Genomic DNA, 56,727 nt, shown 5'->3' on the forward strand with positions numbered 1-56,727 from the left:
CTTGGTCCGGTCAGCCCAAACTGGGTCTAAGTTTGACCCCTACAACACAAATGTCGCTTATTTTGTTAAATTAAGTTTGTTGCATCGTTCTTTTCGCAGCACGATAAAATATCTTTTAGCGCACCACATCGGTGCAACGGATAAGACATGCTTACCAAGGCACAAGATCTTAAGAACCTACGTTCAGAATCATCAACAAGTCAGACCATCTCCAAGGTAGGGGAAAGTTGCATAAGAGAGCAAATGACAAAATACTTCTAACTTATACGTATTATATATATATATATATATATATATATATATATATATATATATATATATATATATATATATATATATATATGTGTGTGTGTGTGTGTGTGTGTGTGTGTGTGTGTGTACTTTTAACTCAAGGACACAGTTTTGCGTATTTTTGTCTATTTAAAATTATGTCATTTACTTTGTCGTCGCGCTGTAATGTGCACATGCTACTGCTTATGCAATTTATTTAGCCGATGTATGGTTTCGTATATCATGCATTATTTACGTAATTTATTTAGCCAATGTACAGTTTCATACATCATGTATCGCTTACGCAATTTATTTAGCTCGATGTGTGGTTTTACACATCGTGCATTGCTTTATGTCATTTACTTTGTCGTCGTGTTGTAATGTGCACAAGCTTATGCTTTAATATATATATATATATGTATAACTTTATAAAGTATACAGTTTTGCGTACTCCTACCTACTTTATATTACGCTTGCATGGATTTAAAGACTCAGATTTGTGCATCCTTGCCAAGTCTCTATTTCTAAAAGGATTTCACATGCGAGATTTCAAGCTCGTATTATTCGTTATCTCGAAAAAATAAAACAAGTATTTGGTGCTTGCATATTCGCAATTGAGTTTTCTCTTCAAACCTGCGTAACAGAACGATATCGACTACGTAGCCTTAGGTGGTACGTATGTCTGGTCCTTCTCTTGGGTATCCGAAATGACTCGGATATTCTGCGGTCTAAAGCATAGAACATTGAAATTTCTAAATAAAGTTGGAGTTTCTTTGTGATAAATCGTAGTGGTACTATCAGACATGCACAAGATGTTAGTAGTACGATGATTGAACTGAAGATTTATGGTAACCTCGTAGCGTGAAAATATATGATAATTAAAAGAAAATCACATAAGTGGTGATGATCGCTTTCACAGGCAAGATGCTCGATTTGTTTTAAAGATCAGAGCATGGAGAATAGGTAGTTAGTTAAAATAGAACCTGACATACCCATTCATCTTTTTGGTTTCGTTAAAAGAGAGGATGGGATGATACAAAAACTTTGATGGATAAGTTGATAACTACGTTCCTCGAGTAGCAATGACTCGGTGTCCTCGGTCATCGGAGTTAGGGAACTGGGCTACCAAAAATTATCCTAGGTGGTAGATCCCAATAACTTCTGCAGAAGTTCGAATGCATCCTCTTGAACAAGTGGGAAAATTCTCTCGCGGTCATTGGTCGTCCCCTTAGGAGTGGATTAAGCTAGTTGTCCGGGTTATCAAAATACATAAAATAATAAACCTCCGGGTAGTCTCAGTTGTTTTTACAATTTTTTTGTGCGTACCCTCATAACAGGTAATTATCGAAACAAGATTGTCATGCTCACTTTACTTATTCTAAATTGCACGTCACGAAAGGAACAACGCATATGTTAGTCTTTTTAATTTTGATATCTATTTACCTACCAGATTTTTATAAGTCTGACCCGTTTTATGGGGTACAGGTGATGATTGGGTTGGTATGACAAGCGATTGCATGATGACGTGATGATATCAAGATCCTATTCTTTTTCTGATATTTTACTCTCGAGGACATTTTGTAATTTGGTATAAGGGTTTCTTTGAAATTTCAATTTTCATGTAAACTTTAATTATTAAAAGCCTCGTTTTGAATCTATATGGTTTCAATGATTGTATGGAGATACAAATCCGTTGTGTAAAGGAATGTTTTCCTATAATGGCCCAAAGGCCCGTTGACTTGTTATTTCAAACATCATTTTCTGCTGAACTACCATTTTAAACTCTGAAAAATGATTGATTACAAAGCTTTCAAATTTTTCTTAAAAAGTTACAAGTTCGGGATTTTGGGCCCGTTGGATTTAGAGAGAAATAAAGAAATCTGATCATAATATATATATATATATATATTCAGAATTATCGATTTCATGAATTTGATCAGATATCCATGTACTTTTCAGTTTGCCGATTTCATGTTCATGAATCTGATACATGTGTCTTTCTAGTTGTCGATCTCATGAGCATGAGTCAAACCTATGTATTTCTGTATGTCGATTTCATGAGCATGCATCATATATATGCATTTAATTTTTAGTTTGCTAATTTTATGAGCATGAATCTGATCATATATAGCTTGCCGATGTCATGAATATGAAATATGTATTTTTTTTTAGCCTGCGATTTTATGTTCATAAATATGATATATGTATTTATTTTCATACTTCCGATCAATGTATGAACCTGATATATATATATATATATATATATATATATATATATATATATATATATATATATTTGAGATCTTCGAGCGAGTTGGCGAGTCAACTTACCGAGTGACACTTCCTCTTCAGTTTTTCCAGATCTAAAATGTTTTTCACATCCCGATGCTAAGGAAGTATGTACTCGACCCCTTACATGTTATTCATTATTAGGCGGTCGAAGTATATCCAGATATGTCGACGAAGGAGAGATCGGTGGAGATTGTTGATCGCCAGGAGAAGATACTTCGGAGTAGGATGATTCCATTCGTAAAATTGTGTTGGCAACATCATGTACTTGCCGAGTGCACCTAGGAGCCTGAGGTCGATATGCGTGAACACTACCTACATTTATTCGATACGTTATAATTTCGTGAACAAAATTCTTTCAAGGGGGTATGGATGTAATATCTTGTAATTTTTCCATGATTTTTAAGCTCGAAAATATAATTTGAAATTAAATATTTATATTTAATTGGATAAAATCATGAAAAATATTTAATTATGGGATGACAGCAGCTTAGGTCTGGGCTTGGTTCAGAGCCCACTGACAAGATTTAAATATGTTAAGTAAAATCTGTAAATTCATTTGTTTTTAACCTTTAAATTCGAATTAAATTCAGGAGAAATTCGGAAGCAAAATTGAGCTAAGACCATCGTTAGATCCGTCTCAGAATGTAGATCTCGTAGGAGATTTGTTTTCTTAAAATCAGATCGTGGTTGGTTCAAAAAATGCATTTTTCTAAAATGACTCACTTCTATTTTTTGGTCTTTTCCGGTTTGGATCCGACTCGACCCGCTACAATGGACCCATGTTAATATGGATTTGGACTCAATCCAGGATCCATATTGACTAGGACCCGGTCCTGGTTGAAATCCAATTGGATTAGATATGGATTTGGATCATGGATCCAACTTGGATCCATAATCCATCCATGCCAATTTAAAACTAAAATAAATTTAAAACTTAAAAAACAAACCTTTTAAATTAAAGAATAAGGATGAGGTAGGGTAGAACTCTACCCCATTGACATCTAGAAAGGGTCGTCCCCCCCTAAAATATTCTATAGGATAAAATAATAAAAAAATAAAACATATTAAAAATCTCTAGGTGATAAGGTTTGATGAGGTAAAGTTCTACCATGGGTAGAACTCTACCCCATGCATCTAGAAGGGGGTGTCACCCCCTCTAGAGTCATTATTAAAAATTATAAAAAGGGCTTAGAACCCTTCTCTCTCTCTAGAACTCGATTTCTATAGAGAGAGAGAGAAAGAACAAGAAAGAAAAAGAGAGAAGAGGAAAAATCGTGAGATAGGGAGAGAAAAGAAAAGAGAGAAAAAGAAGAGTAGCTTCTTCAACATATTTTATTCTTCCTCTAGTCTTTTTCCAACTTTTAAATCTTCTCTAAATTTGTATGGGAAGGGAGTAGTGTAGGTTGATTCAAGCATGGGTTTAGAGAGAAATAAAAAAAAATGATCATGTATATATTACTGGTGATAGTTCTCTTCAGATATTCGTCATGAATATAATGACAATCCATCTCAATATGCTTGGTGTGCGCTCATGGAAAGTGTGATTGCTTGCAATATAAATCGTGTTCTTATTGTCACAACACATCGATGGTGATGTGATGATGATACCCATATCATTGAGAAGACTTTTAAGCCACACTATTTCTATTGTCGTTGTAGTCATAGCACAATATTCAATTTTGGTTGAAGATAAAGATACCTTTTGTTGTTTCTTAAACCTCCAAAAAGTCAATGAAGTCCCCTAAAAAAATACAAAAAACCAGTAATTAAAATTCGATCATTTGGATTACCACCCCAGTCAACATCTGTATAAGCAGGTAAATTAAAACATAAGAGGATAAGAAAAGTCATTTTGAAATGGTGTTTTTAATGTATCGCACAATCCTCATTACTGATTTTATGTGCACAGTTGTAGGTGCATGCTGAAACTGGCTCGCCGTATGAACAACATGAACAATATCAGGTCAAGAGATAAGTGAAGGATCCAATTAATTGACTATATGGAGTAGGTTCTTCAAGCAGTACATCATCTTCGAGTCTTAATTTAGCATTTATGGCTTCAGGGGTCTCCATAATGGGATAATGCCAAAAGGCTAAACAAAGATAAATATTATTGAAAAGGTGAGAGAAGATAAATATTATTGAAAAAGTGAGAGAAGGAATACTTTGCATGCAGGGGATGCACCCCTATTTATACACAACAAGAGAGGAAGCCATTGGGAGCTCCCTCTTTTCATAGAGATTGGGGAGCTCTCAACGACTCTATGGAAACGGGGGGCAATGTGTAAAAAGTGCAAAAGGAAAAAGAAAAGAAAAAAAATAAGAAAAGAAAAAATAGTTTTTTTTATAAAACAACTATTTAATACATGTAAAAAGACAAAAATGCCCTTATTAGGCAATACATAATAAAACATATATATATATATAACAACTAGTTCCCCACAAGTTTTGGAAATGTTAGGTTTACAATTTCAAAAACAAATTTCCCACATGTAAGTAGAGTTTCTGGTATATATATGTGTCATTTGTTTTATTCAGAGTTATCAGAAGCTTCTTAGATAGGTGGGAAGCTCGCTTCTCGGAAACTCGCTTCGGAAGCGCGATACTCCTTGCTTCCGAAACTTGATGAGAACCTCGATTCCCCTACGCTTCTCCTATGCTTTCCACACGCTTCATTTATTCTTATTATATGTTCTCTTAACTTTTCATGTTTTTTATGTGTTTTCTTTGACTCTTCTCACTCACTTCCATGAGCTTTCGCTAAATTGGTAGTCATCATTTTTAGATTTTGTTAAAAATTTAATTCTTACACTAAAAAATCATGAAATTTAATATTAGTCACTTATATTTTAGTTTTTATTTGTGTTTTATTTTGATTCTCATTCAATTATTATATTTCTTTTCTTTTTATTCCTCTCTTTCCGCTTCCTATATAGTTTAAAATGCATCGCTTCTCGCTTCCGCTTCATGTATCGTTTCCCGCTTTCACTTCCTAGTCTGACAACCTTGGTTTGATTCTAATCTCTCTCTCTCTCTCTCTCTCTCTCTCTCTCTCTCTCTTTGTATATATATAGATATATATAGACACACACGTAGGTGCACGTGACTAGATTTTAGTGGAATGTTATGTTAAGTGTGAAGACCAATTGGATTTTATGACCCAGGTCCGGACCAACGTGAGACCGGTCTGGACTACTGTGTACGCGTTTTTTTTGTGGTATGCGTTGTAATTAATTTGCTTGGGATATAAAAGAAAATTAGGGTTGCCTCCCATTGTAATTCTTCCTTCAGACTTTCTTGATAGTGAAAATACCCCAGCACCCCGTGGAGTACGATTAAGCAATCAGCTTAAGTCGGAACCACATAAAAAAATCTCTATGTTTTTTCTTTTTTTGTTTTTTCTTTGAGATTATTATGGTTCTGGGTTTGTTCTTTGATTGTGTGTGTGTTTGCTCGTGGGTCTTTATGAAGGTAGCTTCTCTATAACTGGTATCAGAGCCCACGTTCGGAGGTCTTGGGCTAACACAATGGCTGAAGACAAATACAAGATCGAGAAGTTCAATAGTACGAACTACGCTTTCTGGAAGATGCAGATATAGGATATCTTGTATCAGAAGGATCTATATCAGTCGATCAACGGAAAGAAACCAGATAGCGTAAAACAAGAAGATTGAGATATTTTGGATCGCAAAGCTTTGGGGACTGTGCGACTGAGCCTCGTGCCATCGGTTGCGTCAAATATTGCCAAAGAAAAGACTACAACGGATTTATTCAAAGCCCTAGAAAAGATAACCTTCTGCGGTGAACAAGGTATATCTGATGAAAAAGTTGTTTAACCTAAAGATGCCTGAAAACTCTATTGTTGCTGAACATCTTAATGAATTTAATACGGTTATGAATCAGTTAGAATCCGTGGGCATTAATTTTGATGATGAGATTAAAGCTCTTGTCCTATTATCGAGTTTGCCAGAAAGTTGGAATGGACTTGTCCTGGCAGTGAGTAATTCCTCCGGGTCTGCGAAAATTAAAATGGAGGATGTTACTGTGTTGATATTAGGAGAAGAGCATCAGGTGAGGATGTTGCTTCGGGTTCAGCATTAAGCACAGAGGAAAGAGACAGGTCTACGAATAGGGGAGGCAACAAGGGTAAGGGAAGAAGAAATTCCAGAAGTAGTAGAAACAGGAGTAAATCTTGTTTTAGAGATCCGAAACCTGAAGGTTGTTAGAATTGTGGTTAGATGGGGCACTGGAAGCGAGACTGTAAAGTACCATTGAAAAAATAGCAGAACGGGAATAATCAGGGAAGTAAGAACAGCGTCAATGTTACCGATGAGTTGGATAATGAAGCCTTAATTTGTTCGTTGGATTCTCGCAATGAGTCCTGGATTGTAGACTCGGGAGCTTCATTCCATGCTACTCCGTGCATGGATGTGTTACAGAACTATGTGCAGGGAAATTTTGGAAAGGTCTATTTGGGTGATGATGAAGCCTGCAGCATAGTTGGAAAAGGGGATGTACAGATAACTCAGACAGACGGGACAATACTGAATCTGAAGAATGTTAGACATGTGCCTAATCTAACAAGGAATCTTATTTTAGTGGGTCAGTTGTCAGAGGGTGGAGTAGTCACGTCATTTACAGCAAATGCTTGGAAGATGAGCAAAGGGGCCCTGGTTGTGGCTCGAGGTGAAAAGGAAGGAACCCTATATGTATCTAGGCACTTACAGTAGCATCGTAGTGGCAGCATCAGTGGTTGATTATACCACGTGGCATCATAGGTTGGGACACATGAACGAAAAAAGGATGAAAGTAATGTTGTCGAAGGGGAAATTGTCGGGTTGTAAGTCGCTCGACTTTTGTGAGGATTGCATATTCGGGAAACAAAAAAGATTAGCTTTACAAAGGTGGCAAGAAATTTAAAATCAGAAAAGTTGGAGCTGGTTCATACTAATGTGTGGGCCCATCTCAGGTATCCTCTGTTGGTGGCTCACGTTATTTTGTCACTTTCATTGACGACACTACTAGAAAATTATGGGTTTATTTTCTCAAGCACAAAACTGATGTGTTTGGTGTTTTCAAGAACTGAAAAGCATTAGTTGAGAATGAAACAGGAAAGAAATTGAAGTGTTTAAAGTCTGATAATGATGGCAAATATTGTGATGGTAAGTTTGAAGCTTGTTGTGCTGCAAATGGGATTCAAAGGTTGAAAACGATCCCAAAGAAGTCAAGACAGAATGGAGTCACTGAGCGCATGAATAGGACGATCCTAGAGCGTGCAAGGAGCATGAGGTCACATGCTGGGTTACCTAAGCAATTTTGGGCTGACGCAATGAATACAACGGTCTATTTAATCAACAGGGGGGTTTCAGTTCCTTTGGATCATGGATTGCCGGAAGAGGCTTGGTCAGGTAAAGAGGTAAATTTATCGCATTTATGAGTCTTTGGTTGCATGGCATATATGCATATTGAATCAAGTGAAAGGAATAAACTTGACGCTAAGTCTCGAAAGTGCGTGTTCATAGGCTATGGTACCGATAGCTATGGGTATAGGCTGGATGATTTTGAAAACCGAAAAACACGCAGGAGTATGGATGTGGTATTTAATGAGTCTGTTTTGTATAAAAATAGACAAAATCAATCCGAGGAGACTAATGAAAATTCAGACTTTGTAGAGTTTGAGGGGATCCCTAACAGGAAAGTTTTACAACCTCAGAATATTAATACACAACCTACTCCATAGGCAGATCCACAGACTCCTCCTCTCAGGAGGTCCACTCGTACGGTTAAACCTACAATGCGTTATTATCCGGCTTTAAACTATTTGTTGTTGACTGATAGTGGTGAACCAAAATGTTTTAAGCAAGCATTGCAGGTGGATACTAGAGAGGAGTGGGAGCATGCGATGGATGATGAGATGGATTCTCTTGTTAAGACATATGTAATAATACATCTATATATATATATAGATGTATTCACCATAATACCCGATAGGGGTATTATGGTCTTTTCACAAGTACCCAATAGGGGTACTTGTTTTATTCCTTTTATTTTTCTGTTTTTATTTTTTGTTTTTTTGTTTTCTAGAATGTTTATTGGGATACCAAAGGGGCCCCACAATGGAGTCGTTGGGGCCCCCAACGGTCACAATTATGATCGTTGGGGGCTCCCAACGACTCTATTGGGAGCCCCCTTTGGTCTCCCTTTACTTATAAATAGGGGGAACCCCCTTGTATCTTGTATTGCTTTTAGAGAGCTCCTCTCCAATAAAAGGGATATTATTTTTATGTGTGTAGCCTTGTTATAAGGCCCTTCGTATATCCCTTGGTGGATTTCCTCTCTTATGCTTGTGTCGTTTGTCTGTGTTGGACATAGTGAATGCATTGGCATTCTTGGATTCTTCTGCATACTTCATTACATGGTATCAGAGCCATACGATCTTCTAAGGTGAAATCGTGTCTCTCTCTACTTCCTTTCTTTTTCACATCTTCATTTTGTAGCAATGGAAGTCAAGATCTATCTAGCATTCAAGCTCAATGGGAAAAATTACATGATGTGGGCATTCGCAATGGAGAATAATCTCAAAGGCAAGAAGCTTTGGGGTTATGTAATGGGAACCGTTCCGGAACCCCAACTTAAGCTCACAAAGATGGAAGAAGATCAAGAGAAAGCACTTGAAGGTGATGCTCGCCTCAAGGCCATTGAAGATTATCATCGCCAAATGGAAGATTGGGAGAGCAACCATGCAAAAATCCTAGCATGGTTTATGAATAATGTCGAACTTAAGGTATGTGCAAATATTGCAGAATTTCGCCGGGCAAATGAAGCTTGGTTTTTTATGAAGGGTATGCATACCCAAAAGGATCTTGCAAGAGCTTATTTTTTGCAAGAAAAAGTGAGAACCACAAAACAAGGCGACATGAGCATACAAGACTATTATAGTGCTCTAAATCCTTTGTGGGATGAATTGGCTCTTTTAGAGCCTAAATGGGTGGCTATGGAGGATGCGGAACTAAGACAAAAACAAATTGAATAAGAAAGATTGTTTCAATTTTTATTTGGGCTTCGTCCCGAATTTGAACAAGTTAGATCCTCACTTCTCCATAGATCTACGTTTCCTCCTTTAGAAGAGGCTATTGCCGAAATTACTCAAGAAGAGACTAGGCATAGCATGGGTAAAAGCATAGATGAAGTTCTTGCCGTATCTAAACCCGGCAATCATGTTAAAACATGCAAGCCACCTCATTTTGGTAAGCAAGAGAGTGGTGGAAGAAAAATGATTATATGTCATCATTGTTATGAGTTGGGACATATTAAACCTGTTTGCCCAAAGCTAAATGGGACATTCAAGCCAAAGGTAGCTTCCGTTGAGGAATCCTCCACCAAAGAAGATGAAGGCAAGAACAGGTATCTCAAAGATACTCTTGGTCAAATTTCCTTGGCTCTCCAACAAATTCTAAAGGCTACTTCTTCCACCTCCGGTGCCGCCATTGCCTCATCATCACCTCCCGGTACGTACTCTTGGATTTTAGATTCCGGAGCCTCTTTTCACATGACTACTCATGAAAATGCATTAACCAACGTGCACACCAATTCAAAAATATCTTGTGTCTCTACGGCCGATGGAACTTTTCTCAAAATAAATGGTATTGGAACTCTCGATTCTAAAAATGTTCAAAATTTTCTTGTTCCAAAAGTTAGAATAGTTCCTAAATTAAATCTTAACCTCTTTTTCGTTTCCCAAATTGCCGACCATGGATGTGAAATATCTTTCTCATCCCAAGGGTGCTTTGTGCAGGATCTCCGGTCCGGGAAGCCGATTGGGCAAAGCCATACGAAGGGAGATCTTTATTTTATGGATAACTTAATGCTTCCAAATACCTCATTTTGTACTTATGTTCAAGACAAAAATATTGAAACTTGGCATAAAAGGCTTGGACACCCAAGTTACTCTAAAATGTATCTTTTTCCTTTTGGAAACAAGTTTTGTAAAGAAAAAGATATCAATAGCAAAGATTGCATTTTTGAAAAAATGAAGTCTATTCCTTTTCCTGTTAGAACCTTTGTGACAACAAGACCTTTTGAATTGGTGCATTCCGATGTATGGGGACCATCTCCGGTTCTATCCAAAGGTGGTTATTCATATTATGTTACCTTTATTGATGATTATACTAGATATATATGGATTTATTTTCTTAACCTTAAATCGAAAGTTTTTAACTTCTTCAAAGAATTTCATGCAAAAGTTCAAAATCAATTTCAAAGTCACATATCCATTCTTAGATCTGATTCGGGTGGAGAATACTTATCAAATGAGTTTCAATCATATTTAAAACATGGCATTTGTCATCAAAAATCTTGTCCAAGAACTCCTCAACAAAATGGCCTAGCAGAAAGAAAACAAAAACATATTTTAGAAACCACTAGATCATTACTCATTTATAAAAATATTTCTAAAAGTTTTTGGGCCGAAGCTGTGTTAACCTCCACCTATTTAATCAATAGAATGCCATCTTTAAAATTGAACAATATCTCTCCTTATGAAAAGCTTTTCAATATGACACCCGATTACAATCGTCTTCGTATTTTTGGGTGTAAATGCTTTGTTCTTTTATATAAAAGAGATAAATTGTCACCTAAAGCAATAGAATGCGTATTTTTAGGATATGGTGAAAATCAAAAGGGCTATAGATGCTTTGACTATAAAAACAATAAGTTATTTGTCTCCAAAGATGTGACCTTTTTAGAAGATGAAAATGGATTTGAAATATTGGAAAAACCAAATGAAATTGATTATATGTTTATCAATGATCTTTTAGAAGATTCAAATGATGACTCTTTGAGTCATCCAGAATTTTTAGAAAATACTCATAATAATGATTCTCATGATAATGATGTATCACCAACTAATGGTGACAATCTCCAAGTATACACTCGGCGTGAGGAAGCACAACCTATTAGTGCTTTAGAAAAATTCTTGCGGCTTAATGAACCCCTAGAAAAAACCTCCCTTAGGCGATCTTCTAGAGAATCAATTTCACCTAATAGGTTTGTCTCATATGAAACTCTCTCACCTAACTATAGAGCTTGTCTAATAACCTTGCATTCTTACTATGAATCTTCCCATTATAATCAAGCAAAAAATATTCCTCATTGGGTTGAAGCAATGAAAGTTGAACTAGATGCTTTAAATAAGGCTAAAACTTGGGAAATAGTTCAACTTCCTCCAAATAAAAAAGTTATAGGATGTCGGTGGGTCTACAAAGTCAAAATAAAAAGTGATGGTTCCCTAGAACGTTATAAAGCTAGATTAGTTGCTAAGGGATATTCACAAGAATATGACATCGATTATGAGGAGACTTTTGCCCCCGTGGCTCGCATGACAAGCGTTAGAACTCTAATTGATGTAGCATCATCTAAGAAATGGCCTATATTTCAATTAGATGTTAAAAATGTCTTTCTTAATGGTCACTTGAATGAAGAAGTATATATGGACCCTTCGCCGGGAATTAGTGTTAACCAAGGTCAAACTCTTCGATTATTAAAAGCTTTATATGGCCTTAAACAAGCCCCTAAGGCTTGGTATGATAGATTTAGTGCTATCATGTTACAATTGGGATTTCGTTCATGTTATATTGACACTGCTCTTTTTGTTAAACGTGCAGGTAATAGTATCATCATCCTTCTGCTTTATGTTGATGATATGATCATCACTGACAATGATGAAAGTGGTATTCTTAATGTTAAAAATATGTTAAAACATAATTTTGATATGTCTGATTTGGGTTTTCTCAGGTACTTTCTTGGTATAGAAGTAGCATACTCTCCTCGAGGGTATATTTTGTCACAGATGAAGCTTGCTTCAGACATATGTTCCAAATCTGGGATTTCAGATGACAAAAAGGTGGAGACTCCCGAGGTTATCAATGCTAAACTACGACTGGAGGATGGAGTTCTGCTGGATGATCCTACGCTCTACAGGCAACTCATTGGCTCCCTCACCTATTTGACTATCACCAGACCTGATATTGCTCATGTTGTGCACTCTGCAAGCCAATTTCAGCATGCCCCTACATCTGTGCATATGAGTGTTGTGCTTCGGATCATTCGTTACATCAAAAATACTTTGACTAAAGGACTATTCATATCCTCACTCTCTTCCTTAGATTTACTCGCTTATACTGATGCTGACTAGGGAAGAAACCCAAATGATCGAGTCTCAACTACTGGCTTTTGTGTTTTCTTAGGAGATTCGCTAATTGCTTGGAGATGCAAGAAACAGCAGAAAGTCTCATTGTCTTCTTCTGAAGCAGAATACAGGGCTATGACAACTACTACAATGGAGCTTGTGTGGCTTCGAAGTCTTCTTCAAGATATGGGAGTCGAAATTTCCGGTGCTTCGAAGCTTTGTTGCGACAACAAAAGTGCAATTTATATTGCCAGCAACCACACCTTTCATGAGAGGACTAGACATATTGAAATGGACTGTCACTATGTACATGATGAATATCTTCGTGGGACAGTTACACTGCCATATGTCACTTCGGAATATCAACTTGCAGATTTCTTTACCAAAGCACTTTCTGCTCCTCGCTTCTTGTTCCTTCTTGGCAAACTTTCGGTCATCTCCCCGTAAAGTTTGAGGGGGGGTGTTAAGACATATGTAATAATACATCTATATATATATATATATAAATATAGATGTATTCACCATAATACTCGATAGGGGTATTATGGTCTTTTCACAAGTACCCAATAGGGGTACTTGTTTTATTCCTTTTATTTTTCTATTTTTGTTTTTTGTTTTTTTATTTTCTAGAATGTTTATTGGGATACCAAAGGGGCCTCACAATGGAGTCGTTGGGCCCCCCAATGGTCACAATTGTGACCGTTGGGGGCTCCCAACGACTCTATTGGGAGCCCCCTTTGGTCTCCCTTTGCTTATAAATAGGGGGAACCCCCTTGTATCTTGTATTGCTTTTAGAGAGCTCCTCTCCAATAAAAGGGATATTATTTTTTTGTGTGTAGCCTTGTTATAAGGCCCTTCGTATATCCCTTGGTGGATTTCCTCTCTTATGCTTGTTTCGTTTGTCCGTGTTGGACATAGTGAATGCATTGGCATTCTTGGATTCTTCTGCATACTTCATTACATCTCTCTCATCAAACCAGACTTGGCATTTGGTTCAATTGCCCAAGGAGAAGAGAGCTTTGCACAACAAATGGGTATACAGGCTTAAAGAAGAATCTGATGGGAGTAAACGCTACAAGGCGAGGTTGGTAGTGAAGGGTTTTGAGCAGAAACCAGGTATTAACTACACTGAAATATTTTCTCCTGTTTTGAAGATTTCTACTATCAGATGTGTTCTTAATATTACGGTTGTTGAGAATTTATACTTAGAGCAGTTAGATGTAAAAACTGCATTCCTTCATGGGGATTTGGAGGAGGATATTTACATGCATCAGCCAGAAGGTTATGTTGTGAAAGGCAAGGAGGATCAGGTTTGCAAGCTTCGAAGGAGTCTGTATGGATTGAAACAGACACCTAGGCAGTGGTATAAAAAGTTTGATACTTTTATGACAGTAACGGGGTTTAGTAGATGTCATGGGGATCACTGTTGTTATTTTAAGAAGCTTGGTAAATCTTATCTTATACTTTTATTGTATGTAGATGAGATGCTTGTTGTAGGTTCAAGCATGGATGAGATTGCTAATCTCAAAGCACAATTGTCCAGGGAATTTGCAATGAAGGATTTGGGTTTTGCGAAGAAAATCCTTGGGATGCGAATCGATAGGGACATGGTGAACCAAAAGTTGAAGCTGTCACAAGAAGAATATGTTGAAAAGGTGTTCAAAAGATTCAACATGAAATGTGCTAAGCCTGTTAGCACACCGTTGGCGAGTCACTTCAAGCTTTCGAAGGAAAAAGGGACAGTAACTGATGGAGAGAAAAACTATATGGACAAAGTTTCGTATGCCTCGGCGGTAGGCAGCCTGATGTATGCTATGGTTAGCACGAGGCCAGACATTGCTTATGCAGTGGGAGTTGTCAGCAGGTTCATGGCAAATCCTGGCAAGGAGCATTGGGAGGCGGTCAAGTGGATTCTGCAGTATCTGAGAGGTAGTTCTGATTTGGCTTTGTGTTTTGGGGGTTCTGATATTTGTTTGCAAGGATTTGTAGATTCAGACTTAGCTGGGACATTGACAGCAGAAAGATCCCTACTGTGTATGTTTTTACTTTGGGAAGTGCAACAATCAATTGGGTTTCATTGCTACAAAAATTAGTAATTATTTCCACAACAGAGGCAGAGTATGTTGCAGCCACGGAGGCGTGCAAGGAGATGATATGGTTGAGGAGATTCATGAAAGAGTTGGGTAAGGAACAGGATAATTGCAGATTGTTCAGTGATGGTCAAAGTGTGATACATTTGCCAACAAATGCAGCCTTTCATTCGAGGACCAAGCATATCGACATAAAGTATCACTTTATTCACTCTTTGTTAGAGGATGGTCAGTTTACTTTGGAAAAGATTCACACTAGAGGGTGGTTACTGTGGAGAAGCTGAAGTCCTGTTCAGCTTCTGTGAGTCTCCAAGCTTGAGTGGGAGGCTAGGTGCTGGTGGTGTTGATGATTGTTGGTGACAGTTGTTCACGATTGATGATTGGCGGAATGTCTGAATCAATCTTCAAGTGGGAGATTGTTAAGTGTGAAGACCGATTGGATTTTATGACCCGGGTCCGGACCAACATGAGACCGGTCCGGACCACTGTGTACGCGTTTTTTTTTTGTGGTCTGCGATGTAATTAATTTGCTTGGGATATAAAAGAAAATTAGGGTTGCCTCCCATTGTAATTCTTCCTTGAGACTTTCTTGATAGTGGAAATACCCCAGCACCCCGTGGAGTACGATTAAGCAATCAGCTTAAGTCGGATGACTCAGAACCACGTAAAAAAATCTGTGTTTTTTCTTTGAGATTATTCTGGTTCTGGGTTTGTTCTTCGATTGTGTGTGTGTTTGCTCGTGGGTGTTTACGAAGGTAGCTTCTCTACATGTTATATATTCCTATGCATTTTCCATCCATTTATGTTACACAATGTGAACCGAAAATAGTCTTATTAATCTGCTTTGTGGAGCACATAAACTGGCAATTTTCAGGGGGTTTTTCTTCTGTTGTCACCAGTATCTCTGATCCATCTGGGTTGTACCACTGGTGCAGATTGATAGCAATTTGCGAGAACATTTATGCTGCCCGAGCAGAAGGCGAATTAGAAGTGGAAGAAGTACTTTACTGGACATTGGTCATGATATACCGATCACCTCACATGCTTCTTGAGTACACCAAACACGAGTGACCATTGAGAGTCGAGACTACTGAGCATCATCCACCTCTCTTGTATCAGATTCAGGATTCCACCATCGTGAATAGATGAGAGCATCATGGTGGAGTTCCACGCTGCAATGATGTACAGGTGATTTAGCCACCCAATCCATCAGAAATTGTACCATGCCCGACAAGATGCCTCACACGTTATATTGAAGCTCCCCATTTGGAGCAACCTGCGATTAGTTGGCTTTATGAGGAATTGAGCTATTGCTTCTTCATTCCACAGTATACAGTGTTGAAGGAAAAAGTTTTTAGATGCACACTAGAAGGCATCATTGTTTCTGGTAAAATGGTCTCAATGGCGAACTGTAAATTTAATTTGACGAAAAAGGTGTTTCATGCATGCCATTTCAGGAAGAGTTATGCTGTTGTGCAATAACCACATCTCTCTTCTTCTGCCGCACCACTGGCTGGCAAGTTTGTCATTGTAAACGTCTTCCTATGCTTGTCCCGATTCTTTTATTCCTTCAATTTGATTCAGTAATTGAAAGTTGTTAGGCCAATAATCATGCTATAGAGTCGATGATTGGCAGATTTAAACCACATAATTTATTGGATTACCAAAAGATTGATGATACTGTTGCATGGTTTTGTAAAACTCGTGCGTCTGACAACACTAAGAAAACTGTCCAACCTATCAAAAAAAGAAAAAAAAAGTCTCTTCTGATCCTGTCTATTGGAGGGGCAGTAGCTTGAATTACTTACCTAAATGAAGACCCAATGTTTATGGCCAAAAGCTGTGTATGTATGGTGTTTAATTTACCATCCTATGTCCTGCAATTATCAGGGAGAATATTGGCTACCCTCATGGGTTCCAAACCCCCTGGTTGAAACTCATAGGTGAGATCCTTTTGACCAAATCTGATCTATGGTTGTGTTCATCATTGTCAAAATAATAAGAATCAACTCTTGGATCAAATTTTTTTGATGTTAAAATATGTTTTTTTGAGGTTGAAAATGCCATTGATTGGAAAGACATTATTCAAGTGCTGGTTTCTACTAAAGTAAAAATCTAGATTCTCCCCCCCCCCCCCCCCCCCCCCACAAAGAAAAAAAAAGGTTTTTCACTAGGAGATTTTAAAACCCAGAAGGGTAGCAAAAATCTCCAATTATCAAGCCTTTGATGCACAATGAACCTCAATCATACCCATAACTAATTATCCATATGATAAATGAAACCAAGACATTCAAGCTGCATTTTGTTTGTGGCCTGAACTTGTATGTTGTCCAAAAGATGTGGCTGTTAACAATAGAACTGCAAAAATTGATAACCCAGGTTCAAGATGATCGAAGTGCTCATGCAGAACTTGTCAGCTTATTAGTTATCATGGTAAAGATTTACCTTTTTTGAAGAAAATTTTTGTCAATAAAAAAGGTAACAAGGTGGCACCCAAGCAACAATTGGGTCCAAATAAAGTTTAAGCATCAACAATAGCCGATCCAAGATAGGTCAAAGTTCGGCCATTTCGCAAATGTGCACAAGTACAAATCAGCACGAACAAAACCATAAACAGCTGTTCAGGGGAGTGATTTTCCATTAAACAGTCTATTATTCCTCTCAAGCTAAATATGCCACCATTTCCAAACTGTATACCACTGTTTGCTTCTTGTAAGTGGAGGCATTCCAAAAAGGAGGTCCTTGATACATGACTACTTGCGCACATTCAGCCTGACCTTGGCCAAGCCATGTTCAGTAGTTGGAAAATTTTGCAACCCAGAAAAGATGGGGTGTGGATTCTTCTGCGTGAGGGACATATAACACCTACTAGACTAGGAGAAGCGTTTTGATTTAAAAATCACTTGGTTGTTGGCTCTATCCAGTGAGATAAGCCATGCAAATATCTTAGCCCTGGGTGAAGGTCCCTAGCCTGCCCAGACATATTCAGGATAAAAATCCATGCATGGTTCGAGGAGAGCTTCATAAAAGGAAGCTACCAAAAAGGCCTTATCTTTACAGCAAGCCCAAATCAGTTTCTCTCTCATTGAGTTGAGTTCAGGATAACAGGTTCATGAGAGCTAGCCAGTCTTCAAACTCATCTTTAAAATTCCTCCTAAAGGGAAAGTTCTACCCAAAACAATCGATCCAGCAGCTATAAACCAGAGCTACTGAGTTGTTTGCCACTCTAAAGAATGCCTAAAATTGAGTGGCGTGGGGTACATGAGCACACCAAGGGTCTCCCCATAAGAGAATGCAGTCCCCCATTCCTAGTATGATCTGTAAGTGCAACTTGAAATGATCCAAAGCTTCCAGCCAGCATTTCCAAATGCTGCAATCTATTTCCCAACAATTGTTAAGTTGTCAACTCCATAGCCGCCTACACATACATTCGAAAAATGACCGAATTGTATGACAAAAAAGATAGGTTTCCCGAAATGCTCCACAATTTTTGAAATTCCCCATGTCCAAATTTGCAAAAGTTGAACTTCTTTAGGACCATTTTATCCTTTGCATGAATGAACCTCCTGAGGTTTGCACAATATGTTGCTACACTTTTAGAAGATATTTGAATTTTCTGCAAAATATGTGAAATTTCTCTTAAATATATGATTTTTCTCGTAAATATGTGATTTTCTCCCAAATATGTAAATTTTCTCTTAAATATGATTTTTTCCCCAAATATGTGAATTTCTTCCTAAATATATACTTTTTTTTTCAAATGTGCAAATTTTATTTTAAATATACGATATTCCTAAATATGTGAATTTTCTCTCAAATATATGATTTTTTTCCTAAATATGATTTTATTCTCATATATGTGAATTTTCTCTTAAGGATAAATAAATAAAGAACAAATGCGATGAAAATAAAGTCTCATATAAAATGTAAGCTTAACTTGTTAGAAGTTATCAAATTTTTGTAGAAGTCAAACATAATTTTTTTTCAAAAAATCGAGAAAGGAATCTATCCTATAAACGATAGCAGTTAGCCAGCTTGTCTTCCGAAAGTCATTTCTCTCTAACCGCTCATCAGATCGGGGCGATCTTGGTGGTCTTAGAAATATGACTTGCAGATCTTTTTTTGTTATGTTTACTATTTTTTCTTGATTTTCGGAGTTGGTGGCCAAAAAATAGCTTAGAACAGTTGAAACGTGTGCCTTAACACTTGCTTTTCTTCTATTTTAAGAATATTGTTATGGTTGTATTTCAACGCCTATTTATTATTTTCTAACATGTAAGGTAACTGTTGGAAAGATACTTAAGTCTACTTTTTATGTTCCTTTTAGAGTTTTTTCACTCTTTTTTTTTTCTTAGTCCAAAATAAGTGTCAAATTCTAATACAGATATTGGGTTTCAAGAAAATCTGGCAAAATTCTAGTTTTTAGATCGGATTTTGTTTTTGGGTCTCGGAATCTTATGATCCCATTACCTTTAGCAACTATTTTGTTTTTGGTTGCTTGTGTGCTGCATGTGGATCCAAAAAAATATTTGGGTAAAGGTCTCTTTTGGATCCAATTAGGAAGTTAGTTTTTCTTGAAAACTGCTTTTATCTTTTCTTGAAAATCCTTGCTAAAAAAATAGTGCTTTGGGGTGTTTATTTCTTGCATTATAGATAGATACCCTAAGGATAATTTGGCGTTTTATTTACTTTTTTTACTTAGGGGATATAGCTAGAAAAACTGTTGGAAAATATCATAACACATAGGCTTTTCTAAGAAAATTTGATAACTTCCAACAACTTAGACTTTTATGTGAGACCTTGTTTGCATCACATTTATTCTTTCTTCATTTATCTTTATGAGAAAATTTGTATATTTGAAAGAAAAATTGCATATTTAGGAAGAAATTCATATATTTAGGAGAAGAATCACATATTTAAGAAGAAATTCATATATTTGAGGGAAAAATATATATTTAAAAATATCATGTATTTATGAGAAAATTCACATATTTTTAAAAAAATTACATATTTAGGAGAAAAATCACATATTCTTGAAGAGCATAGTGATATATTGCAGGAACGTCTGTGAATGGAGAAATTTTGAAAAGTATAAGACATTTTGGAAAACATGTCATTTTTGTCATAATGTACTATCATTTTCAGTTCTATATTTAAGTTATTTATGTGCAAATGGACGACCACCACCTTCCTGTGAGAGAATTGTTAAACACATGAAGATTGAGAATACCCAATCCACCCATTTGACAAGGATCAAGGACTAGTCTCCAATTTGCTAAATACTTGCCATGATGCCCATTTTTCTATAGGAACACGTGAGTCTATGGGGGCGCCTGCCAACCTTTTTTGGTAACTTGAAAGTATGCACGGGATGCTGGCTAATACATGCCTCATCAAGGTGACTGGCAGGATCAGGTGCCATCACATGGCACACTTTGAAGTGTCCGTTGCACCTGATGCCCTCCATCTTTGGCTGACAGTCTGTCAGTTGTGGGGCACAAAAGCAGATGGAGGGCAGCCAGGTGCGGAGGCACACTCAAAGTGTGTCATGTGATGGCATCAAAAGAAAGGTAGTGTGCAGACCAAATTTGCAATTTAGAGGCCCTGTTGTCTTCAACCTTGGCCCAAGCCTTTCTTGAGTGACATACCAAGGTATTTCAAAGGGAAGTCCCCTCTTCTGCAACCAAATATTTGCTTTAGATGCTTTCCTCTATACCGAAGACCACCAACCTACACTTCTCGTTGATGGAGAGACCTGATACCATAGCTAAAGCCTTCAGTATGGCCCAAATTCTGCACATTTCTTCAATTGAGGCAGGCCCAAAAATGAGGACATCATCAACAAAGTGCACAATTGGGATTGGAGTTTTACCATGAAAAGAGGGAATGCCTTTTTTTAATGGAACAGTGAGGCCCACAGACTCCACACACATGATGTTGAACAGCAAAAGGAACAGTGGGTAACCCTGCCTTAGACCTCTATGTAAATCAAAGAAGGGACCGACCAAGCCCTTAAGTTGAATGCCAAAGAAGCCGTAGTAACAAGGTCTTGAATCCAAGAAATTCATTTTTCACCAAAACCCAAATCCTTCAAGATTTATAGCAAAAAAAATCAGTTAACCGAGTTGAAAGCCTTAGGGGAGATACAGTATTGCTAAACAAGCGTGAGTCTGATTGACTAGAAGCTTAGCCAAAAACCTTATATGGATAACTCAATAATGAGATAGGTCAAAAGCGTGAAATGTCCACCATCCCCCTTTTGAAAAAAAACTAGGATGAATTTATTTAACAGTTTATGACAAAAAATAATACATTCTGAAATGCCATGCAATTTTCAAAATCCCCTCCATGTCTAAATTCACAAATGTCTGATTTCTTCAAGACCATTTTACCATTGGCATGAGCAAACACATTGAGGTTCGCACAATATATGGTTGCATTTTTAGAAAATATAGAAATTTTCTTTCAAATATGTAAATTTTCTCTTAAATATGTGATTTTTCTTTCAAATATTTAAATTTTCTCTGAAATATATGATATTCTTAAATATATAAATTTTCTCCCAAATGTGTAAATTTTCTTCTAAGGATAAATAAAGAAAGAACAAATGTGATGCAAACAATGTCTCACACAAAATTTAAGCCTAACTTATTGAAAGTTATTAATTTTTTTTAGAAAAGTATGCGTGTTAGGATATTTTTCAACAAGTGTTTCTAGTTATGTCTCCTAAGCTAAAACAAGTAAATAAAACAACAAATTCTACATAGGTTATCTACATATAATGCAAAAAATAAACGTCCAAAAAATACTATATTTTTTTAGCAAGGATTTTCAGAAAAAGATAAAATAGGTTTTTCTAAGAAACTAACTTTCTAATTGAATCGGAGATTGGATCCAAAAGAAACCTTAAACCAAGAATTTCCTTGGATTCACACGCAGCACAGAAGCAACCAAGAATAGAATAGGAGCTAAGGGCAATAGGATCATAGGATCTCGAGACCCAAAAATCAAATCTGATCCAAAAACTAGAGTTTTTATCGAATTTTTCTGAAATCCAATATCTATATTAGATTTTGACACTGGTTTTGGATTAAGAAAAATAAGAATTCTAGAAAAACTCAAAACAGAACAAAAAAAAGTAGACTCAAATACTTTTCCAATGGTACCTTACAAGTTAGAAAATAAAAAAATGGGTGTTGAGATACAACCCCAATAATATTCTTAAAATAAGAGAAAAACAAACATCGGGGCACCTTTTCTAACTGTTCTAAGCTGTTTTTCTGCCATCATCTTTAGAACACCAAAAAAATAGTAAAAATAACAGAAAAAAATCAACAAGTCATCTTTCCAAGGCCTTCAAGATCGTCTGATAAGTGATTAAAAAAAATGACTTTCAAAAGATAATTATCTGATTGTTACTGTATGCAAGACAAATTTTTGTCTTGGTTTTTTGACTAAGAAATAAAGACCTACACGAGTTTTCGATTTTGATCCAAAATAGAGAAGTTTTAGGTCTGTATCTCAGTTTTTCAACAAATATAAAAATACCAATTTTGATGTCGGAGCACTGAGATACGACCTAAGAAACAAAAATTATTCTGCAGAAATAGTCAAAAAAGTGATTATTTTTTCGATTTTCATGCATTTTTGTAGAATTTAAAGGCAGAATCTGAACTCGTGCCAAAGATGAGAATAGTAGAGTCGAACGTCTATTTTTCAAAAAAAATCCTAGAACATAAAGATGCGACCAAATATTTAGCAAAAAATTGCATATTTAAGAAGAAATTTGCATGTTTGGGAGAAAATTTGCATATTTAGGAGAAAATTTGCATATTTAAGAGCAAAATCTTATATTTTGAAGAAAATTCATATATTTAAGAAGAAATTCACATATTTGAGATGAAATTCACATATATTCGAGTGTAGCGACATATCGCGCAAATTTCATGCGATATTTAAGAGAAAAAATACATATTTGAAGAAAAATCACATATGTAGGAGAAAATTCACATATTTGCAAAGAAAATCACATATTTAAGAGGATATTCTCATACTTTAGAGGAAAACTCATATTTAAGAGAAAATTTGCATATTTTTGAAGAGCATAGTGATATATCACGCAAACTTTAGAAGGTTCGCTCGTATAAAAGGTAAAATAGTCCTAAAGAAGTCAGACATTTAAGAATTTGGACATTGAGGGATTTCAAAAATTATGGAGCATTTCGGAAAACTTGTCACTTTTGTCATACAATACAATCATTTTCAGTTTATTTAACTCTTGAGCAGTTTTTTATTTACAAAGAACTCTATGATGAATTGCAAAAGATCATCTTTACTATAAGACCCACACCTATATGAAGATGTCTGATAAAAACCATCAAGAACGCCTGCCCTTCTTGTTAGAAAGGGAATACCTAACATCTTTGAGTTCCTCAATATCAAATTGGACTTCAAAGGAGTGAAATGTGTTTTCAATCGCACCCCACATCGTGCATGGACAGATTGATGGTCAAGCTGCTCATCTTTTTCTATCAACAATTCATTATGTATGAAACAAATATGACAGAACAATATTGAAAAACAAAAATATGAATATCATAGCATTTCATACAACTCTATGCAATAACTCAACTTTCATTTCTTTCAAAAAAAAACTCAACTTTCATTAAAATCTTTAATACATGACAAGATACAACTTTCACGAATACAATTTATTTCAACAAGTTAATGATTCAACTGCAAGTTAAGACGTTGGCTTCCTTATTAATATCTTCTCATCGAATTATTGTGTGATCTTTCAAAATCCTTGCTACTTTGATCAAAGTTCTCACTCTGAAACAATAACAAGCAGCTAATGAGCTATGATCCTCAATAAAAACTAATTATTATTTTAATAACTAAATTTGTAAGGATTTCAAAATGAAACAATTTTCTTTTAAATTTATAACCCGAAAAAGCAGCACTTGGCACGAAGACCTGGTCGCACTAACTCAGCCTGCCATACTTACGCTCATTGTGCTGCTTGTGTAAAACTCTGAGGCTAGGGCCCCTGCCTCCGTGGCCAATTGAAAATATATTTACAAAAAGACAATAGAATAAATCTTAAATTGCTTTCGCAAATTCAATGTTAAGCTATGAAACTTGTTTTTCAAAGATGATGTAGTTATACAATTTTTTTGCAGAAAATGATTGTATTATACAACAAAAATGATATGTTTCCTGAAATGCCCCATAATTTTTTAAATCCCCTAATGTCAAAATTTACAAATGTCTGACTTCTTTAAGACTATTTTACCTTTCGCACGAGCAAACCTCCTAAGGTTTGGGCGATATGTCGCTACACTCTCCAAAAATATATGATTTTTCTTCCAAATATATGATTTTCTCTTAAATATGTGAATTTTCTTCTAAATATGTGATTTTCCTCTCAAATGTGTAATTTTTCTCCTAAATATGTGAATTTCCTCTTAAATATGTGATTTTTCTCTCAAATATGTAAATTTTCACCCAAATATGCAAATTTCCTACTAAATATGTGAATTAACTCTAAATATGCAAATTTTCTCCTAAAGATTGCACGAATGAACCTCTCGAGGTTTGCATCATATGTCACTACGCTCTCTAAATATATGCAAAATTTCTTTCAAATATGTGATTTTTTTAATATGCAATTTTTTTCTTAAATATGTAATTTTTCTCTCAAATATGTGAATTTTCTTTTAAATATATGATATTCTTAAGTATATGATTTTTCTCTCAAATATGTAAATTTTCTCCTAAATATGTGATTTTTCTCTTAAATATGTGAATTTCTTCTTAAATATTTAGTCATATCTTTATGTTCTAGGGCTTTTTTTGGAAAATAGACATTCGACTCTACTGGAGTTAGGATTTTGCCTCTAATGTCTCAAAAAAATACACAAAAATCGTGAAAACAATCTTTTTTATTATTTATACAGAACAAATTTTTTTCCAAAGTCGTATCTTAGTGCTTCGACATAAAAAATTGGTGTTTTCACATTCGTTGAAAAGTTGAGGCGTAGACCTAAAACTTCTTTGTTTTGGGTCAGAATCGAAAACCCATGTAGGGTCTTCATTTCTAAGTCAAAAAACTAAAACAAAATTTTGTCCTAGTAACAACAATTATCAAACAATATATCTTCTAAATTGTCATTTCTCTCTAACCACTCATCATATTGGGATGATCTTAGTGGTCTTGAAAAGTTGACTTTTCATTTTTTTTGTTATTTTTTTATTATTTTTTTAGATTTTTTGAATCTGGTGGCCAAAAAATAGCTTAGAACAGTTGTAAAAGGTGCCTTAATGCCTATTTTTCTTCTATTTTAGGAACATTGTTGGGGTTGTATCTCAACGATCGTTTGTTGTTTTTTAATGTGTAAGGTAACGTTAGAAAGATATTTGAATCCACTTTCTTTGTTCTTTTTGAAGTTTTTTTGAAATTCTTTGTTTTCTTAGTTTAAAACAATGTTAAAATCTGATACAGATATTGAATTTTAAGAAAATTTGAAAAACTCTAGTTTTTTGATCGGATTTGAATTTTTTAGCCCCAGGATCCTGTAATCCCATTACCCTTAGCCCTATTTTGTTTTTGTTTATGTGTTGAGTGTTGATCCAAAGAAATCCTTGGATAAAAGTTTCTTTTGGATCCAATCTCCAATTCAATTAGAATGTTAGTTTTTCGTGAAAATCACTTTTATATTTTCTATAAAATCCTTACTAAAAAAATCATAACATTTTTTGGTATTTATTTCTTGCATTATAGGTAGATATCTTATGTAGAATTTAGTATTTTATTTACTTGCTTTAGCTTAGGGATATAATTGAAAACACTTGTTGGGAAATATTCTGACACTTTAACTTTTTTAAGAAAATTTGATAACTTTCAACAAGTTAGGCATACATTTTTCTAAGAAAATTTGATAACTTTCAACCTCAGAAGGTTCACTCGTGCGATATTTACGAGGAAATTTGCATATTTTGGGAAAAAATTGCATATTTTAAGAGAAAATTCACATATTTGAGAGAAATATTGCATACTTAAAATATATATATATATATTTAAAAGAAAATCGCATATTTAAGAGAAAATTTACATATTTATGAGAAAATTCACATATTTAGAAAAAAATCATATATTTAGGAGAAAATTCGCATATTTGAAAAAAAAATCGCATATTTTTAGAGAGCATAGCAACATATCGTGTGAACCTCAAGAAGTTCGCTCTTGTGAAGGGTAAAATTATCATAAAGAAGTCAAACATTTGCAAATTTGGACATGGGGGAGATTTCAAAAATTGTGTGGCATTTCAAAAAACATGCCATTTTTGTCGTAGAATACAATCATTTTTAAATTTTTTTATTTCATTAAACTTTTTGAAAAACATTTCCTTTCATATTCAATTCATATTTTTATTAGTTTGAATGATTGATAAATCTCAAAATTTATTTAAGCAGATAAAATTTCTTCCCTATTTTTTTAATAAACCGAAAACAATACTTGGTTCCACCACCCATCGGATATCCATAAAGGGCCAAAGATATCTAATCTCTTTCACAAACTCCAATGAATTGATAATTGGTGGAAGATTCCACATTTTCCATTGGCTACATCCAAAGGGCCACTAGATTCTCAAGACAAAGTTGTGTGCCAAGGAGACGGAAAAAGTGAAAACTCTTTCCAACTTTCAATGAAAATACTATGTGACATGGATACAGCTGATGATAGGGAGATACAGCTATTTTTATGAAGTTTTCAATATGATTAATATATAAGAGGACACAATATAGGGGCTAAAATGAAGTTATCCACGTGACAGTAAAAATAACATTCTTTATGAACCAAATATTTCAAATCATTTAAAATAAACTTTCATTTTATTTTCCACGCTAAAATATGATTTTCTAAATAACACAATTTATAATAAACTCAAAGATGTTAATATAAAAAACTGATATAAGCATACACATAAAATTACTTTTTGAAGCAATTGTCAAAATCTAATTGCTTCGCAAGCCAATCTAGAAGATCAACTTCAATTATAGGGGGTTGTTAAACCAAATTTAATAACACAACTGATTTATAAAAAATCAATAATTTGAAACAAAAAGGAAGTTGTAATCAATTATTTAGTTTACCAGATTTACCTACTAATCACCTACTTAAGCAAAAGACTAACGTTTAAACATAAAAATGGAAGTAATTTAAATTTAAGAACTCTAACTAAAATCTATTACAAGAAATTTTGACTTATGACAAACTTAACTACAAATATTAGAATTCATATCTACCAGTTTTTTAAAACTAGTTTAAGAAAATCTAGTTCTTATTATAGAAAACTATGACTAATTACTCAGGAAAATAATCCATGACCAACTCAATGCTAATTATCAAAATCATAATTATTTACAAAACTAATACAGCTCTAATTATAAAAAACCATAACTATTAAGCTACAAAACTAATTTACAAAAACCTAACTTGAATTATGAAAAACCACAAGTAATTATTTATAGAAAAAATAAATTAAGACAAATTTAACTCATTATTAAAATTATAATTAATTGCTTATAAATTTTTAGAAAAACTAACTACTAAAATTATAATTAACTACTTACCTTGCAAACACAAAACTCCTCTGGCCCTCTTTACATTTTTGACCTTAGCCCCTCTGTCTTCCTTTTCTCTTCTTCTAAGGAGAATTAGGGATGGCAGTGGACCCGAGCGGGGGACAAGGTCTCCAACCCCCCCCCCCCCCCCGTTTCAAAATCCAAACCTTTATCCCCGCCTCCATCCTCATACGGGGTTGGATTTCAACCTCCACCCCCGTTTTATGTCCTCCATCCCCGGTCCAAACGGGGGGGGGGGGGGGGGGGAGGGAGGCAGGTGGGGCCCGTTTCCCCTTAGTCTATAGTGATCCCTTAAAGGATTGGGGATGGAGCTAGGCGGGGATTGGGACAGGGAAAAGCTTAAGTCCATCCTCGCACGAGGATAGATTTTAACCTTCATCCCCGTTTCATGCCCTTCATCCCCGGTCCAAACGGAGCGAGGCGGAGCGGAGCCCCGGTGTCCCCCGGTCCACTGCCATCCCTAAGGAGTATTCACAAAGTGTGTAAGACAGCAAAAGGAGGGGGCTAGTTAGTTGGAAAGAGGGTAAAATTACAGATTTACCCTTGATCTTACAATTTATTTACATAGCTTATAAATGTTCACATTTGTATTTATTTTATTTTTATTGTCCATTTAATATTACATGTAAATATGCAAATATTTCTCCATTTGAATTCATTAAAAATAGCTAAAATTTCAAATTCCTAAGTAATAGAAAAAAGTCAACTCCAAGATTCCGAGTACAAATTTCAAAACTTTATATATGGGTTCAAAAATTACACATCTTTAAACCCTAGGTATTTTTTATTTTAAATTATGAAAATTTCTTTGCCAACATATGAAAATTTTGTACAAAGTTTGGATCTATAATTTAATTATTAAAATTTATTTTCCTTTATAGGCATTCTTTACAACACTTGGACAAATAAAGACCTCGGTTGACTTTTATACAAATTACTCTGTTTGAAGTAAAATTATGGCTCATAATCGGGTAACTTGAGGTGTTATATTACAGAAAAGCTTGTTCATTCGTCACAAATAAGATAATCTGCATATGAGAATTTTCCCTAATGCAAAGTTTTCCTTATATTGCCACTATGGACCATGGTCAACCAAAGCATCAAAGTAAATCATGGTTAGCCGTCCATAAGGCATTAAGACAGCAGAGAGAAATTAAGTATGGACTTGGTTACCTCAAAACTTCGTACAAAAACAATCAAATGACAAAAGAAAGAAAGAAAAAAGGCTCGAGTGGAAAGCCCTTAACATGAGCTTCAATATTAGAAAAAAGCATAGCAACTCAAAATTTGGACAAAACTAAGCACATGGTTTTCATCCTTCTAATCAGTATTAGCTAACCATAGGTGTTCCATGAAAACAAGTTGGTACACAGTTGATGAATCAAAAAGAAATAAACCAGTGTTGATAACTAATGGCTCAAAAACAAAAGGTTCAAAAGGGTCCTCTAAACAGTATGCAGCAGTATATTGTAGAGAATATAAATCCTGCAAATTAGGCCTAGTTCCACAACCACAAAGAGTAGGCTAAAAAGATGGTCCCTAAATAGCCATAAACCATTAGAATCACAATTACCTGTCTTACTAGTTGTTGATTGGGTTTGACAAATTATAAGGTTCCTGAGGTCAAGAGCTGCAGTTAATTGGCAAACCTAAAAACTAGTGGGACAGATGCGTAGAAGCCCAATGGTCCAATTTCACATTCATAGAGCCCACCAGTTTAAGACAACCAACAGAGTGACTGGAGTGCATTAACTAATGATGCTCGCATGATGCTGATGTTTAACCCAACCCAATACTACCTAGGCTCCAAGCTCAGTGCGCTATTTTAGATCTAAACAGAATCAACATCTGGTAAAAGGCTACACCAAAAAAACTTGAAAATTTTTTCTAGCTGAAATAACATCAAACAGAACTGGTAAAAAAAGAAAAAGCACAAGACCAACAATAATGAATACAGAAAAATGGACTAACCAGTGGATGCAAATAGCTTGAACTGCATTTTAGGCTTTGTCAACATCAAATGGGAGACACAATCCTCATATTATTTGATGCAAAAGTTCATCTTACATACAGATGCCAAGATGAATGCCCAAAAAGGGAATTGCTAGTCCAGAACTGAGCAATACATGAAAAATAGCCGAGTTTACTTTTTTCTCCCACTGCCATCAGGGGTACTGCTGTCAGTCTCTCTGACTGAAATCCATCATCTTTGGGACTGAAAAATTGAAATCAGAAACAGACACACCAGAATCTCTATATTCAGGATTTGCTTCAAGAAACTTCTCAACCTCAGCAGGGGCCCTCACTTTTTTTCCTGTTGGAGTTGCATAGAAAGCATCAGATTTTGAGTAATCTTTCCTCATGACTATGTTCCTGTCGAATCCAGCTGGTGGTTTTTGGATGTTTGGCTTATCAAACACCCATATTCGAGTTTGATCACACTCTAAATCACCAGGATCATCACAGGTGACATCTGGGTTCTTGCTACAGTACCAAGGATCCTCAATAAAAGCATGTCTAATAGTCTCATACTCCTCTTTTGTGGATACTAATCTCCACTTGAAGCACTTACAGCACTGAACAGCATATGCACCCACTGTGTAATTGAACTTTCCATCCCTCTGTGACAAAAGAAATATGATGGAAAATAATAAGTTCAGGAACTTCATACATTCTGATTATCTCTAATGCCCTTATCAATAAAATATAATAATAATAGCAAAAGTATACCTCATTTTTTGAAAAAATTTGTAGTGCAAGTTCTGAAATTTTTTCAAAGACCCATTTCAAAAAAGCCAGACTTGACAACTCGCTTTCTTATCAAACTAGAAGGTGAAAGACATCAAATGTTGGTGAAGATCATATCCAGCCCAATAGCAAGAAAGAAAAGAAAATCCCAAGAAAACTAAACACGAAAGCAACCCAAGAAGCTCTAACTTGCAGTAAAAAGGAAACTTTCAATATCCAAAGGTATAAAAGTTTCAAAAGTTAACAAAGTTATTAGAGCAATTCTTTTGTAGAAAAATCAACCAAATTTAGATGTGAAGCATGTACTTTATCTATAAAGACATATCTAATCAATTAATAAATGCACTACCTGAAATAAATACCATATTAAATAGCAGTTCTATAGTAATTTCTTCAATATAAAAAAAGACGGGAAACACGAGCAATTTCTCAGAAAGTAGGATCCTTAGATGCCAGTAACTTGCTATGGGTTTTTGGTAAAAGGAGATTTTCTTGATAAAGGATCTTATTTATGTGCATAAAAATTTTCATGAACAAGAGGATAGAGATCTTTATTTTCCACATATATCTGGAGGTTTCTATCCTCAAACTCATGGTGGGTATGATGACTCCTTCACAATGCCTTTTGGATTGACCAATGTTCCATGTACTTTTCATAATTTGATGAATGACACATTTCATCCCTTCAATGTTTTGTGCTTATGTTCTTCATGAACATACAGCCAATGTAGGAAGAGCATATGCATCATGTTCAACAAGCAGGAAAGTTGCTACACTTACACCAATCATATTTCAAATTATCCAAGTGCTCCATTGCACAACAGAAGATTGAGTACTCCATCACATTGTTTCCCATGATGAGGTATCCGTCAACCAGAGTAAAGTTGCTGGAACTCTGAGGGCTCCTAAGACTAGCAGGATACCACAAATGGTAGAGTTAAAGATTAAGACAAACAAGTGCTCCATTGATAATTTTGTTGGGAAAAAAAATTCACACACTCAGTCTCAAGAGGCAGCTAATGCTTTTCAAAACTTGGAGTATGCATTAATTACCATTCATATCCTTGCACTTTCAAATTTCTCGAAAACATTCACTTTCGAGCTTGATGGTGGTAGAACAGAACCTGGTGCAATTTTAGCACAATATGGTAGAGCAATCACATACATGAGGATGGTCTTTGGGGAGTGAAACAAGGGTTTTAAAATACACTAAAAGGAGATGTTTACACATGTTAATAAATTTCCATAAGGTAACATCTTAAGATTATCATGAATTATTGCAACCTTTGGTATTCCTTAGATCAATGTGTTCTGACTCCTCTTCAGCCAAAACAAGAAGCTAAGCTTGTTGGATAAGATTATGAAATCGCATATCGCAAGGAAGAACTCAACAACACTATGGATGCATTATCAAGACAATATGATGAAGGTGAAGTAATGGCGATCCAAGCCAATTTATTTTGGGCTTAAAGATATTAAGGTTATGCACTTGATGATGTCAGCCACTAATCCAACAAGGCAGCATGACTTGACCGATGTACAATCTCATAATATGGGTTGCTTTGCCATAAAAAACAAATTTTAAAATGATACAAGTGAACTGCTCAGGAAGCAATCATGGAAGCATTGCATAATGCATGCTTCATCTATCACCAGACACTCTGTATTGGAAAGGATTATTGAACGATGTAAGGGGACAGGTAGCTGTGAAGTTTGCTAATAGAACAAGCATGAGACCTTGTCTCCTACATTTTGCAGCCTTTGCCGTCTCCTAACAGGATATGAGAAAAATATGTCAGTGGATTTTACTGACAGCTTGCCGATCTTGCAATGAAAAAGTGTTATTGTGGTGGTGGTTGACTGCCTTGCTACAACTTCCCATTTGTTTCTTTAGCCCATCCTAATACAGCCACGATGGTAGAACAAGCGTTCATGGAACATATTCTCAAATTCCATAGCGTGCCAAATATATAGTTAGTGGTTGACATCTAGCACTTAAGATTATGTTCTGGACTAGGATTCTGCCAATCACAATGAACAGATTTGAGCATGAGTTCATCTTACCAACCTCAAGGGATGAACAAATTGAAGCATCAAATAGATGGAGAGACTTATTTATGTTTGTGCTGTAAGTAAAATTGGATCGTGGTTACCTTGGGTTAGACAGTGGCCAAATACAACATACCGTGCATACAGGAAGAGGAACCCCATATGAAGCTGTCTATAACCACCTCCACGAATAGCACCACATGAATTGGGCGATAGCAACTTGTTTAGCATGTTGAAAAGAACTAAGGAACTGCCAGATAGAGACACGTTATTGATCTATCTAAACATCCATCTATCTCATCCGATCCTTATGCATATAGAAACTATTCATGAATAAGAGGGCAGAAATCCTTGTCCCACAGAGGTCGCATCTTCCATTTCGTGGACTTTTGCCAAGATCTTTTATGTTTTTTGCTCAATCGGAGTAACAGAAACACAATTTGATTCATGGAACAAGTCCCCAGAAAAAATGAACAGAAAAGTGGAAAAGGCATAAAATTACAGCAGAATGGTTTAAAAAACACCAAAAACTCCGAAACCCAATCATGAAAAGAAAAAACAAACAAACAAGTTTCTTCATCTATAGGGAAAACTAAAGCTATAAAACGAACACCAATTACCACCAATATCAAATACTATATGGTATCGTAAATATGCTGCAAAAACGTCACCTAAAGAAGAGAATAAGTCATGCAAATAGTCAGAAAAACTAAACATCAGGACCCCGAACGCTAACCATACATAAATGGCACCACAATCTTCAAAATTTCCCAAAACTATAAACTGGGTGTTTATTCTATCGCCCTTCTCTCCTAAAAATCCAAAAAAAAAATAAAAAATGCACGTTTTCATATACCATGATCGGGAAAACGCGCGTCTCAATTGAGATTTTCCAATAAGGGAAGAAAATGAGAGGAAGGAAGATCCATACCTTGACCTTCTTGGAGCTCTCGTGAGCTCTCTTTTCCATTTCTAACGCAGCATAGCCACCAAAGCAGTCCCCTCTGAACTGTGTCAACGGGTGGATTTGCTTCCATACCTTGTCGGCTTCAGGTAGGGTAAGGTGTCAACGGGTCGGACCTGGTTTGGACTTGGGTAGGTCAGAATCCGGATCCGATTTTGATGTGTTGGCATTGGGTTATGGATGTAAAGGGTTCGAATTCTGATCCGATGTGGCCAATGCCATATTCAACAAGCCAAATGAACCAACCTTGGATAATTCTTGTGGCTGAGTTCATGCTCCTAATTATCCTGAGTTAAATGAGTTGAATTTGAGATGGCTTGTTTACCGGAAAGATGCATTGTTTTAGAGCTGGAAGAAATAGGATTACAACAAACACATTGTCTCAAAGTTATAAGCAATAAGATTTTACTACTAAATCATTTTTTTTGCAAACCAAATAGTTCAATTATATGTTCTATGTATAATATATGATGAAAAATATATTTATTACTACTTAATGAACTTATACGAGCTGAGCTGAGCCGAGCTTGAGTACTAATTGTTTATGTTGAGTTTGCCGAGCATATTATATGAGTTTAAAGGAGTCCTTTTGCGAGCCAAAGGTGAGCTATGCCACGAGCAGCTTGACTTGTTTCCCAGCCCTAAGGTACACTTGGCTCATGTTTGACTCAAATAGCTAGTGAAATATGTGTTTGGCTTGGCTCGTATAAGCTTAATAATTAATAGTAAATGTATTTTCTATATATTTTGTATCATAGAATGAAGATGATTGAAGTGTTTTGCTTTCTAGCAATTGGTTTAGATTTCAAATCTTATTACTTACAAATTCAAAACAATTATTTATTTTGTAGATGCGCCAATTTGAGCTTGGCTTAATAGGTTTAAGGTCCAACTTTTATTATTTTTAACTCTGATTTTTTTGGGTAAATGATCTAGCTCGTTTAGCTCCGGCTTTTCATGAGCTCAAGCTCAACTCAGCTCGACACAAGAAATTTGTTGAGTTTGAGTACCCTTTGTTATGTTTGTTCGGCTTGTTTAGCAGCCCTAATTAAGAGGGAATTGGTTGGTAAAAAATGAATTCTCAATTGCATTAACATGTTTGCACCATACTGCAAAAGTGGGATTTTCTCACATTTTTGTGATTATAAATCACAAATTCACAGTCACACGAGAATCAGAATGTAACATAAACATGTGAAAGTTGAATTACATACTGAAGAATTACAGTTGTAATTCTATGGGCCTTCTAACTAGTGAAAGTTGGTGACAAGTGTGAACCTGTGACTAAAAATCACAGTTGAGAATCACAATCACATCTGTGACCAAAACAAACATATGGGAAAATATGACTCATGAAAATCATCAAGTGCCTTGCATTTTTCAATAAAGCATATATATATATATATATGTCCTCCATCCTTGATCCAAATCAGGCAAGGCGGGGCGGAGTCTCATTTCTCCCAGTCCACTGCCATCCATAAAGGCATTTTAGTTATTTTACTAACGGGGGAGCGGGGGAAAGTGTAAGTCCATCCCAGCACGGATTTTGATTTTAACCTTCATTCATGCCTTCATCCCCGGTCTACGTGGGATGAGGGGGGGTGGGGCCTATTTTCTCCCGGTCCACTGCCATCCATAAAGGCATTTTAGTTATTTTACTAACGGGTGAGCGGGGGAAAGTGTAAGTCCATCCCAGCACGGATTTTGATTTTAACCTTCATTCATGCCTTCATCCCCGGTCTACGTGGGATGAGGGGGGGTGGGGCCTATTTTCTCCCGGTCCACTGCCATCCCTAAATATGGTTCAAGTTTCATGGCCCTCACCATTCTCTTTTATTAAGTCTTGCGATTAGGGGTGTCAAAAGGTCGGGTTTACCCAGACCCAACCCGTACTAAACCCTATAGGGTCCAGGTATGGTGATAAATAAGAAGACCCGATTACGACCCATGTTTGGAATCAAAGGTTTGATTAATACATGGATCCGAGTATAGTTTGTGAAATTGTATACTAGATCCGAGCTCGACCCGAGTTTCAATTAAGACCCACAATTTTTAAATGTAAAAATGATAAAAAAAATATTATTTTACCGAGTATAGCCTAGGTTTGGTTCATGTAGTTCTTATGGGATTCCGGTATAGTTTATCTTATGATGGGTCTGATTAGACCCAGGTCTATTGTACCCAAAAATCGAGGCTAAGTCTGGTTCCACCTAGGTCGGAACCAAACCCCACCAGTTGACACCCCTACTTGCGACTGGCACTAGTCCGGTAGAAATCTTCATAACAATGGAGTTTCCCATAAAAAAGAATTTCATTTAAAATGCCTGATATTTTAGATTCAACATGTCATGATTTTCTTAGAATATAAAAAACTGGGTTTTTTGTTTGTATTTAATATGGAGGAAGTTGGTTCGCTTAAATCTTAGTATGCTTGGTTTTAACTACAGTTAGATGGTAAGTTTCCCATTCATCCTCCAATTTAAAGTTTAAACCACGCCATATGAGGTGAAAAAAAAGAAACAAGGGAAAAATCCTGATTTAGGCCCAACTTTTACATGAAATTTCATGTCAGCTACCAACTTTTCAATATTTCCAAATTTATGGTCAAGGTTTTACAAAATGTCAGGGGTGTCAATGGGTCAGGTTTGGTTCATACCCAGTGGAACCAGATTTGGATCAGATTTTCAGGTATAGTATCAGGTCGGGATCCAGGTCTAATCGAATCTACTATAAGAAAAACCGTACCTGGACCCGATAAGAATTACATGAACCAGACCTGGATCATAATAGGTAAAATAATATTTTTTATTATTTTTACATTAAAAATTTGTGGGTCTTATCCAGAACTCTGTGTTAGGCTCGGGTCTGGTATAAAAATTCACAAACTATACTCGGGTCCATGTATTAATCAGACCTCCCGGTTCAAACCCAGGTCTTAATCGAGTCTTCTTATTTGTCATCGTACCCGGACACTATAGGGTTTGGTACCCGTTGACACTCCAACAAAATGTTAGATAAGGTAAGGCCCATGAAAATATTTAAATTTTTTGTAAGCTCACTATTTTACCCTTGCTAAAAACAAATGTTTGCCCTCATTATTATTTAGGGTGGGAAAGGAGAATGGTAATTTCATCACTTAAAAGTACTTAATTGAGGTTAAGTGTCAAGTCACGGTTAGGTCTCTGTATGATAAATCAGACAAAAACCTTACGTCTATATCAGGAAATTTGAGGAGTGACCTAAGTGATTTGGCATCTCACCGTTCACAATGTACACAAGGACCATGAGGTCTGAGATGAAGCAATGGACGGTGAAGATGTCAAATCACTTTTTTAAAGTGTTCTCCATGCCTTTGATCGCGTCTATCCAATGACTAAAGAAAAGGCCAAAAATAAGAAGGGGGGAGGTGATTTAGTGTCAAGCATGATGGCATTCGGGGTATCAATGGGTCGGGTTTACCTAGACTTGACCTAAACCAAACCCTATAGGATCTTGGTATGGTGATAAATAATAAGACTCAGGTCCAGACCCAAAGGTTCAATTAATACATTGACCCAGGTATAGTTTGTGAAATTTTATACCAAACTCGGACCCAACCCGTAAGACTTGCAAAATTTCAATGTAAAAATGCTAAAAAAAAAAATGGTTTTACTGGGTATAGTCCAGTCTTGTTCATGTAGTTCTTATCGAGTTTCCGGTATAATTTTTCTTATAGTGGACCCGATTAGACTCTAGTCTGAACCCAATACTATACCCAAAAACTGAGTTCAAGTTTAGTTTCACTTGGGTCTGAATCAAACCTGACCGGTTGACACCCTTAGATGTCATGAGTGAAGACTTAACTTATTGGTATTATTTTAAGGTATAAGAGATATATTTCAACTCTTAGTGCGAAACATGATATCATCCCTTACACCAGATTAAACCTCACACAGGCACAGGCGTGTTCGTAGCTTTCAGCGGTGGGCCTAGTAAGGCAGGGGGGGGGCTTCCCTTGTTTGGTAGACCCTGTTAGTGCTCGTCATTCATGTGTTAGGACATTTTTTTTATCTGGATAATCTAAGGGGCTGTTAGTGCTCGTCATCATGTGTTGGGACATTTTTTTATCTGGATAATCTAAGGAAAAACCCCTTCACCAGCTGCACCTTGGCTGACCTCCGGTTGGTTAAACCCCCTACTCACCGGAGATTACACTCATCTTAGACCTTGCAGTAAGGGATGTCACCCATGGGTTTCAAACTTGTGACATCCATCAACTTTGTGACATTCATAAGTCGCCCCTGCCAGATGAGCAGAACCCTTATGGGCAGTGTTGGGACATTGCAAGTTCAAAACCCTATGGTATGTAGTGTAACTAGTGAGGTCTATCTAACCCTAGCTAGAGAGAAAGAGAGAAAACCCTAATAACATAATTACCCTGAGTGTTGTTATCCCTCTTGTAGGAAGCCGAAGCCAGTGGCTCCTTGGAGTCGAGGGGTGTGCCCGGCTTTACACCGCTTCCCGGTGGTTTCCTGTCTTTATGGAAAATAAATAAATAACTTAAAATCAATATATAAAACTCCTCTTGAATGAACATTATGCAAAAATTGAAAATACCTTTTAGTTAATACAAAATACCAAGAGCCCAGTATACCCTTCATTGGGAAAAAGGCTATGCACCCTTTACTCTATCACGCAACTACAAGATTAGCAAATTAAAATACATTTATTGTCAAGTAGTTTTGCTAACTATGGTTAGCACATGAGGGCGTAATCATGTAACCATAGTTAATGGATGGTTGGGATTTTTCTTCTCCATAAATAATAAAACATATGAAAAAATTGATACCCAAAGCCCACAGTAGATACTATGACACTCTCGCTCTGTCTGAGTGTGCATGTTTGCCATTGGGAGCTCTCGTTCTCCTAGTCCCAAGGTATCAGAATGCTTGTGAGAGTTTGAAGCCGGTATGTACGAATCAATCTAATGGAAAAAATCTAAAAAATTCCACCATAATCTGACGAAATCCGTCGAAATTCCTCTTGTTTTCTATTCGGTCATCTCTTTGGATGATTTGGGTGTCGGAAATATTGGAGAATGATTGATGGGTCGATCTTAATTTTGTCGGATTTCCGTCAGAATTGGAGTATCTGCATCGCCTCCTTGTAGAATTGTAGTATATTGTTCATCGAGTTTGATTATTGTATCTCCTTCATAGTTTGTTGGTTGCAGGCTTTTCTTATCTGTATTGATGGATTTTTTATTTATTTCGATTGATGTTGGTGTTCGTAACTGAAATTGTAGATGTGTCTGTTGTAAATTTTCTGCTAATTTGTCCTATTTATACTCAATTTTGTTTGTGGGTCATGCTGTTTCTTTTGGATTTTGGCGTCTGCTTAGTCATCTCTCTCCTCTCTCGGAATTTTTATTGACCAATCGTGTTTTTCATCAGAACTAGAAATTGGGTGGTGGTGGATTTGCTGAGAGCTATAAGAACAGTGCGCATCCGATTTTGTGATATTTGAGTATAGAAATGGCAGCGATGGTTGCTAGAGGCAGTCAATTATCACCAACTATTTCGGTTCAAGAGAGAGGGAGTAGGAACAAGCGGAAATTCCTCGCTGATTCCCCCCTTGTTTCTTGCACTTACTGTGATCCCAATGCTGGTAGCTGTGTCAGCAATCCCAAGTGTTCATCGCCGATGGTGGAGGTTCCAAGTTATGAGATTCTTGACGGAAGGAATGCGAATGTCTCACCCACTGATAAGGACAATTGCTGCAATTCGTATGGCTTTGCTCCGCCGCAGATTGACCTTGTTAAATCTGCTTCGGAAGCATCCACTGCAAGATCAGGTTTAGTTCATAATGAATTATTGCAGGAGTCTCGAGAAGAATTGGGAAAAAATGAATTCCAGGGTGCGGATTGGAACGAACTTACTGAGGCTCAGCTCGAGGACCTGGTCCTTAGTAATCTCGACGTAGTTTTCCAAAGTGCAATTAAAAGGATAGCTTCATATGGATATGGCCAAGATGTTGCAAAACAGGCTGTGTTGAGGTGCGGGCGTTGTTATGTTTGTAAAGATCCGGTGTCCAATATTGTTGATAATGCACTTGCTTATCTTAAGAATGGGCAGGAGTTGGATTCCAAAGATCAGTTCTTTCAAGACTTGCCACAGTTGGAGAAGTATATTTTTGATGAGATGGTCTGTGTCTTGAGGCAAGTGAGGCCGTTTTTCAGCCGAGGGGATGCTATGTGGTGCTTGCTTATTTGTGACATGAATGTTGCCCATGCATGTGCAATGGATGGTGATGCCTTGGGCAATTTTGGTACTGATGATAATGCAGAAGGCTCTTCTGTTTCAACAATTCCACAATCAAAGGATGGGGAGTCTGCGAGCTTGCCCAAAACTAGTAGTTCAAAATCAAATAATTTGAATGATGGTTGTGCTCCACCATCTGTGATGCATGTTGCAGGTGGAATCCCCAATTTACCACCCACAAAGTCTCCTTTGTCAGCCAATGCGTCCTCCACTATTCAAAACACTGAAAAATCACCTTCTTTAGATCGGCTGTCCAATGAGACAGCAAGTTCTTTGTGCTGTCCTTTTTCTGCAATGTCAAAAGATGAAGATGCTGCTGAGGATTCTAGAATTTCTTCATCTTATCTTCCGAAGGAGTCATCAGCTATTGGCAAGAAGAAATTTACAACACATGTATCCGTAGTAGATCCAAAATCTGCATTGGAAGCATCGCAGCTGGACTCCTATGGAAAACACCATTCAAATAATTTCAGAAGAGAACATTTTGGACCGATATCTGATCAAGCTGAAAATAGACACAGAAGGAATGGTGCTAAGGTTTCTTCAAGAGCAGCCAAAAGCAATAAAACTGGTGGTGTAATCATTGATAGAAAACAGAATTCTGGTTCTAGTTCTGGTGTCACGACAACAAGAGGTTCTACACAGGCATACACTTCCGCTGGATTAGGTGCATCACAATTAGGACTTAACACAGGAAGGCCAAACTTGTTGGTAAGTGCTGGAGTGTCTGCTGATGGAGGATGCATCCAAAAGACCGTGAATGGTCCACCAGCATGTCCTCTGCCAAAAAAAGATCTTTCGTTATCGCTCACTTGTAAGGGAAATGAGGAGCTAGAATCAAATCTAAAGTTCCCTGATATTCAAGAGGGGGCTGAAAGTTATGATTTCTCACACCTTTCAGCAAACCAAATCTTTGGCCACAGTGCTGTACCTGATGCAAAGGATGAAAAGCTACTGAGATTGGTACACCATGCACGAGATTTACAAACTCAACTGCAAGAGTGGACCGAATGGGCACAGCAGAAGGTAATGCAGGCTGCTCGAAGGCTGAGCAAGGACAAATCTGAACTTAAGTCTCTGAAGCAAGGAAAGGAAGAAGCAGCTCGCTTGATGAAAGAGAAGCAAACACTGGAAGAGAACACCATGAAGAAACTTTCAGACATGGAAACGACATTGTTTAAGGCTAGTTCACAGGTTGCGCATGCTAACCGTGCCACACATAGGCTAGAGTTGGAGAAAGTAGAGTTGAGGAAAGAGATGGAGGCTGCAAAAGTGCATGCTGCAGAGGCAGCTGCAAATTGTCTGGAAGTTTCAAAGAAAGAGAAAAAAACCTTGGAGAAGATCCATTCTTTGGAGAGGCAGAAAGAACTGTTTCAAGAGGAGCTCACAACTGAAACACGCAAACAATCTCAGTTACAGCACCAACTTATGCAGGCTAAGGAGTGTTTGACACAACTTGAGGTTAACTACTCAAGATTATTTTCTTTTTGAAAAATTTAGTTTTAGCATGCATTTATGTTTACAATGCATGCCAGATATTTAAACTCTAGTCTGTAAGGTTTCACCAGAAAATTTTTAACACATCAGGATATTACATATGATGTCTTATTTGTAAAACTTACAGGATAGGTTGAGACAGGAAGAGAAATCAAAAGAAGAAGCCCTCAGGCTGGCCAAGTCTGAAAAAGAAGAAATGTGGCAACTTGAGTATACTGCAAAATCAAAGGAAGATGCAATACGATCAAAGGCAGAAGCAGATTATCAACAATATAGAGATGACATTCGGAGGCTTCAGAGTGAGATAGTTCAATTAAGATTGAATACTGATTCGTCAAAAATTGCTGCACTTACATGGGGTGTGGACCACATTTATGCCTCTCGTGTGGCAGACACTAAAAGTGTTAAACATCTTAAAGATGGCAATCTTCATCTTGCTTATCATGTAGGTTTCCAAGAATCACTAGATGGAGATGTACAACGTGAGCGGGAATGTGTCATGTGCTTGACTGAGGAGATGTCTGTCGTTTTTCTTCCTTGTGCACACCAGGTCGTGTGTATGAATTGTAACGAGCTTCATGAAAAGCAGGGAATGAAGGATTGCCCTTCTTGTAGGACTCCTATCCTGCAAAGAATTTCTGTACGTTTTTCGGACTCTTAGTCTCTCTTGCTGTACGACCCCAGATGCATAAGAGAATTTCAATAATGATTTTGGGGTGTTGGAAGTGGATAATGAAATAGAATCATTTCCTCCCTCGGTGAAAAAAGGAAAAAAACTTGGAAGAGATTAAAGAACTCTAAATATCTAATTTGATATTTTAATCTCAAGTAATGTGATTACATGTTTATTGTTTGCTAAAAGGTTTCATGGTGTGGCTTTGTTGTTAATTGTGATGTTTCTATATTAGGGGATACTGTTTTGTTATTGAGCTCCTTGGGGCTCTTAACTTTTGAACCATGTATGTCAGCTTCTTTACTGCGAAGGCTTCTTTGATTTAGATCTCCATAACTTGATGATTCTTCTTTCTAGCTTCTTAGTGTTAGCTTATAACTATATAATAAGCATATGCCATATGTATTGCCCCATGTGGAACTTCCAGAAGGTCCAACCAACTTCTCATAGAAGGGCACTTTGGTTGAATAAAACCATTGAGATGATCATCAGTTTTGATGCATGCAATTTCAGATTTTGTCCCTTGTATCCTCTGTTATTTTTTTACTTTTATGTGATGCAAATTTCTTTCTGAATTGTCAAATTCAGTTTGCACTGTTGCGGTCTTTAACCCATCAATGTCATAGTAGCAGATGGGAATGCTTATTTGTAAGGTTCATAGGTTTTGGGTGTATTCAGCCCCCTCTTAGCAAACATAAGATCATTTTGCTGCAGAGTATCTTTTACTCCTACTTTCTATCACTGTTCTAGCCATCACATCCTTGCTTCTTTTGCTGGCTTTACTATCTCCATGTCAAAGGTGTTATAAAATCAATCATTGGAAGCCCTTGTTTCACATATTTTGGCTGCTTCATATTTTTTATGAAAATACGACTATGCTACATGTTAAATTAGCATTCCAACTCTCATTCCTAGCATCTGAAATGCAGGACAAATAGAAAAAAGAGAGTTTGATATAATTATTTTTTCTATATTTCTAAGTATTGTTCCAAAACCATGAAGGAGAATTGGTTCTTTGATGCCAAACCGGTTTCTTTTCTGTCTCATGTCTCTTCTCTCTGAAAACTGACCCAACACCTAGATAGAAATAAGAGAGTTTGCATCTTCATGAGCTCACATTTTCACCTATTAGTTTCACTATTATCATCTCCAGAGCTCTACATAAGGTAAATGAGGCCCCTTTTGTATCCTCTTCAGGGGAAAGGTTTGACTGTGGTATAACTGGTTGGGATCCTTGAAACATTTATTTGTTGAACTTCCCTTAAATGTCATCTCACTTTCTCATTTATTCATGTAATCACGTGTCAGTTTTTCTCAAGCTTCACTTAAATGTTCTCACTTTCTCATTTTATTCATGTAAATCATGTTTTTTTTCGTTGTTTCCCCATATTGTTAGATCACATATCTCAACTTCATCTTAGATCTTTGCCCTGTGCACATACATTAAAAGAGAATCAGGAACATGCATGGGAGAAAGCCAGTCTCATAGAACGACAATTCTGGGGACCTGCTGTTACGAGCATTGGATAAACCTTCTTTTATGTGATGGTTTCAACATTGACATTTCTCTCTGAAAATGTTGGTGTGAGAAATCACAAGGATACTATGTCACGGATACAGCTGCAGATATGGGAACACTGCCGTTTTATGAAGTTTTCAATATGATTAGTATATAAGGGAACACGATACAGCTACCAAAATGGAGTATCTGTGTGACGTACAGAAGAATATTGCTATCTCTGAGATCAACCAGCCCTTGGTCCAATATGACTTGGTTGACATTTCCGTCTTGTTTTGTTGCTTGAGAACCTCATGCGGGTCTATGAATCTCTGGGGTTGGTCTCTTTCATTATCACTTCTGAATTAGCTGAACCAGTTCCTTGGTGCTGTATACAGCACAGAGGGGTAAAGAAATTCCCTGCATCTTCATGTTGCCATGGTCTAAAAACTTCTCTTGTTGCCTGTGTTATCTTAGATTATATGGATTCTGATGAAAGTAAATGGAATAAGAGGAATTGAGTAGAGAGCCTGCACATAATCCAAATACATGAAAAAATCAAAATAATTTCATCTTGTATAAACATATTGTGCATGCACCTGACATGCATATTAAGGGAATATGAGTTGAAGTAGTACCATGAAAATGACTAAGGAATGTAGGTAATTTAGAACTTGGAATGAATGATGAACATAAGAGTTAGGAGGCTAAGCCATGTGAAAGTCACAAGATGATGAAAAACCATGTCCACTATATCTCTAGAGTGGAGAGGAATCAGCATGGTAGTGCTCTTATTTAGAGGCAACAAAGTGTGATATGCATTTAATTGAGTACCTGCGTGTATATACTTGTGCATCCGTACATACACATGGACATATATTTGGCACAGTTTACATATGTATGTATTTGTTCCCTGTTGCAGTTATCAGATAAAGCAACAAGAATAGGTATGGGTTTCTCTATTGATTATTTTGTATACAATATATGAAATTTATTGATATTAATTATATCCGACTTGTGTATATATGAGCTGATTTTGTCTTTCTCTCTCTCTCTCTCACACACACACACAAATGAAAGTACATAACTATTGAGTTGAAACCACCTTCATTTCATATTTTTCCAAATTTCTTGTGGATTGGACCCTACACGTGATCTGCATGGTTTGTTTAGTAGGAAATTGGTTTTGAATTATGTGATTATAACATGTAACCAGGCTTTTCATGAACCTCAAAAATCAGTGGTTCACGATGTACCAAAACTTCACTCAGAAAATGGAATTCTTACATCACAAAAACACAATCCAAGGTCCTATCCTTGGCAAACAAATCATGATGAAGACATCTATGTGGTCGGATCAAGTTGATACAGGTGCAAACCGAAGGTTAGAAAATAATGATTGACTTTGATAGAATTGATAGCCCGAAGGTTCACTTGATAAAAAATGATGACCAGAGATCTGACTGACAAAATTGATGAAATGGGTGACCCGATTCATAAAATTTGATGATAAAAATTGATTGATAAACATTTTGTTGATAAAAATTGATTGATCCGGAGGTCTGAAAATGGTTGATTTTGGCAAAATTGTTGACCAGAGGTCTGATTGATAGATTACAGTGACTCAAAGGTCTGATAAAGATTGTTTGGCTCGCAGATCTGAAGATTGGCATTGAGTCTAAATCCTAATGCAAGACTAGTGTTTGGATGGAATTTTAGAAGAGTGACGAGTATGACAATCGTATTTTAAAGAAATGCCAGCATGAACATTGGGTTTTGAAAGAGTACAAGCATGAATACTCGATTTTGAAAGAGCACCAGCACGAACACTGGATTTTGAGACAGTACCAGCACGAACACTGGATTTTGAAAAAGTACCAGCACAAACACTGGATTTTGAAAAAGCACCAGCACGAACACTGGATTTTGAAAAAGAACCAGCACGATCACTAGATTTTGAAAAAATACCAGCACGAATATTGGATTTTGAAAAAGTATCAGCACAAACACTGGATTTTAAAAAATTACCAGCTCAAACACTGGATTTTGAAAAAGAACCAGCACGATCACTGGATTTTGAAAAAGCACCACCAGGAACACTGGATTTTAAAAAATTATCAGCACGAACACTGAATTTTGAAAAAGTACCAACACGAACACTGGATTTTGAGAAAGCACCAGCACGAACACTGGATTTTGAAAAATTACTCACACGAACACTGGATTTTGAAAAAGTACCAGCACGAACACTAGATTTTGAAAAAAAAAACAGCACGAATACTGGATTTTGAGAAAGTACCAGCACAAACACTAGATTTTGAAAAATTACCAGCATGAACACTGAATTTGGTGAAAGGACCAACACAAAGCTGGATTTTATAAAGGGACCAACATAAAGCTGGGTTTGGAAGAAAAGTTCAAGTCAAAACTCGAGTCTTCAAAAGAAAACTACACAAATTGGATTTGAAAGAAGATTCCAGTCAGAACTCGTATCTTCTAGACCAATTCTTAAATTTAAAAGAAGGTTCGAGTAGAGACTTGAATTTTTAAAGGAAAACTAGCCGAATTAGATTTTGGAAGAAAGTTTGAGTCGAAACTCGAATTTTCTAAACCAATTCTGGAATTTAAAAGAAGAAAAATTAGATGAATTGCATTTGAAAGAAAATTCGAGTCGGAACTCGAATCTTCTAGACCAATTCTAGAATTTAAAAGAAGGAAAATTATATGAATTGGATTTGTAAGAAAATTCGAGTCGGAACTCGGCTCTTCTAGACCAATTCTGGAAGTTAAAAGAAGGAAAATTATATGAATTGGATTTGGAAGAAAATTCGGGTCGAAACTCGAATTTTCTAGACCAATTCTGGAATTTGAATAAAGGAAAGGAAATTTGAGTCAAGACTTGAATCTTTAAAGAAAAATTAGACCAATTAGGATTTAAATAAAAGAAAATTTAAGTCTGAACTTGAATCCCGAAGGAAAAACTAAACCGAATTGAGGTTTTAAGAAAAGAAAAATTGAATCGAAACTCGAATCCCAAAGAAAAATTAGACCCATTAGGATTTAAAGGAAAGAAAAATTGAGTCAGAATTCGAATCCTGAAGGAAAAACTAAACTGAATTAAGGTTTTAAGGAAAGAAAATTTGAATCGGAACTCGAATCTCAAAGAAAAATTAGACCCATTAGGAATTAAAGAAAAGAAAATTTGAGTCATAATTTGAATTTCGAAGGAAAAACTAAACCGAAGTAAGGTTTTAAGGAAAGAAAATTTGAATTGGAACTCAAATCCCAAAGAAAAATTAGATCCACTAGGATTTAAAGAAAAGAGAATTTGAGTCGGAACTCGAATCCCGAAAGAAAATTAGACCAATTAGGTTTTAAAAGAAAGAAGATTTGAGACAGAACTCGAATTCCGAAGGCAACTGGAAAGTTCGAGTCGAAACTCGAATCTTCGAAGGAAAACTAAACCAGTGTGACTAGGTTCAAAAACATTGATTAGTAAAAATTGGGTTTAGAGAGTTCGACCAGTGAGAACTGGATTTAGGTAATAGGCTTAACCCGAAGGTTGATTTTGACATGACCGGCCAAAATGATTTTGATAAAAGACTTGATCCGAAGGTCAAATTCGAAAAAGACTGGTGTTTTGAAAAGTGCTTGTTGATTATGATGGGAGATTTTCAATATTCGCCTTCACGATGACTTGGACAACTTACCAGGGCCTCAGGATTTATCCCTTATTCTGAATGTGTTCATAAATTTGATGCAAATGCAAAATAGATGCAAATAAATGCAAACAAATGCAAATATATGCAAATGAATGATGAAAGATTTTGTTTGATCCTGTTTGCATACAAGACATTTTGAAGTAAAGACAATTTTTTTAAAAAATGCCTCAGTGTAACTAGGGAGTAAGATGTTGGACAAAGGATAAGTAATTGATATTTGTCGAATGTTCTCTTAAGATAATAAAGGAAAAATTGACACTACGCTTCTTGATTGATTCGCGAGGCACTTTGAAAGAGATTGCTCCTTACAAAAAAACACTTTGCAAAACGACAAAGAGCAATAATATATAAACAAGATGACATCGTCTCTGAGAAAAATTAATGATTTTATTGTTGCCTTGGAGAAAAAAGATGACAAATGGAGACTAAATTGTTCTTTCAAAACGACAAAAGTAAAATGAAAGTGATGAGGGAACATTGGCATCATCATCCTTTTGAGTGGTCAGAAAAGGTGTTGACAAGCTAGTTGGTTGACTTTCCTCCTTGCCTTCTACAAGAAGCTTTCGGTCAATGTAATCTTGCACAATATTTTTGAAGATGAAACAACGTTCGATAGCATGCCCCATTGCTCGGTGAAACTTGCAAAATTGATCTTTTCATTTGCCCTTTGTGATAGGAGAATTAGCAATTTTTGGAAGTTTAACCACTCCCTTGACCAGCATATATTCAAGGATCTTTTTGAGGAGCTGATCTAAAAAAGTAAATTCGTGATCGTAACCCCAACCGTCACATTTTATTTTCTGTCGGGTGCTTGATTTCGGTTGGGAGCTGGATTGGAAAGGCTTGGTTAGGACGGCCGGTTGGTCCTCTTCTTTGTCCTCAATGAAGAGACTCTTGTCGATATGATCTTGAATAATATTCTTGAGAACGAACCAATATTCGGTGTCATGTCCCATTGCCCAATGAAATTTACAGAATTGATCTTTAAATCTTCCTATAATGACGGGAGGATCAATAATTTTTGGAAGTTTAATTGTCTCCTGGGTCAGCATATACTTGAGAATTTCTTCACGATTTGATTAAGAGGAGTGAAATCACGAGTGAAACTCTAATTGTCACGCTTCGCTTTTTCTTGAGTGCGTGATTTCTAGCAAGAGCTCGATTAGAGAGTCTTGTTATCTTGCTTGAAGGTATCTCCCTTTTTGCCTGCATTGTTGCTTCTGCTGGGCTTAAAACTTTCTGTGTTGATGCTCTTACTAGTGATATTCTTGGAGAAGGAGACAAATGTCTTTTTCTTGATGAGAGCTTTTCTGGGACTGCCTTCAGCTTGCTCAGACATCATCGTAATCATAATTTTCTTGAACAACTGATATGCAGCGGGATCGATGTCATCCGTGTCAGTTTGACTCTATCCTCTGGCAGATCTTGGAGAATTCTTCTCTTCTTGCTTGCTGTTGAAATCACTTACGCACTTATATGGTGGCATCTTTTTGCCTGATCTAATATGAACCACTTGGGAATATTGATGCTCTCTGTAAAATGAGATGGATGATTAGAATTTGAGGATGACGATTCGGGATAAAACGAATAGAGAAAAAATATTTGATGAGAATCAGGTTGACAATTTAAAGAATATCCCATTACCAGAGATTAGGTCGTTGCTAGAATCACGACAATTGCGTTGATATTCTTCTAAAAGGAATAAACAACTAAAATATGCTTTGTTACCTAGGTGAGGTCGTCAAACCATGACAAAAGGAGTTTTGTTTAAAGGAAGATGATTTTGTTCATAATAAACTTGAGAAAGAGCGAGCGAACAAACAATCTGCCACCACTCATGGTAATCAGAAGACACTCGAGGACCAGAAAAAATAGTGAGGGTGACAAAAGAAGCTCAGTTATGCTTGGCAGAGTAGTATGTTCTGAACCACTGGGAAGACTTCAGATCGAATTCTGACACAATGCCTGACAATAATTGAGCTTCAATGCGCTTCTGCCTCTATGAGAACTGCCTGACACATCGCTCTAGCTGGTAATAAACGAAGAAAAAAGGCCCGAGTAACTTGAATCTTTTGCCATATGCAGAAGTATATCGAGAGGATGACTCTTGACGGTTGAAATAGTCTCATACGATTTCTTCTTCATGGAGGTTCTCGATCAAGAATCTATATCGAGAAGTAGGTAATGGCTTTTTACTGTTATATCAGAATGAGCTAGCTCGAGTTAGTACATGTCGAAAGAACCAAGACTGCAAGGTGTAGATGCACCCTTTTACTAAGATAAAAATCTTTAAGTACGAAACGGGTCAATCCACGGTATAAGAAGGCAAGTGCGGCCATGACGATCGAGAGACGGTTGGTTTACCGATTTCCTCATCTTCGCAAAAGTTATACTATTTTGATATCAACGTAGTTTTATCCATCCTGAAAGAAGGTAAGTTCTACTGTGTACACGGTCATTGCATGATGAATCCTTTCTCGCACTGCTCGGGATAAGGAGTCAACTTTTTCAAACGCTCCATACTGTTGGTATAGCTCAAACAGATCGATATATTGGCTCTCATATGCCCCTATCAGTAGCCAGGATCTGCGTCCAGTCATACGGGATAAAGCATCTCGGGAGTCAAGTCCCTTGACATTGATCAAAATTGATGTTCCATGGAATCATCTGACTGACCAGCTAGCTCAGGTAGACCCATGATGTATGAGAATTCGTCCAGTAGTAGAGTCATCTCTCCCCACGGGAACCAAAAGGTATAGGTACTCTAATTTCACCGCTCTCATAAAGCTTAAATCAAATTGCCATTGACGATCTGCTCTCCCACTGACGATGTCAGTTCTAATCTGCAGTCGCTCAGATGGTCCGAGAACATACGAGAGAAGTTCTTGAGCTAAGAATAGTACCACTAGGGAATGAAGGATCCGGTGTTAAGAGTTCGATGATCAGTGAGACACTGTCGTACCCCATAAGAGATATGACCCTCGAGAAAAACAGAATCGAGTTGACTGGATGCCATCAGGATAAACTGGAGACAAAGAAGAAATCAAGACCAGACTTGGGAAATATACATAATTTTTTGAAGAATTTGCAGGTAGGATAAAAACAAAGTTGGAAATTCGAGATCCAGAGGAACAGAATGATAGAAAATCTCCTGGAGTTTTGAAGAAAATAGAGGTTTTGGGAAAATCATCCAGGGTTTGTGAAAATAAAAGGGAATGTATGAGAATAAATAGAAAATAGAGTATTTTGAAAATCGTCCAGTATTTTTAGAAAAAATATGAAAAAAAAGAGAATAAAAGGAAATAACCTAAGTACATTCAATCATATCTTGTATAAACAAGTATGCACATATAGCATTCCCTAAAAACTGACTCTAGATACACCAGTTTTGAAATAGTTATAGGACCCTAACTCTAAAGCTTAAATCATCTATGTCCAATCATGCTATGCCGATATACTCGAACTGAGGCTCGATGTACATGGCATAAAATCAATTCTTTGGTTCTAGGCTCATGTTTTCTAACATCCTTGAGCACCTTCCGACTTTAGACTATGGCCCTTGGTACGTGGTAGGAGGGGATCAACCCAAATAGGTAGCCCAATTGTGAGGCTTTGTCTCGAACTATGGTTCTAGAAGAAAACCTAGCAACGTGGTGGTCAGGTAAAAGTAAGTGGGGTTGTGTTTGAAATATGATCAACATGCAAGAAAACAGAAGGTTCTAATGACCTAAAGAAGTAGAATTTTTGAAAAATTTATAAGAAACAAACATTGTTTTCAATCAGATCCTAGACTAAAGAGGATTGTATTTGACTTAAGTCTATGTGAGCATGAATAATGCTTCCTCAATCGGTCCTACCAAACTATGCCTAAGTCTACATGAAATCCAAGTCAGTTGGGTTTGATTCTAGGCTCCTAGGTTCACATAAAATAGAGCTGACATTGTAGAACACGATTTTGACAAGTTGAATAGAGCAAAGCACAAGATTGATCAGACGAAGATAGGTCCCATCACGATGCCAAACCTGTTATCATTGCAAAATTTTATTTTTTCAAGTCAAATGATGTCTTCTTTTAAATCGTTGTAATTTTGAAAAGATTTTTATATGAAAAACATGTGAAAACCAGACATCAAATAATAAAAACCGGTTCTCACTAGTGGATGAGACCGGGTCGAACTAAGGGAACGGGAATATTTTGTATTCAAGCACACAATTCTAAACTATTCTTTATTGCTGAATTATTGAAATGTAAAATGTTTAAGAAAAGTAAAAACAACTAGCTATTACAACAAATGAATACCCTTCGCAGAGGGCGTAAAGTGCAATATTTACAAACCCAATTAAAATTCTAATTCTAAAACATAAAAGCAAAAAGAAGCTTTATTCTTCGTACTTCGTGTCACGTAATCGCTTCCGCTCCAGTCCTGTGCAATCCTGCACAAATAAAATGAACACGAACAGTACCAGAGATAGAAGTAAAAACAATATTAAACTAGCTAAATGCTAAAAACACTGAAATATAGCATCAAAAGAAACTAATGAACATTAAAACGATATTAAACTAATGTTAATGAACTACGTAATTCTAAAACTAAGAGTAAAATAAAAGACACTAAGCAATTTTCACAAACCGAATTTACTGAACTAAAACTGAAAACATGAAATAAAGCAAAAACAGGAAATGAATATGTAAGAAAAACAGGAAAATTAAATTGTTGAAAAACAGGAATTAACTGCTAAAAGCTGAAAAATTAAAATGAACAAACAGGAATTCAGTATTAAGAAAAACATGAAATGACTGAATGAGGAAAAACAAATTTATCAGAAAATAAAATTCAGAAAGTAAACAAAAGAAACTCAGAATGTAAAAAGAATACAGGAAATGCATAATGTGAATCAAATAACTAGAAACCTAACTAAATGAATCAACCTAGAATGACTGACTTCGAAACAGAAAATTCAGAACTTAGTTTGATGAATGCAAAGCATGAACTACCTAATGTAAAACAGTAAAATAGACAAGAAATTACAAAAGAAAATAGTAAATTCTTTGACACACTACTAAATTGAAATATATGAAACTGATTTGAAAAAAAAACAAAAAACAGAACAGTACAGAGAAAGCACGGTTAATGCAAAGACAGTCTATGCAATGACTCAAGCAAAATGCAGAAACAAGAAATAAAAACCTATGAAATTTACCTGCTAACAAATGAATTAACAAAATGACACACAAAATCTAAAGAAAAACTCAACGAAATAACAGATCGAGCGATAAAAAAAATTGAAATAGAAACTATCTAATTTTTTTTTTCTTTTCAGTTTTTAGTTTTTCTTTTATTATTTTTGTTTTACAGACATAGCACAACCAATCAGAAGAAGATTTGAAGAATAAGAAAGGAGAAGAAAAATAGGATTTATTGAAGAAGAAGTTAAAAAAAACAAAAACAGATCGGAAGAAGAAATCGGAAGAAGAACAGGAAGAAGAGGAAGAAGAAGAAGAAAAAGAAATCGGATTGGAAAAAGAAGAAGAAGAGGATGAAGAACAAGAAGATCTGAAGGAGAAGAAGAAGAAGAAGATGAAGAAGAAGTAGAGGAATCAGAACTTACCGTGAATCAGAAAAGAAATGGGGAAAAAGGCGGCGACCTCCACCACCAGCCGTCACCGGACTGAAGCTCCACCACCGCCGGTTGCCGGATATTGACAGAGAAAGAGGAAGAAAGGGAAGGTAGGAAAGGGAATAGCCACCGGCAATGGTGGAGGAAGGTGAGAAGAGAGGGAAGAAAGGGAAAGAGGAGAAAGAGGGAAAGATCAGGCGTAAATGGAGGAGGTGCCTTATTTTTTTTTCAAGTTTTGGGTTTTAAAAACCCCAAACCGGTTGGAACCGGTTTGAAACCGGTTTTTTTTTTCAGTTTTACAAAAAACGCAAACCGGTTCCAGCCGGTTTGCTATTGTTTTTTTAGTTTTTAAAATTCAAAAACCATGTAAACCGGTTTATTAGAAAAAAAAATTTCAAAAAGTTACAAACAAAACTTTTTTTTTATTTATAAAGAAACTAAAAATAAAACTATTCTAATAATAATTTTTTTCTTCTTTTCTAAAAAAAAACAAACACTTAAAATGAATATAAAACTATTTTTCTTCATTTTTCTTCATTTTTTTATTTTTATTTTTAATAAAAACTAAAACCAAACTACTATGAATATAACAAAAACTAAAATATGCATAAAAATGTAAAATAAAACTATTTTCATGCATTTTCTATTTTTAAATCATTTTAGCACATTTACTCCAAAACTAACATAAAATTGGGTTTTTGAAACATTATTTTATAAAATCATGCATATTTTAATGTTAATAAACCCTGAATTATATGCATGATCATCAAACTGACATTTGAAAAAGATTTTAAAAATAACTCGCCTCTGTTTTAAAATGCAGGATAATTCCGAAGAATGAGACTCACATGTCGGTATGAGGTTCAACCATTCCTGGTGCCATAACCAGGAGTAATCGAACCAAGGATCAATCTTATGCTTTGCTTTGCTCAATTGTCTAAATCGATGTTTTATTCTTAAATGCACAAAGAATCAGGCATGTGCTATGGATTTCAGAAAATGCAGATTTGAAAACATGATGTTTGCTTGGGATAGTTGTAATACATGAAAAAGAGAACACCTTGAAAATCGTGGATTGCATTGGGAAATGTTTTTAAAGAAAAAGAAAATTGATTTATGAAGAAATCTTGAGGTTTTTAGAAAATCGATTTCTGAGAAAAACTCAAATGGTTTTGAGAAAGTTGATTCCTCTTGAACTTGAACTTCGAAATTGGAATTTAGAACATCATGAATTGAACTTAGAAAAGTACTTGAAGAATCTTTGAAAATCGTTTTTAATAAAAAGAAACCTTAATGCTTTGAGAAAATCACTTTTTGAAGAAAATTCAGGATAACTTTGAGAAATCGATTTTCTGATATTGGATTTTTTATTTGATCAAAAAGAGGGGTGTGTGGTCTTTTTTATGATGCATTCTAAACCTAGATGATGCATGAATGCTATTTTGAAAAAAAAAAATTGAAGAACTTTTGAGAAAATTATTTGAAATAAAGGAGTTTATGTGCCTTATAGAATTTCAATGGAGTAAATTCACCTCATATCTCTGACTATGGCCACATATATGGATTGAATATAACCCATTTGATTCTAAAAGGAGAAAATATTTAGAAAACTTTAAAAATATATAATAGTTTTTTAAAATGTCTAAGAGTGTAGGCCATTCACTATAAGAAATATGTGGATTAGCGATGACCTAAATCCATCGTTAATCCAATGCTAATCCGCCGCTAAACAGTTTAGCGACGTATTAGCATCGGATTAGAGACAGATAAATTTCATTGCAGAATTTTTGACGCTAAGTAGCGACAAAACTTATCCGTCGTTACTTTCATTGCTAATTTGCGATGAATTAGCGAAGGACATGATCCGTCATGAGTCCTTCACTATTTTAAATTAGCGATGGATAATATGCGTCGCTAATCCATCGCTAACTTTAAAAAAAAATAAAAAAAAAATTGCTCCCTAGCGGCGCGTTCTCCGATAGGGAACAATTTTTTTTGCACAGAACCGGCGTGTTCTTTTGCACAAAGCCGATATGTTCTTCAGCGTGGTCTTTTGCACAGAACTGGCGCGTTCTCCCTACCAACGCATTCTCATGCGCGTTCTCCAGCGTGGTCTTTTGCACAGAACTGGTGCGTTCTTTGGCACGTTCTCCGGCACATACTCCGATGCGCTCTCCAGCACCCTCTTGACCTGGTTCTCTGCTTTTTCAACCCAGCCCTCCATTGTGGAGTCGTCTGCGACGCCCGCAATGCTTGTCCATCGACCTGCAACCATAACCCCCAACAAAATCGTTAGGCCGAAAACGGAAAATCATGCTAAAAAAAACACTTACGGGACCGGAGAGGTCGGGCCGGCCTCGTCCTTCAGCGTTGGCAGGCGACTCTGACTCCTCTTCTTCCTCACGTTCCTCCGCCACGAAGTCGTCCTCGTTCGAGAAGTCAAGGAGGCCCTCCGGTCAGATAAGTGAAACAGTTTAAATCTCAGTCGGTTTAAATTTTGAACAGTGGGGAGGGAAAATTATGCGCCTCAGGTGAGACAGTTTAAATAAAAAATTAGCGACAAATTAGCGACGAAAAAATTTCCTCGCTAATTTTATCGCTAATTAGAATTTTTTTGTAGTGTTTTGGCGATAGAAAAATGTTGTTGCTAATCCATCACTAATTAGCGACGGATTTAGCGAGGGAGATATTTTCGTCACTAATTTTGCAAATATTTTGAATGTTAGCGACATATAGTTTTCTCTCGCAAATTTACGATGGCAAAAATCCATCACAAATTTCTGTCGCTAATTAGCATTTTTCTAGTAGTGATTTGTGACTTAGAAAAAGATGATAAATCTGGGTTTTGTTTGTATTCTGACTATGGTCATAAATACAAAACCCACTCAGTTTATCAACTCCTTAGAAGTTGGTGCATGTACCATTTGTGTAGACCATGGTGGATTTGAATGTGTATATGAATCATCATTCATCACACATTAACATTATTGAAAGAAATAAATTATATGCAATGCAACTCTATTCTAAGCAGAAAAAGTAAATTCTTATTCTAAATTTATAATTAATTTACATCACTAATTCAATTGAAATAAAAGGAAATACAATCTTGAATATCCCTGCAAAACTAGAAAACTTGTTAGTGAAAATATGTCAACTTTTTCAGATTTATCCAATAATATCTAGAAATTACTAGATTTATCCAGATATAAGCCTTTTTACATGTTTTCCTGGGATAAACATAACAAAAGATGATGTAAAATTAAAGAAATAATAAAAATAAATAACTTTAAAATTTAGAATTTTGGGAAAATGACAAAAATTCCTATGAAAACAAGATTATGGCCTTGAAATCAGGGTTTTTAGAAAAGATTTTTGTAAAACTTTGGATTTAGGGCTCAAATAGATTCAAATAAATACCAAATCGGGTGTTAAACACCCTAGCATGATTATAAATATGATTAAACCCTAAAAATAAGTTTTTTTTAAAATTGAAATATTACAAAATAGTGATTTTTGCCAATGTTTTACTCGAACCGGGACTTCGCGGGCACCCTATTTTCATGATTTAATCAAATAATATATCAAATGATCTAAAAAAATAGTAAAAATCAACATGGATAGTTCTAATAACCCTAAAATTAAACTTTAATTGAAAAAATATGTTTTTGACATTATTTTAATATAAAAATTGAATAAAACCCTAAAATACGCGATTTTGCTTATGGGCATGTATCTGTCACAGTGTCAGACCCGAATCAGGTATCAAATCATATAGAAATTCATAACAATTTACAGAGAAATACTAGACAGTAAAACAAATATTTCCCTTTTTACAGATTAGAAAAATCATCTTCAATTAGGGAGATATCACTCTGGCAATATACGATTGATTTTGGCTTATATGTAACGAGTTAAAATAAATACATCTGATTTTGGGTATAAGGAAATATAGCAAATCACATTAAAAAATTATAAGATTTTAACAATTAATAGTGGATACACAGAGAAAGATTTTCCCGTTTACGGATCATCGATCATATCTTAGGTGAGGGAGATACAATTGACACAAATTGATCTAGGGTTTAGACAATGCATAATAGGCTCTGTAAAACTGATTCTACTTTCTTTCAGAGAAAAAATAGTAAACAAATGCATAAAAATTTACAGAAAAT

At 36.0% G+C, this 56,727-nt stretch overlaps 2 protein-coding genes across 2 annotated transcripts; one reads left to right on the top strand and one right to left on the bottom strand.

Moving 5' to 3' along the window:
* Nucleotides 1-29,463: 29,463 nt before the first annotated feature.
* On the bottom strand, nt 29,464-33,291 carry LOC149833896 (methyl-CpG-binding domain-containing protein 4-like). Its single transcript, XM_090011090.1, has 2 exons — nt 33,215-33,291; nt 29,464-30,107 (listed from the first exon to the last, which is right to left on the bottom strand). Exons 1-2 carry the CDS (start codon nt 33,251-33,253, stop codon nt 29,667-29,669), a joined length of 480 nt encoding a protein of 159 aa, XP_089867216.1. The 5' UTR covers nt 33,254-33,291; the 3' UTR covers nt 29,464-29,666.
* Nucleotides 33,292-38,087: 4,796 nt separating this feature from the next.
* LOC149833897 (putative E3 ubiquitin-protein ligase RF4) lies at nt 38,088-42,053 on the top strand. The gene is made up of 3 exons (XM_090009889.1): nt 38,088-38,194; nt 38,680-41,007; nt 41,171-42,053. Exons 2-3 carry the CDS (start codon nt 38,761-38,763, stop codon nt 41,702-41,704), a joined length of 2,781 nt encoding a protein of 926 aa, XP_089866015.1. The 5' UTR covers nt 38,088-38,194; nt 38,680-38,760; the 3' UTR covers nt 41,705-42,053.
* Nucleotides 42,054-56,727: the final 14,674 nt, after the last annotated feature.

The sequence above is a fragment of the Nuphar pumila genome, chromosome 6 (assembly GCF_984573655.1).
Source record: "Nuphar pumila chromosome 6, dmNupPumi1.hap1.1, whole genome shotgun sequence".
NCBI classification, from domain to species: Eukaryota; Viridiplantae; Streptophyta; class Magnoliopsida; order Nymphaeales; family Nymphaeaceae; genus Nuphar; species Nuphar pumila.

What these genes read in the sequence shown, in the direction of transcription:
- LOC149833896 (XM_090011090.1), bottom strand. Translation starts at nt 33,253, where the DNA reads ATGGAAAAGAGAGCTCACGAGAGCTCCAAGAAGGTCAAG. An exon ending in AGAGCTCCAAGAAGGTCAAG is followed by an intron (nt 30,108 to 33,214) that starts GTATGGATCTTC and finishes CTTTTGTCACAG; the next exon opens with AGGGATGGAAAGTTCAATTA.
- LOC149833897 (XM_090009889.1), top strand. Translation starts at nt 38,761, where the DNA reads ATGGCAGCGATGGTTGCTAGAGGCAGTCAATTATCACCAACTATTTCG. An exon ending in AGTGTTTGACACAACTTGAG is followed by an intron (nt 41,008 to 41,170) that starts GTTAACTACTCA and finishes TAAAACTTACAG; the next exon opens with GATAGGTTGAGACAGGAAGA.